The sequence below is a fragment of the Vicugna pacos genome, chromosome X, assembly GCF_048564905.1.
Source record: "Vicugna pacos chromosome X, VicPac4, whole genome shotgun sequence".
Lineage (NCBI taxonomy): Eukaryota > Metazoa > Chordata > Mammalia > Artiodactyla > Camelidae > Vicugna > Vicugna pacos.
In genome coordinates, this window is record NC_133023.1 from 58004498 (window position 1) to 58076586 (window position 72089).

A 72089-nucleotide genomic window follows, 5' to 3' on the forward strand; every position below is an offset into this window, starting at 1 on the left:
TTATTATGTTGAAATGAGGAATGCTTTTGACAGGCCTATAGTAGACTGGATATGGTTGAGGAAAGAATATCTGAGGTAGAGAATAAATCAATATAATTATCAAAAAGCAAAGAGAACAAAGACTGAAAAAAAAACCCAGAATATTCAAGGACTGTGGGACAACTACAAAAGTTGTAACATTAGTGTAATGAGAATACCAAAAGGAGAGGAAAGAGAGAAAGAAAGAGAAGAAATACTTGAAATAATAGTGACAGAGAATTTCCTCCAAACTGATGTCAGATAACAAACCACAGATCCAAGAAATTCAGACAACGCCAGGTAGGATAAATGTCAAAAACAAACAAACAAACAAACAAAAAACACTGCATCTAGGCATATCATTTTCAAATTACAGAAAATCAAAGATGAAGAAAGATTCCTGAAAGAAGCCAGAGAGGGAGGAAAAACGTTACCAATAACAGAAAAAAAATAAGACTAATTCATTTTCTCTTTCTCTCTGTCTCTGTCTCTGTCTCTGTCTCTCTCTCTCTCTCTCTGTCTCTCACTCTCCCTTCCTCCCTCCTTCTCCCTACCTCCCTCTGTCTCTCTTTCTAAACTCTCTCTTTCCGTCTACTCCTGGCTAAAGTTTCATCAATTTTATTCACCTATTAAAATAACCAGTTTTTTTATTGTTGATTTGTTTATTGTTTTCTCATTTTAAAATTTCACTGTTTTCTCTTCTCATTTTTATGCTTCCTTTTATTCTGCTTGCTTCAAGCTTACTTTTATTTTCTCCATGAAATTTCTTAAAATAGAAGCTTAGGCTATTGGTTTTATTTTTTTAAACTTGAAAATACTATAAATGGATTTTATTTGCATATATTTTTAAAAATTTTTATTGATTTATAATCATTTTACAATGTTGTGTCACGTTCTACTTGTTAGCAAAATTTCTCAGTCATACATGGACATATACACACTCATTATCACATGTTTTCCTCTGTGATTCCCTGTGCTATACAGTATAACCTTGTTAATCTATTCTACAATTTTGAACTCTCGGACAATCCCTTCCCACTCTCCGTCCCTCTGGCAACCACAAGTCTGTATTCTATGTCTATGACTCTATTTCTGTCCTGTATTTACACTTTGTTTTTTTGTTTGTTTGTTATTTGTTTTTGTTTTTGTTTTTGTTTTTTAGATTCCACATATGAGCGATCTCAAATGGTATTTTTATTTCTCCTTCTGGCTTACTTCACTTAGAATGACATTCTCCAGGAGCATCCATGTTGCTACAAATGGCGTTATGTTCTTGGTTTTTATGGCTGAGTAGTATTCCATTGTATAAATATACCACATCTTCTTTATCCAGTCACCTGTTGATGGACATTTAGGCTGTTTCCATGTTTTGGCTATTCTAAATACTGCTGCTATGAACATTGGGGTGCATGTGTCATCCTGAATTATGGTTCCTTCTGGATAGAAGCCCAGGAGTGTGATTCCTGGGTCATACAGTAAGTCTATTCCTAGACTTTTGAGGAATCTCCACACTGTTGTCCACAGTGGCTGCACCAAACTGCATTCCCACCAGCAGTGTAGGAGGGTACCCCTTTCTCCACAGCCTCTCCAGCATTTGTCATTTGTGGATTTTTGAATGACGGCCATTCTGACTTGTGTGAGGTGGTACATCACTGTAGTTTTGATTTACATTTCTCTGATAATTAGTGATATTGAGCATTTTTTCATGTGCCTTTTGATCATTTGTATGTCTTCCTTGGAGAATTGCTTGTTTAGGTCTTCTGCCCATTTTCGGACTGGGGTGTTTATTGTTTTCTTATTGAGCCGTATGAGCTGCATATATTCTGGAGATCATGCCTTTGTCGGTTTCACTTGCAAAAATTTTCTCCCATTCTGTAGGTTGTCTTTTTGTTTTACTTATGGTTTCCTTTGCTATGCAGAAGCTTGTAAGTTTCATTAGGTCCCATTTGTTTATTCTTGCTTTTCTTTCTTCTAGGAGAAAATTTTCGAGATGTATATCAGACAAAGTTTTGCCTATATTTTCCTCTAGGAGGTTTATTGTATCTTGTCTTAGGTTTAAGTCTTTGATCCATTTTGAATTTATTTTTGTGTATGGTGTAAGGGAGCATTCTAGCTTCATTGTTTTCCATGCTGCTGTCCAGTTTTCCCAACACCATTTGCTGAAGAGACTGTCTTTATTCCATTGCACATTCTTGCCTCCTTTGTTGAAGATGAGCTGACCAAAAGTTTGTGGGTTCATTTCTGGGCTCTCTATTGTGTTCCATTGGTCTATATGTCTGTTTTGGTACCAATACCATGCTGTCTTGATGACTGTAGCTCTATAGTATTGTCTGAAGTCTGGGAGAGTTATTCCTCCAGCCTCTTTCTTTCTCTTCAGTAATGCTTTGGCAATTCTAGGTCTTTGATGGTTCCATATAAATTTTATTATGATTTGTTCTAGTTCTGTGAAATATGTCCTGGGTAATTGGATAGGGATTGCATTAGATCTGTAGATTTCCTTGGGCAGTGTGACCATTTTAACAATATTGATTCTTCCAATCCAGGAGCATGGAATATCTTTCCATTTTTTAAAGTCTTCTTTAATTTCCTTCATCCATGGTTTATAGTTTTCTGTCTATAATTCTTTCACCTCCTTGGTTAGATTTATTCCCAGATATTTTATTGCTTTGGGTGCTATTTTAAAGGGGATTGTTCCTTTACTTTCTTTTTCTGTTGATTCCTCATTAGTGTAAAGAAGTGCAACTGATTTTTGAATGTTAATTTTGTAACCTGCTTCCTTGCTGAGTTCTTCAATCAGCTCTAGTAGTTTTTGTGTGGACCTTTTAGGGTTTTCTATATATAGTAACATGTTGTCGGCATATAGTGATAATAAAAGTGTCACCTCTCCTTTTCAAATTTGGATTCCTTTTAATTGTCTCTCTTGCCTGGTTGCTGTGGCTAGGACTTCCAGGAGTATGTTGAATAGGAAGGGTGATAGTGGGCATCCTTGTCTTGTCCCAGATTTTAGTGGGAAGCTTTTGAGTTTTTCACCATTGAGTACTATGCTGGCTGTAGGTTTGTCATATATAGCTTTTATTATGTTGAGATATGTTCCCTCTATACCCACTTTGCGCCTCTATCTTTTGAAGAGGGTGATGTTCTGTCGGAGTTCCACAGGTGCTCTGGTTGGCTGAGTGTGTCTGTGGATGTGAGTCTTGGTGTTTTTGTGGGAGAGGGTGAGCTGCGAGCATCCTTCTTCTCCACCATCTTATCTTCTCCAGGCTATTGGTTTTAGATCTTCTTTTCTAACACATGCATTTAATGCTATACATTTTCCTGTAAGCAGGGCTCTAGCTGCATATCACAAAGTTTGATATATTGTGTTTTAGTTTTCATTTAGTTAAAAATATTTATCTGGAGACTTCCTCTTTTGCACAAGTTTTTGTTTAATTTCCAAATATGTGGATGTTTTCCAGATGCCTTTCTGTTATTGATCTTTTTTTTATTTGTGTTATTGCCAGAGAACACTCTTTATATGATTTCTATTCTTTTAAATTGTTAAGTTTTGTTTTATGGTCCAGGATATGGTCTATTTTGATGAATGTTTTACATGTACTTGAGAAGAATGTGTACGCTGTTGCTGGCAGAGTGTTATATAAAGTCAGTTAGGCCACATTGGTTGATTTTGAAGGCTATTTTCATTTAGTATAGGATATTAGGTTGATAGTTTCCTTTCACCACTTAAACAATATATTCTTGCTTTAATTCTTTCTGAAGAGAAATCTGCTATAATTTTTATCCTTTTTTCACTGTAGGTAGTGTGTTCCCCTCCAACCACTCTGGCTGACAGCAAGATTTTCTTCTTGCTGTTAGTTTTCATCTTTGTGAATATTATATGCCTCAGTGTGTATATATTTTTTATTTTGTTTTGTTTTATGTTTATCCTGCTTGATATTCTATGAAATTCTTGAGTTTGTAATGCTTGTTAGTAATTTGGGAATACTCTCAGCCATTATTTTGTCAAATATTTCTTCTGTTTTGTTCTCTCTCTTGTATCTATAGGATTCCAATGACATGTGTATTACATTGTTTGTTATTATCCCACAGTGTCTGTGTGTTCTGCACTATTTTTCTCTTCCTTTTCCTCTTAGTATTTCAGTTTGGGTAATTTTTATTGACACATCTTCAAGATTAGTGATTCTTTCCTTAACTCTAGTGAGCCTGCTGGAGAATCCATCAAAGACAATCTAATTTCTGGTTCTCTGGGTTTTTTTTTTATTTCCAGCATCTCTATTTTATTCTTTCTTACTGTTTCTGTTTTCCTACTTAAAGTACTGACGTACTATTGCATGTTTTCTACTTTTTTCCACTAGAGCTTCTAACATAGAATTGAGAGTTTCCCAATCTCAGCATAATATACATTTTCAGCTGGATAATTCTGTCATAAGGTGCTGTTCTGAGCATTGTAGGATGTTTAGCAACATCCCTGACCTCCACCCATTAGATGCCAGTAGCACAAATATTATAGCAATGTTTGCCAAATGTTCCCCGTGGGCAAAGTTCCCCATCCCTTTGATAAACAGTGCTTAAATGTTAATCATACTTGTTTTTAAATTCCTTTTCTGATCATTTCAACAGCCATGTCATATCTGAGTCTATTATGGATGATTTCTCTGTCTCTTCAATCTGTTTTTTTTATGCTTTTTGCTATGCCACAATACTGTTTTGTTTAAAAAGGAACATATGCAGAATGGTAGATATTAAAACAATTTTTTTATACTTCAACATTAGCCTGTTTTGCCTTCTGCTGAGTCTTTAGTGTGGACTTTTGTGTTGATCTAGCCAGGAATTGGACTAGGTTTGAAATTTGCTTAGTTGCTATGGTTTCTATGGTTACCAGAGTTGGAATTTGTTGCTATGGTTATCAGAGTCAGATTTTGCTGTTGCTATGGGCACCAGAGATTTCAAAATCCTCTAGTGATACCTTGTTTTTGTCTCTCCTCTTAGCTTTGGATCTCACTTTTTTTAACTCCCCATAGTCTATCTTTTGCCATTCTTCTAGCTGTAATTCACTATAATATTTACTCAAGGTTAGAAGGAGGGGTTAAGGGGGCATTCTCTGATGTTCTTTTTAAGTCTCAGTTTTAGGCAAATATTTTGAACCTGGGTTTTGAGATATGTTATTCACAGGTATTACTATCACTTCTCCAAATGTAGAAGACTCTAGGGAGACAAATATAGCTGCAGTTTCGGTGGTTGTCTCCATTCCCTTCACTCAATTGCAATGGGTTTGCATTAGTACACTATCTTGAAAATGAAGTCTTTTGTTCTGTAATGCAGAAGAAGGGGAGAAGGATGTTTGTCTAGGTTGATTTTGGCAGTAGCTGTTGCTTTTTTCCTCCAGCTAGCATGATGGGAGAGTTTTCTTAGGATCCTCTTCAAACTTACCTGTGAAATTTCTGCGGGAAAGAAAGGTCTGAAAAGGGGTGAGAACCCACTTTGCCTGAGGCCCCCGGGACTTCATGCTTTCATGCTAATTCGCAACTGGCCTTTAGGAGTTGGCTAAATATTTCTAGTTTAATCTTACAGCTTATATGGCACTCAATGACGTCTATTCTGGGTACATAACTATCTAATCCTATTTTTTTCTTTGCAGACAACTCTCCAGATTCCAGATCAGTAGCCTGCCCCTTTTTAAGTTCAATTCTCTGATAAGTTCTAGAAAAGTTGTTCATTTACATTATGTTTAGCACTTTTCTTGTTGTACAGATCAAAGTGATGCTCTTTCCACATCTCTATATCTTCCGGATGAAACCAGAAACTACTGTTAATAAACTTTTAAAGAGATTTAAATAATAAAAATTACCTTATATGTTTACCTATGCAGTTATCATCTTGGAGAACATTTATTTCTTTGTGCAGATCCATTTTTCCGCTTACTTTCATTTTTCTTCTGTCTGAAAAACTTCACTTAACAATTTTTTTGTAGTGTGGATTTGCTGCTAAAGTAAGTCTGAAAAATTCTTATTTTATCTTCAGTTTTTGAAAGTTTTCCTTCTAGGTATAGATTTTTAGGATGACAATTTTTCTCTTTCAGTACCTGTATTAGTCAGGGTAATGTAGAGTTAAAAATAGAAGTGTGATGTGATATCTCTTTCTCTCTGTCATATATATATATATGAAATTGGGAGGTCACACAATTATAGGTTTTTTTGTCCAGGAGAAGTTAATATTTGTTCTATCAAGGCCTTCAATTGCTTGGATGAGGCCCACCCACTTTATGGAGGGCAAACTGCTTTACTTAAAGTTTGTCAATTTAAATTTTAATCTCATCCAAAAAATATTCTTACAGAAACAACCAGAATGATATTTGACCAAATACCTGGGCATCCTGCATCCAAATTGATGCATAAAATTAATCCTCACAGTACTTTAAAGATATTGATACACTATCTTCTTGTTTGTATTGTTTCCAATGAGACATCTATTGTCATCCTTGTATTATTTCTTCTGTATATAACACGACTGTTTTCTCTGGATTAAGATTTGCATTTTTCACTTGTTTTGAACAATATAATCATGATAAGCCCTGGTTTATATTTCTTCATGTTTTTGTGCTTAGGGTTTATTGAACTTTTTGAATCTATTTTTATCAGATCTGGAAAACCTTTGGCCATTATGCTTCAAATATTTTTCTTCCTTTCCCTTCTCTCCTCCTTCTAGGACTCCAGTTTCATCCATATTGGGCTCTTGAAGTTCTCCCTCAGCTTCCTGAAGATTTGTTCTTTTATAACAATTATTTTTCTATGTGTCTTACTTCAGACAGTTTCTAGTGCTATGTCATCAGGTTCACTTGTCTTTTACTCTGCAGTGCCTAATCTGTTAATTCCACCCAGTGTATTTTTCATCTTCATCACTGGAGTTTTAAATGTCTAGAAGTTTGAACTTTTTAAAAACACAATCTTCTTTAGCTCTAGTCAACTTTTTGAACATACAGACTACAGTTAAAATAATTTTAATCCCCTTGTCTGCTAATTCTTAAATCTGTGTCAGTTCTGGTCAGTTTCAATTGACTGATTTTTCTTCATAATGCGTTACATTTCCTGCTTCTTTACATGCCTAGTAATTTGTTATTGGATGCTGACATTGTGAATTTTACCATTTAGATGCTTAATTTTTTGTATTCCTATAAATATTCTTGAGCATTGCTCTGTGATATGCTTAAGTTACATGGAAACAATTTGAGCCTTTCTGGTTCTATTTTTATTATTTGTTAGGTGGGACCAGAGCACTATTTAGTCTAGGGATAATTATTCCCCACTACCGAGACAAGCCCCTTCTGAGTACTTTACCTACTATACCATGAGTTAGGAGGTTTTCCAATCCAGATGATTGGAAGAGGCACTATTTCTTAGTGAGTGCTCTTCCCTCAGATTTTTTCATAGTTCTTTTTCCTGCTTTCAGGTACTTTCCTCACATGCAAGCACTGAGCAATCTGCTGCATACTTGAGTGGAACTCTCTCTCATTATTATCCGCTCTATGTGCAGCTAGCTCTCTCATCTTTACTCTGTCCTGCAAACTCAAGTTACCTTGGTTTCCCCTGATTCTCAGCATCATTTATTTAGCTGATAGTCCCTAAGGCACACCTGGATTCCCATTATGATTCCTGTTACTATACTGAGGCTTGGAAACTCTCTCAGGGAAGTAAGCTGAGACAATTGTAGAGCTCATTTTGTTAGCTTCATGATTATCAAGTGTCACTGTATTTCACTACCTGCTTTTTAAAATTATAGTTTCATATATTTTGTCTGTTTTTAAAAAAAATATTTCAGAAAGGAAGGTAAATATGCTCCCTAGTAATCCATTTTGGCCAGAAGCACAAGTTCTCTTAAAGAACTCATTTAAGAGATGAATTCTTTGTGTATATTAGAAGTGGTGTATATTAAAAACCAGAGTAGACAGCTCGATTTGCCCACAGGATCAACACTAGCAGAGCCCAGGGGGTCAATACATCCACCACAATCTGTTCCCAGAAGCAATGCCAGAAGAACAGGAAGAGACTACAACTCATTTCTCAGTCACTAGCAGTAAAACAATCTACTTTTGGCAGTGGAAACCATACCTTTCTTCAATTATAGTCGCCAGCAGCAGTGGGCCAATGTTCTTTTATATGTTAACATATTTATATTGAGTTATAGTCATTTTACAATGTTGTGTCAAATTCCAGTGTAGAGCAAAATTTTTCAGTTATACATGAACATACATATATTCGTTGTCACATTTTTTTCACTGTGAGCTATCACAAGGTCTTGTATATATTTCCCTGTGCTATACAGTATAATCTTGTTTATCTATTCTACATATGCCTGTCAATATCTACAAATTTTGAAATCCCAGTCTATCCCTTCCCACCCCCCCAACCTCTTGGCAACCACAAGTTTGTATTCTATGTCTATGAGTCTGTTTCTGTTTTGTATTTATGTTCATTTTTTTTAGATTCCACGTATGAGAGATTTCATATGGTATTTTTCTTTCTCTTTGTGGCTTACTTCACTTAGAATGACATTCTCCAGGGACATCCATGTTTCTGCAAGTGGCGTTATGTTGTCAGTTTTTATGACTGAATAGTATTCCCTTGTATAAATATACAACTTCTTCTTTATCCAGTCATCTGTTGATGGACATTTAGGCTGTCTCCATGTCTTGGCTATTGTAAATAGTGCTGCTAGGAACATTGGGGTGCAGGTGTCATCCTGAAGTAGGGTTCCTTCTGGATATATGCCCACGAGCGGGATGACTGGGCATATGGTAAGTCTATTCCTAGTCTTTTGAGGAATCTCCACACTGTTTTCCTTAGTGGCTGCACCAAACTGCATTCTCACCAGCAGTGTAGGAGGGTTCCCTTTTCTCCACAGCCTCTCCAGCATTTGTCATTTGTGGATTTTTGAATGATGGCCATTCTGACTGGTGTGAGTTGATACCTCATTGTAGTTTTGATTTGTATTTCTCTGATAATTAGTGATATTGAGCATTTTTTCATGTGCCTATTGATCATTTGTATGTCTTCCTTGGAGAATTGCTTGTTCAGGTCTTCTTCCCATTTTTGGATTGGGTTGTTTGGTTTTTTCTTATTATGTTGTATGAGCTGCTTACATATTCTGGAGATCAAGCCTTTGTCGGTTTCATCATTTGCAAAACTTTTCTCCTATTCTGTAGGTTGTCATTTTGTTTTACTTCTGGTTCCCTTTGCTGTGCAGAAGCTTGTAAGTTTAATTAGATCCCATTTGTTTATTCTTGCTTTTATTTCTATTGCTTGAGTAGACTGCCCTAGGAAAGCATATTGGAGGTGTATGTGAGATAATATTTTGCCTATATTTTCTTCTAGGAGGTTTATTGTATCTTGTCTTATGTTTAAGCCTTTGTTCCATTTTTAGTTTATTTTTGTGTATGGTGTAATGGAGTGTTCTAGCTTCACTGATTTACATGTTGCTGTCCAATTTTCCCATCACCATTTGCTGAAGAGACTGTCTTTATTCCACTGTATGTTTTTGCCTCTTTTGTCAAAGATTAGTTGACCAAAAGTTTGTGGGTTCATTTCTGGGCTCTCTATTCTGTTCTATTAGTGGACCAATATTCTTGAATCAGCAACAACAGAGAAACTAGGCAGGCCAACTAACTCATGTTTCAAACACACCCACAGCAGGCAGACCCCTTCATTAGCACCTAGGATTCCAGTAAGCCTAGTGTATCCCAGCTCCCCATCCAGTGTATCAGAGGGCCACCTAGACCCAGAAGCTCCTGGTCCTTAATTAAGTAGTAGAATAAGACCAAAGCCAAGTGTCTTCTGGATTTTCACCCAATGGCAGAAGACACCCTGGTCCACTTATTCCCAGTCCTTTACCCAGTGTTAGAGGTGAATCAGGTCAATGGTCCAGATCATGTGACTCTTTGATTCTCTACTCAGAGGAAGAAGGTGGTACAAATAGGTGCTTCCCTTTCCTGGAGCCACTAGTAGAGATAGAGTAGTGAGCTTACTCACATTGGGTGGCTGGAAAATAGTCCTAGAAAACTGCTCTCTGTTCAATGGGATTGGTATCCTATATCCGTCACCTAATGGCCCAGGGAAAAAACTTTCATACTCACAGGTGGCACTAGCATGGATACAGCAGGAGATCAAGCAGAACCAAAAGAACAAAGTAGACTACAATAGCATTGCAAAGGTTCAGAAAATTAAATTATTGAAACTACAGCCCACAAAAGAAGGCCAGAACTATACACTAAACCACCCAAAGCTAGGTCAGATGCATGGAACAGATTCTTTCTCACAGCTCTCAGAAGAAACCAACCCTACCAGTAACAATGTGATATCTAGCCACCAAAATTGTGAATCAATAAATTTCTGTTGTTTAAGCCACCTAGTTTGTGGTACTTTATTATGGCAGTTCTAGAAAACTAATCAACTTGAATGAGAAAAGATAATCAATTCATACCAAAAGCAGTATGAATAAGATATTGGAATTATCTGACAATTTTTATACACTTATTGAGATATAGTTCTCAAACATACAATTCACCCATGTAAAGTGTGCAGTTCAGTGTTTTTTCAGTATATTCATAGGGTTGTACAACTGTAACCACAATCTAATTTTAGAACATGTCACATCCTCCTAGAAGAAACCTATATCTATGAGCAGTTAACCATCATTCCCATTTAACCTCCCAAGCCTAAGAAAGCAGGAGTCAATTTTCTGTCTTTATAAATTTGCCTATTATGAACAGTTCATATGAATGAAATCATACATCACCTTTTATAACTGGTTTCTTTCATTCATCAGGTTTATAAGCATTATTCATATTATAGTATGCATTAGTATTTTAATTCTTTTATTGATGACAATATTCCATTGTATAGATATACTAATATTTTTGATCCATTCATCAGTTAGCATATATTCACATTGTTTCCACTTTTTGGCTATTATAAATAATGCTGCTATGTGTACAAGTCTTTGTATAAATGCTTTCTTTCATTTCTTTTGTGTATATAGCTAAGAGTGGAATTGATGGATCATATGGTAACTCTATATTTAACTTTTTGATAAACTTCCAAAATGTTTCTTGTAGTGGTCACATACATTTGCATTTACACCAGTAATATATGAGGTTCCAACTGTTCTGAGCAAAGTTTTTAAAGCAGTCATTATAAAAATGTTCCAACAATAAATTACAAATAATCATGAAGCAACTGAAAAATTAGAAAATATCACATAAAAAGTAGAAGTTATAACAAAAGACCAAGTGTACATTCTAGAAATGAAGAGTAGAATAAACAAAAGAAAAAATTGCTGATTGACTTCACAGTAGAATGGCAATGATAGAAGATGGAATGAGTAAACTTGAGATAAGAATAATAAAATTATTCAATATGAAAAACAGAAAATTGACTGAAAAAAACCAAACAAGTCCTCAGGGCTCTGTGAGACAATAACGAAAGGTCTAACATTCATAACATTGAAGTCTCAGATGAAAATGGGAAAGTGGGTAAGTATTCAAAAATAATAGCTTAAAACATTCCAAATATGGCAACTTACAGAACAAAAAGGTTGAGTGAACTGCAAAAATAGACAAATAAAAAGAAACCTGTGAAAAGACACATGATAAACTTATGAAAAATAAATACCAAGAAAAAACATTGTAAAAGTAGGTAGAGAGAAATTATGCATTATCCACATGGAAAAAAACGATTTGAAAAAAAGTGAATTTCTATTGAGGCCAGAATCAAATGGTATATCTTTCTTTCAAGTGCTGAAGAAAAATTATTGCCAACCATGAATTCTTTATCTGGTAAGACTATTTTTCAGGAATGAAGGAAAAATGATGACATTCTCATATGAAGGGAAACAAAGAGAATTTGTCACTAGCAGACCTATCCTTAAATAATAGCTAAATTCTTTCTTAAGCACAGAGAAAATAGTAACAGAAGAAAACACAGACATTCAAAAAGGTAAGAACAACAATATAATGGGTAAAAATAGGGTAAGCATAATAGATTATTCTCATGAATTTCTTAAATCATATTTGAGGATTGGAAAAAATTAAAATAATGTTTTCTGGCTCAATGAAAGTAGAGGATATATATGAGGCCATTTTCTTAAATGTAGAGAATATAAGGACTTAAATAGAAGGAAATTTTCAATACATCACTCTAAGTGGTTAAACACTGATAATAATAGGCGGTGATAAGTTATGTATATGTATTTTTAACCCTTAGAAAAGCCACTTAAAATTATATAAAGTGATATATACACAAGAACACTGTGAATAAAATAAGATTGAATCATTTAAATATTCCAGTATCCCAAAGGAAGGCAAGAAAATAGAAAAGGGGAGTAAGAAAGAGAGGAAAGAAAATGAAACAAATAATGGTAGACCCAACCCAAAATAGTCATTAATTACATTAAATATAAGTAGTCTAAATAGCCAATTAAAAGACAGAGATTGGCAGAGTGGATAAAAGAACAAAACTTACCTATATGTTGTCTATAAGAAATTCATTTGCAATATAACTGCATAGGCAGATTAAAGTAGACAGATGTAAGAAGATGTACAATGCAAACTGATTTAAAAAAATAAGCAGAGTGCCAATATCAATCATAAGATAAAGTATATGTCAGAGCAAAGGAAAACACTAGGGACAGAGAGGGACACTGAATAATAATAAAAGGATCAATAACTAAGAAGACAAGGAATCCTAAATATCTATGCACCAAATAACAGCAGCAAAATATGTGATGTAAAAGCTAATAGAACTGAAGGGATTTTAATCCTTAATTAAGGATAAAAAATCCTTAATTACATTTTAACACATCAACACTGCTGTCTCTATAATTGATGGAACAACTGGACAAAATCAGCAAGAACACAGAAGAATGCAGCAATACCAGACAAAAAGATCTAATTGACATTTATAAAGCACTCCAGCCAACAACAGCAGAATATACATCCTTTTCAAGTGTCCATGGAAAATTCACGAGGACAGACCATAACTTGGGACATAAACTTCAATAACTTTAAAATAATTAAAAATCATACACTTTTATCAAATAATGGATTAAACAACAAACCAATAATACAAAAAAGAAAACTCTTCCAACGCTTGGACATTTTAAAAAATCCACATTGAAATAATCCATGAGTCAAACAGGAAGTCTCAGAGAAAAAAAATTTTGAAATACATGAAAGCACTACCTATCAAAATTTGTGAGATGAAGCTGAAGTAGTGCTTACAGAAAAATTTATAGCACTAAATGCTTACATCAGAAAAGAGGAAAGATCTCAAATCAATAATCTATATTCCTTCCTCAAGGACTTAGAAAAAGAAAAGTAAAATGAGTCTAAAACAAGTAGAAGTTAGCAAATAATAAAATAACAGCAGAAATCTATTAAATTGAAAACAACAATAGAGAAAATCAATGAAATTGAAGATAATTCTTTAAAATAAATCAATAAAATTGATAAACATCTATTGAGATTGACAAAGAGAAAAAAAGAACATACAAATCACCAATATCAGGAATGAAATTGAGGATATCACTACAAATCTCCAACCATTAAAAGTATAAGAAGGGAAAACTATGGACAACTTTATACTCATAAATTTGGTAACTTAGAAAAATTCATCAATTCTTCTAAAAACACAAAATACCACACATCTTAGCCAAGATAAAATAGATAACTGGAACAGTCTTATAATCATTAAATTAATTGAATTTGTAATTAAAGATCTCCCCAAAGGAAAACTCTTGGTCCAGATGGCTTCACTGGAGAATTTTACCAAACATTTGAAGAAAAATTAACACAAATTTTATACAGTCTCCTCCAGAAAATAAGAGAGAACAATTCCCAGCCCATTTTATGAGACCTTGACACCAAAACTAGACAAAGACAGTCAAAGAAAACTATACACAAACATTTCTCATTAACTTGGATGCAAAATATTCAGCAAAATATTAGCTAATCAATTTCAGCAATGTATAAAAATAATTATACATTGTGAGAAAATGGGATTTTTCCAGGTATGGAAAGGCTGGTTCAACATTTGAAAATCAATGTAATCCACCATATCAACACATAAAAGAAGAAAAATCATATGATGACATCAATTGATTCAGAACAAGTTTTTGACAAAATTCAACACACATCCATGATATAAAATCTCAGAAAACTACATACAGAGTGCAATTTCCTCAACTTCCTTAAAAGCATCTGCAAAACATCTACAGTTAACACTGTACTTAATGGTGACTGAGTACTTCTCCCTAGGACTGGGATGCTTATGCTCATAACTTTTATTTACCATAATACTGAAATTTCTAGTGACAACAAAGAGACACAAAAAAGAAATACATATTTAAGATGATGAAATAAAAGTCTTTATTTGCAAATAATGCTTTCTTACATAGAAAATTTCAAAGAATCCACAAAAATAATTTCCTAAAACTAATTATTGAGTTCAGCAATGTCACAGAATACAAGATAAACATATAAAAATCTATTGTATTTCTATATATAAACAATAAACATTTGGATATTGAAATTAAAAATACAAAAGCATTTACAATCACTAACAAAAAAAAACTTCACAAAATACTTAGGTATGAATCTAATCATCCCAAAGTACAAGACTTTCTTGTTGAAAACTGCACAATGCTAGAGAGGAAATCAAAAAAGATAAATAAACGTTGTGACATATCATATTGTTGGACTGAAAGACTCATTGTAGTATAAGGATATCAGTTTACTAAAATTGATCTACAAGTTTATGCAATTCCTATGAAAATCTCAGCAAGATTTTTGGTGACATAGATAAGCTTGTTTTAAAATTGTAACTGTTTGCAGATGGCACGATATTATATATAGAAAAATCCTAAAGATGCTACCAGAAAACTACTAGAACTCATCAAGGAATTTCATAAACTTGCAGGATACAAAATTAATATATAGAAATCAGTTGAATTTCTGTACACTAACAACAAAATATCATAAAAAGAAATTAAGGAAACAATCCATTTATCATTGCATCAAAAAGAATAAAATACTTAGGGATAAACCTTACCTAAGGAGGTAAAAGACCTGTACTCAGAAAACTAAGACATGATGAAGAACACTGAAGACAACACAAACAGATGGAAAGATATACAGTGTTCTTGGATTGGAAGAATCAATATTGTTAAAATGGCCATATTACAAGGCAATATACAGATTCAATAAAATCCCCATCAAAATACTAATGGCATTTTTCAGAGAACTAGAACAAATAATTTAAAAATTTGTATGGAAACACGTAAGGCCCCAAAGAGCCAAGAAAATCTTGAGAAAGAAGAAGAGAGCTGGAGGAATCATGCTCCCTGATTTCAGACTATACTATAAAGCTACAGTAATCAAAACAGTATATGGTACTGGCACAAAAACAGACACATCAATCTATGGAAAAGGATAGGAAGCCCAGAAATAAACCCATGCACTTATGGTCAATTAATCTATGACAAAGGAGCCAAGAACATACAATGAAGAAAAGAAAGTCTCTTCAATAAGTGGTGCTGGGAAAACTGGACAGCTATATTTTATATATATGTATGTAATGAAATTAGGACATTCTCTAACACCATATACAAAAAGAACCCCTCAAAATGGAACCCAAATGTACTACTGGACACTTTAAAGCTCCTAGAGGAAAACATAGGCAGAACACTCTTTGACATAAATCATATTAATATCTTTTGTATCTGTCTTCTAAAGTAAAGAAAATAAAAGCAAAAATAAACAAATAGGGCCTAATTAAACTCAAAAGCTTTGCACAGCAAAGGAAACCAACAAAATGAAAAGACAACCTACTGACTGGGAGAAAATATTTACAAATGATATGACTAATAAAGGATTAATATCCAACATATATAAACAGTTCACACAACTCAACATCAAAAAAAAAAAGTGACTTGCTTAAAAAATGTGCAGAAGACTCAAACAGATATTTCTCCAAAGAGAAAATACAGATGGTCAACAGGTACATGAAAAGATGCTCAACATCTCTAATCATCAGGAAAATGCAAATTAAAACCACAATGAGATATTACCGCACACTGGTCAGAATGGCTATCATCAAAAAGAACATAAACAACAAATGTTGTCGAGGATGTGGATAAAAAGTAACCCTCCTGCACTGTTGGGAATGTAAATTGGTGTAGCCACTGTGGAAAACAGTATGGAGGTTTCTCAAAAAACTAAAAATAGAACTACCATATGCCCCAGCAATTCTACTCTAGCATATATCTCTGAAAAAAACAAAAACACTAACTTGAAAATCTTCAAAGCAGTATTATTTACAATAGCCAAGATATGGAAGCAACCTAAGTGTCTATCAATGATGAATGGATAAAGAAGATGTAGTATATATACACAATGGAATACTACTTAGCCATAAAAATGAATGAAATGTTGCCATCAGCAGCAACATGGATGGACTTGGAGGGCATTATGTTAAGTGAAATAAGTCAGACAGAGAAGACAAATACTGTATAATATCACTTATATGTGGGATGTAAAAAGTACAACAAACTAGTGAGTATAAGAAAAAAGAAGACTCACAGATATAGAGAACAAACTAGGGGTTACCAGTGGGAAGGAGGGGAATGGTAATATAGGGGTGGGGGAGTGGGAGATACAAATTATTGGGTGTAAGATAGTCTCAAGGATGTATTGTACAACACGGGGAATATAGCCAATATTTTATAATAACTTAAATGGAAAGTTACCTATAAAATTGTATAAAAATTTTAAAACATTTTAAATAAAAAATAAAAGGGATTAATTTTATGAAAATTTTTAGAATGCTTCAAATCATGAAGATTTAATGTGCTAACTAAATTGCAATTTTCAACTAACTTTAAAACCAAGGATCTGTCAAATAATAAGTAATCTTTGAATGCCTGTACAATTCTTTAAAAATAAAAGTACACAATATTGTTTGCCAAATATAATTTTAATATACTCTTATTTCTTAAAATCAATAGACAAACAAAATTTGCAAATGCTTTTAGATTATCATACATATATTTATTCTTGCTCCCTCACATTTGTTAAAATAATATAAAATAGTGCTCATGGAAAAAATTCATAATAATAAAATTATTACAATATCTTTTATGCTTAAACTAATATTGAATTTTCTAAATCAGACTTTAGATAGAACAAACACTTCCTCTTTCACCTGGTAAAAGAAAGATAAACAAAAATAACTAGGTTTATGAAAAAAATCTCTACATTTTAATAAAGTTAAAACAGTCATGATAGTTTTTATTTACAAAACGTATTATAAAAGCTATGACAAAAGAGAATTTACCTTCCTCAGTTAGTTATATGTAATTAAAATATTCCAATTTAAATATCTTTCAATGATTGAATTTTCCAAGCTAAAAGAAGTATACTGATAATTAGGCACATATCCACCTTGTCTAAGAGCTATAAATGCAATAGCAAAATATAAAAAAACTTCAATTGACTTAGGTCTAGAGCCTCTACTAAACTTAGTGGTTTCTCATGCCATATAAATTCTTTCAGAAAAAATAAAATAACACTAACTTTAAGCTAGGCACCTAACTTCTTATGATTATTTTCTCCTTCCCACTTAATGTCCACTGTTGCAAAATTTCAAACTCAGCTGCCCACACTTCTTTACCTGACAAGAAAATATTCCATGATTTCCTACCTCTATTAGGAGACTATCCATGCCCTACACGATTGTTCTAAAGACTCTCTTGAATAATTCTGGTTTAATTTTATTTGTAGTGGTTCACAAATAAAAAGTAAAACTAAAAGTTGTCATAAGATATAAATTATCATAGACTTAACCCCATAAAACATAAGCTTCTCACAGAAATTGTTCATATGACTAAATTAACTGCCCTCATCCAGATTTACCAACTAACAAAAGATAATCAAATAAATATTAAATTGATTAAATATATGCTTTTAGATTAGTCTATGACTTTGGAATTCTTTGGAAATAAAGAAGTTACTTCTATAGGAACCTCTATTTAAAAATTGATGGCAAATTAAAGAACTTTTAAATGCTTTGCTGTTATGTAAGGAAATAGTTTTAGTCAAAATAAAATAAAAAGTCACTCAAAGTGCAAAGATCCAGAATCTCATAATAATGCTTTTAGGTGACCATCAGGATTTTTAAAAAGCATCATTAACCAAGATAAATTAATTGCTCCTGTAATCACATTGAAACACGAGTCCTTGAAGGAATAATAAAAAACAGCTAATGTTAATTGTTAGACATATGCCCTTGATTCCAAAAATAAAAAAGGAAATGGAAAAATTAAGATAATATAAATGTGCTTTCAAGATAGCTGACTGGTAGTACCATACCCTTTAAAATGGAGTTAGCAAAAGTTCTTGATAGTACTCACAACTGCAGAGCTACACTGGCCATGATATTAAACTAGCTAGCATTCATGAGTTAATTTTAGAAATATTATGAGGATGTCACCAATACACATTCAACCTGTCAACAGTAAAATCCTGATAAAACTATGAGAAACAGACAGTTTCCAAAACTTCTGTGGCTCTCTGAACACCTCCAAACAAGCTTTACACAAATACCTCTCGAAATGTATTTTGAATATATTCTTGTTATTGTCAAGTTGTCTTGTCAAGTTGGATTGAAGTGTTTTCCTACTGAAAAGCTCCAGCACTAACTGTAGCAAGAAAAAAAGCTTGCTTTCATTTTTCCAACCTGATGAATTCCTGCTTCTTCTCTAGTGACAGAAGCACTCATTTTACTGATGTTATTAACAAACTCTGTAAATTTCTACCTTTTACTGAAAAACTTCATTATCTTTATTATCCACAGTCCTCAGGAAAAGTAGAGAGAATTATTGAAATCCTAAAACTAAAATTAGCAAAGCTCTCAGAAACCCTTATACCTTCAAGGCCCAAAATATTGGTATTAGTCTTATGATAATAAGACCAAATCTCCCTAGGACCCATAGGTCATCTCCTACTGAGTTAATAGCAGATTCTCATGCATTTGAGGTCACTTACAATTGGAGATTCTACCATATTACAAGCCTGTGTGATTAAATATTGATACAATACTTCCAGCTTTATCACCAATGGGTACAAGGTACATTTACCAAATACCCACCTAAACAGCCTTTGCAAAATCTACAATCTGGAGATTTGGTCTTTTGAAATAGACAACAGAAAAACTAGTTTGAACCTAGTTGGAAAAGACCTTACCAGGTACTGCATAACAGTAAAACTCTAAGGTGTTGATACTTTGATTTATGTTTCTCAATTTTAAAAATAGATATCATTTCTTCCTGGCTGCTGGAATATTTATTCCATTGAAATATATTAAACTGAGAATTCTTAGGTATCCTCCAGGAGTCTGTGACTACAGAAGTGGATAATTTCTACCCAAGGCAATGCAACAAGAGTGATTTTTTTTATCACTCTCCTGAATTTTTGCTTTACTGTCAATCTTACTTTCCCTTATCTCCATCCTGTTATCTTTGACACCATTTGGAAGGAAAAACAAAACTCTCCTGTATGTTTTTCCAGACTATAGCTACTCTGAATGTAACCAATTGCTGGATATGACATCTTTCCCCTGACCTTGATTTCATATATGAAATCATATATATATATTCACACATACACATACACACACACATATAAATACATGCATACACACACACACACACACACAGAGAGAGAGAGAGAGAGAGAGAGAGAGAGAGAGATTATAGCAAACATTTCTGGTTGCACTGACATAATTCAGTACAAACAAATAAGCCCATGATTAGCTAGACCTCTAAAATAGATTAGGCTGTACTCATTGACTGAATTTTACAATATAGGTCTTTGACTTCAAGAATGATTTAAAGACTAACAATCAATTTGTTTCTGAAAACTTCTTGTGCAACAGTTGCCCTGGATCCTGTCCAGAGACTTAAATGCTACTGATCAGTGCTTGTTACATCATAGAATTCAACTCACTCTGAAACAAATAGAGCAGGAGAAACTAACTTGAGCCAGCTTACAAACTATATCCTTTAAATAACCTCTGATCAGCAAAATCTCAACAATGATGAAAACCTGGATATCATAGATTAATCTTCTGTGTCCTGACTTTGCCTGCCCTTGGCCAAAAGGGAGCACTGAAAAAGGGAAAGGCAACCCCTGACATAAAAGACTGGCCTGTTATACTATCAGATAGGCCATGGTGCTCTTCTGTTGAACATGAACACTTTCACAGATCATCAACATTAGATAAGACCATTCTGTGACCATGATTGATCAAGACAAAAACAAGACCACACCACAATCAGATCTAAACACAGATAAAAACATGAAAATGATCAAAGCCACAAAAATTACCAAACATCCTTCTATATTGGCTAATATGAGTGACTGCTACTCCTTTATCAATTATATCCTTAGCCTCACTCTAGGCTTCTAACCTTCCAGACAAGATTTATTAGGATATCCAAACATAGAATTGTCCCCACTTTCTGACAGTAACCAATCTAGAGTGCACCACAACTTAAGATCCTCCCCCAAATTACACAAATTAAGCCCAAATTCTACAGTAAGTTCTCCTTACACCTTCTTACTGAGACAATTCCCCTTGTTGTGTATTATCTCTTTAATGAGATATAAACCCAACTTGTTCAACTGCAAGTATGTTCTTAGTAGTCTATGGCTAGAGATAATTTATACTCAAAAGCATTACTGAGAGAGATTAGAAAAGACCAAAATAAATGGAGGGATATATTATTTTAATGGACTGGAAAACAATGTTTTTAAGATACTGATTCTCCCTAAATTGAGAAGTCACAATCAAAATTTCAAGGCTTTAGTGTGAACATTGAGAATGCTATTCTAGAATTCATATAGAGATGAGTGGGGCATGAACAGTGGAGGCAATCTTGAAAAAGAAAAAACCTGGAAGACCAACATTACCAGATATCAATATCTATTAGAAAATTAAAACAAGACAGTGTAATATTGTTGCAAAGAAAAACAACCTGACCAATGGAACATAACTGAGTATCCAGAAACCAGTCCACACATGTATGATCACATGATTTATGGCAAATGTGACACTGCAGTGGCATAATGAAATCATGACTTTTTTCAATAATGGTGCTTGGTCAACTGAAGAGTGTATTGGTATTTTACTGTTTACCATATGGTAAAAAAAGAAATGAATTATGATCACTTACCTCATAACATACTCAAAAATAAATTCCAAAGGGGAGGGTTTAAGATGGTGGTATATGAAGATCCTGAACTCACTTCCTCAAAAAGGCATAACAAATCTACTACTACATATGAAATAATTTCCTCTGAAAGGAACCTGAAAACTGGATGAACAGAGTCTGCACAACAATGGGTAAAAGGACAGTATGGAAATGGGTAGGAGAAACAGCTATACAGTCATGCCAAGGAAAAAACACCCCAGGCACAGCAATCCACAATTGGGAAGGATCACAAAGGTATGGTTATTTTCCCAGAGGAGTAAGGGATTTGAACTGCACATCAGGCATCCCAATCTTCAGATTTTGCACAGGAGAGATAAGCCCTCAAAACACCTGGCTTTGAAAAACAATGGGGAATACATCCAGAAAAAATACAGAATTACAGAAACAGAAAACCCACTCTTAAAAGGCTCACACACAGAGTCACTTGACCTGAAAACCAGTGCAAAAACACTAGATTGAAAAGCACACGGACCACAGGTGAAACAGACCCACCTACTAATCTTGAACCATCTACCAGAGAGGCAGGAAACAGTTGGGATGCTCCCTGGGGCACTGAGACACTGGTAGGAGTGTCTCATTTTTATGATCTCAGGCTACCTTTCTTATAACAGCCCTGATGGGCTCCATTTTGGAAATATTCATCTAACCTGTTAGCAGCAGTAGGCATATCCTGCCGAAAGCCCCACTTACCCCTAAACTTCTTTCAAGCCTAAGAGCTGGCCAGAACTTACAGCCATTCTGGGAGCCAACCCTGCCCACCAGAATGCCATGGCACCAACTTTGGCCCAGCCACAAAAGGAGGTTCATGTAGCCCACATAGGGAACACCCTTTGAATGCCCAGTTCCGGTGGTCAGGCACATTGGACTTCTGAGCCTCACAGGACATCACCAGCATAAAGGCACTCCTTCAAAACTGGGGAAGGCAGCTGATTTACCTAATACATAAAAACAATCAAAAATTAACAAAATGAGGAGACAAAGAAATATTTTCCAATCAAAAGAACAAGTCAAAATTTCAGGAAGAGGAATAAACAAAATGGATATGAACAATCCACCTGATAGAGTTCAAAGTAATGGTAATAAAAATGTCCACCAAACTCAGGAGAAGAATGGACAAACACAGTGAGAAATTCAACAAAGAGACAGAAAATGTAAGATAATACCAAACATAAGTTATATCTGAACTGAAAAATACAAAAGGGGTTCAACAGCAAATGGGATGAGGCAGAAAAACGAAACAGTCAGCTGGAAGAAAAAGCAATGGAACTCATCCAGATAGAGCAGCAAAATGAAAAAAAAAAGAATTTTAAAAAGTGAAGATACCATAAGGGACCTTTGGGACAACAGCAAGCAGAATAGCATTCGCATTAAGGGGGTCCTAGAAGGAGAAGAGAGAGAGAAAGGGACAGAAAACTTATTTGAATACATAATGGCTAAAACTTCCCTAACCTAGGGAAAGAAACAGACATCCAGATTCAGGAAGCATAGAGAGTCCCACACAAGATGAACCCAAAGAGATCCATACCAAGGTATATTATAATTAAAATGGCAAAAGTTAAAGAGAGAATCTTAAAGGCACCAAGAGAAAAAACTAATCACATACAAAGGAAACTCCCTAAGACTATCACCTGATTTTTCATCAGAAACTTTACAGGCCAGAAGGGAATGACAGGATATATCTGAAGTGCTGAAAAGAAAATACTTAGAAGTTAGAATACTCTATCTGGCAAGGTTATTATTCATAACTGAAGAATAGATAAAGAGTTTCCCAGGTGAGCAAAAACTGAAGTTTATTACCACTAAACTGGCCTTAAAAGAAATGATAAAGGGACTTATTTAAACTGAAAAGAAACGGTACTAATAAATGATAAGAAAACATACCAAAGTAAAAATCTCACTGGAAAAGGTAAATATATAATATAGTGAATCAATCACTTATAAAGCAAGCATGAAGATTAAAAGACAAGAGTAGTAAGATCAACTAAAATTACAATAATTAGTTAAGGGATGCATAAAGTAAAAAAGAAGTACAGTGTGTCATTAAAAGCATAAAACATGGGAGGGAAAAAAGCTTTGAAAGGTGTTCAAATTTAAATTGCTGCCAGCTTTAAAGAGACTGCTATGTACATAGGATGTTATATGTGAACCTCATGGAAACCACAAGGGAAAAACTTATAGTAAATGCACAAAAGAAAATGATAAAGGAATCTAAACATTGCTAAAGAAAATCACCAAAATGCAAGAGACAAGAGAAAGAGAAGAAAGAGACAGAAAGGAACCACAAAATAGCCAGAAAACAACAAACAAAATGGCAAGAAATATAAGCCTATCAATAATTACTTGTAATGTAGATGGAATAAATTCACTAATCAAAAGACATACACAGGGAAATATATACAAGATCTTGTGGTAGCTCATGCTGAAAAAGAATGCGACAACGAATATATGTATGTTCATTTATAACTGAAAAATTGTGCTCTACACTGGAAATTGACACAACATTGTAAACTGACTATAACTCAATAAAATAAAATTTAAAAGAAAGACATACAGTGGTTGAATGGTTAAATAAAAAATCCATCTATATGTTCCCTACAAGAGACTCACTTCAGAAATAAGAACACACAGACTGAAGACAAAAGGATAGAAAAATATTTCATGTAATTGAAAATGAAAAGAAAGCTGAAGTGGTCTTACAGAATAGACTTTAAAACAAAGAATGGAATAAAAAACAAAAAAGGGCATTACATAATGATAAAGGGGTCAATACAGCAAGAAGATATAACATTTATAAATGTATATGCATCCAACACAGGAGCACTTACATAGATAAAGCAAATATTAATGGCCTTAAAAGGAGAAATTGAAATCATTATAATAATAGTAAGGAACTTTAACACTCCACTTACATCAATGGATAGATCATACAGACAGAAAATCAGTAAGGGAACAGTGGACTTAGACAATACATTAGACAGGATAAACTTAATATTTAGAAAATGTTCCATCAAAAAGCACCAGAATGCACATTATTTTCAAAGTTAACATGGAACATTCTCCAGGTTAGATCATATTTTGGCCACAAAACAAATCTCAATAAATTCAAAAAGATCAAAATCACATCAAGCATCTTCTCCAACCACAATGGCATGAAGCTAGAAATCAATCACAAGAAAAAAAATGGGAAAACCACAAAATTGTGAATATTAAACAACATGCTACTGCACAACAAATGGACCATCAAAGAAATCAAAGTAGAAATTTAAAAATACCTAGAGACAAATAGGAACAGAAATACACCAAAATCTATGGGATGCAGCAAAAGCAGTTCTGAAAGGGAAGTTAATAGCAATTCAGTTCTACCTCAAAAAAGAGGAAAAATCCCAAATACACAATCTAACTTTACACCTAAAGGAGCTAGAAAAAGAACAAATGTGTGTGTGTGTATACACACACACACACACACACACATACATACATACACACATATATCTCCACTGATATATGTGACTGGGATATTATGCTGTACACCAGAAACTGATACATTGTAACTGACTACACTTCAATTTAAAAAAAGAACAAATAAAGCCCAAAGTCAGTAGAAAGAAGGAAATAATGAAGATCAGAGCAGAAATAAGTGAAATGGACACTTAAAAAGCAATAGAAAAGATCAATGATATAACTAGTTCTTTGAAAAGACAAACAAAATTGACATGCCATTAGCTAGACTAAGCAAGAAAAAAAGATAGAGGATTCAAATAAATAAAATCAGAAATGAAAAAGGAAAAATTACAACTGATAACACAGAAGTACAAAGGATCATAAGGGACTACTATGAACAAATTATATACCAACTAATTAGACAACCTAGAAAAAGTGGATAAATTTTAAAAAACTTCCATTCATTCAAAGAGAACATTAAGATAGTGCAAAGGCAACTTATATATTAGAGAAGATATCTGCAATACACATATTTGACAATAAACTTGTATCTATAAAATATAAAAACTCTACAAATCAACAATAAAAGACTGATAAACTAGTAGAAAAAATGGGTAAAACACTTGGACAGGTAATTACAAAAAAGGATATCCAAATGGCTGATAAATATGTGAAATGGAGCTCAATTTCCTTTGTCATCAGTGAAAAGTGTATCAAAGCCACAATGCTATGCCACTATACTACCCATCAAAATAGTTATAATGGAAAAGAAAATACTAAATGTAGGTGAAGATGTGGAGAAACCAGAACACTCATTCCCTGCTCATGGGAGTTTAAACTGGCATAGCTGCTTCAGGAAACTCTTAGTCAGAAGCTGGACATATGCATAACCTATGATCCAGCAATGGTATTCTTGGGTACCCAATGGAAATGCATGCAAAAGTTCATGAAAAGACATGTGCTAGAATATTCATAGTAGCACTATTTATCAAAAAAAAACTGGAAATTACTCAAATGCCCATCAACAGTAGAATGGAATTTTAAAGTTCTGATACGGTCATAAAACAAATTACCATGTAGCAATGAAAATGAATGATTGACAGCTACGAGCAATAATATTAACGAATCTCACAAATATATTGAATGAAAGAAGCTAGACACACACAAAAATTTTACTGCATGATTCCAATTACATAGAGTTCAAAAATATGCAGAATGAATCTATGGTGTTAATACTTAGGTGGTTACTCTTGGGTGTTCTAATGCATGGAAGAAGGTGAAAGGATGGGCCTCTGGTTGGTGATATTATTCTGTTTGTTAACTGGTTGTTGGTTATGCAAATATATCCAATTTGTGAAAATTCATTGATCTGAATACTTACAACTTATGAACTTTTCTATAGGAATGTTGTATTTCAAAAAAAAGTAGGGGAAAAAGAGTAGGCTTGGAATGACATATGCTAAAATGCTAACAGTAAATATCTCGGTTGGTGGAAACATGAATAATTTTTGAAAAAAAATTGTACGTGTTCTTGTATCTTCCAACTTAATGACAATGATCAGGTCTTATTTAGCTCTGAATAAAAATATTATTGTTTAAAAATAAATAGAGTGATAATTATAATTTTAAAAATTGGGGGTACAGTTACCACAATGCTATATACATACAGCATCATCCAGGAATGAAAATTTTTTCCTTTTATTTTCTTAAATTGAAGTATAGTTGACATACAATATTGTATTAGTTCCAGGTGTACAACACAGTGATTCAACATTTATATACATTAGAAATTGATCACCACAATAAGTCTAGTTACCATCTGTCACCACACAAAGTTATTACAATATTATTACAATATTCCCTATGCTGTACATTACATCTCTGTGACTTCTTTATTTTGTAATTGGAAGTTTATACATCTTAATATTCTTCACCATTTTCACACAACCTCCTATCCCCTTTCCCCTCTGGTGACCACCAGTTTATCAGGAATGAGATTTTACATATACGAGTTTTCTATGTAATTATATTATTCCTTTGAGTACTAACCCTTTTTTTTTACTGTTTTGTATTTTTGGGGATAATAATTCTGTAATATATATTTATCTGTTTTCATAAGCAGAAGTTAAATTTTCTTGATAAATCTAGGTCTTTAATAGTTGTACTATGCACTGAAAATCTTGAGGACAATTAGCACATCTAGGACTTCTTTCCTTTGCACTGAGTGCCCTAACACAACTACAGTATTTAAATTCTAATTTCAATTTTGAATAGTTTCCATCTTCTTTCCTTTGAATGTCTACCAACTATCAGTGCTTGCTGCTGTCTTCTAGCTAACTTCTAGCATGTCCCATTTTTCTTAATTTTCTGCTTTAATGTCCATTGGCCTGGGAAAACAAATGACAACTCTGTTTGAAAAGCAGAAAGAAAGAAAAAGAAAGAAAGAAAGAAAAAGAAAGAAAGAAAGAAAGAAAGAAAGAAAGAAAGAAAGAAAGAAAGAAAGAAAGAAAGAAAGAAAGAAAGAAAGAAAGGAAGGAAGAAAGAAAGAAAGGAAGAAAGAAAGAAAGAAAGAAAGAAAGAAAGAAAGAAAGAAAGAAAGAAAGAAAGAAAGAAAGAAAGAAAGAAGCTAATATGAGCAAAGAAAAAAACCCAAAATGATATAACACGGCAAACTCACTAGAATGCCTACAATTAAACAGAACGATAATATCAAGTGTAGACAAGAATATAAGCATTAGGAACTCTCATACACTACTGGTTGAAGTGTAAATTTGTGTAACAATTTTTAAAAACTCAAAAAAAAACTCTCTGGAAATGTCTATGTAAACTGAAAACACACTAACTTATGATCCAGGAACTCCATCATAGATTTATTTCCAACACAAATGGACTCATGAACCAAAAGACAGGTACAATAAGGTCCACAGCAGCATTTTATGGTAGAACTGGAAAAAAGGTAATGCCCACCAGAAGTTGTCAGGATAAGTTGAAGAATATTGATACAATTGTAGACTACATAATAATTAAAATTAATGAATACTGCTATACACAACAAGGATACTTAACAATAAATAGTGAGTTTTTATTGGAAAAAAAGAGCTACAAATGAGTAAATATTGCCTAATTCCACTGATATTATACAAAGCTCAGAAACCAGCAAAACTTATCTGTGATGCTAGGAGTCAGAATACGGGTATCCTCTTGGGACAAATATGAGGGGAAAGATGGGAGAGGTGCCACAGGAGATTCTGAGATGCTGGTAATATTGTTTCTTGATCCGCATTATGGTCATAGGTGTGTTAAATATGTCATAATTTATCAAGCTTTACATTTGTGATTTATGCACTTTACTCTGTATATGTTATATCTCAGTAAAAGCACTTAATTATAAAGTTAAAATGTTTTATTAAAGTTATGTTGAAGATAAACAATTTCAGGGGGAAATTACATCTGTTTTCTTTTATGACTAAAGAATTTAAAATCCTTTCTGAATCTATTCCTGGTCAGCACCTGTCTAGACAAGGTATATGGAGTCTTTCCAGGGAAGGGGCAAGACCAGGGTGACGGATCACATCAGATTTGATCTCAGTCACATCTTTGTAGCAGCTCAAAAGATTGTGCTGCTTTCCACAAGATTCTCCTGATACGATCAGCATGGAAACTGAACATTTCTACCTTGTAGAACATGCACATTCATTTGTATACACATTTATCTACTTAGCCCAGCTTGACCAAATCCATGGTCCTGAACTGCCTGCTTCACTATTCTAAGCATCTGGGATATGGTAAATGTCAAAGGTAAGTAAGTGTCTAGCCCCCACATGTGAAGGCAGTGCCCTCTGAAGGAATTCCAGGGCACAGGATAACTGAATGCAGCAGTATTCATCACCATCAAGAATTTAAGAAAGGATTTCAATTGTGGCTGCAAAAAAATGTAAATTTTTCTCCTTGCCAATATTTCACTGTATATCCTGATGGTTGAGGGCTAGGATTTAGTCCAATTAGTTTGGTAGCACTCCCAGAAAGTGAAGCAGCGGATTCCTCTTCCTGGTCAAAGTGTTTGGATTATGCCTCCCCAAACACAAGACCAAACCCCTAAATAGCCATGTTCTATTCTGGTGTTTCTCTTCTCACCTTATGGAGGCCCAGCTAATGAAGAAACAGAAAATTCAATCATCCCTGTCATACCGCCTTCATCCTCATCTTCAACCCATCCTAGTGCACACTGGCCCTAGCCACCCAAGGTGACCAGCTGTTAAGCAAACTTATTTTGTACTTTCATACCTTTCATACAAAAATCAGCTATCAAGCCATGAAAGACATGGAAGAAATTTAAAAGACATATTACTAAATGAAAGAAGCCAGTCTGAAAAGGCTACAAACTGTATGATCCCAACCAAATGACATTCTGGAAAAGGCACAGCTACAGAAACAATAAAAAGATCATGATTTCCAGGGGTTTGGGGAGAGGGAGGGAAGCAGGAATTAATAGAGGGAGCATAAGGGATTTTTAGGGCAATGAAATTACTCTGTATGATACTATAGTGGTGGCTACATGTCATTATGCATTTGTCAAAACCCATAGAATGTACAACATCAAGAGTGAACCCTAATGTAAACTGTGGACTTTGGTTGATAATAATGTGTCCGTGTTGGTTCATCAATCGTACCAGATATGCCACACTGATGAGGGATGCTGAGGGTAGGGGAGTATATACATGTGGGTGGGGAGGGCTATATGTGAACTCTCTGTATTTTCTGCTCAATTCTGCTGTGAACCTGAAACAGCTCTAAAAAAATAAGTCTCTTAATTTTAAAAAAAAGAATAGATGCCTCATAGCTAAGACTAAGTGATTTAATATGAGAAAAGTGAAAATACCGGAAATAGTGCCTGGTACATAGTAAGTGCTCCATAAAAGCTAGCTCTCATTATTACCATTGTTTGAACCTATCCCAGAATGTAAGCTCTACACAGAAAGGGATAATCATTATGTTTTTCCTCTGTTGTGCCCCCTAGTACCCAACACTGTGCCTGCCATGTGACACATACTCAAGAAACGTATGTTGAGTGGGTGGATTAATTACTCGGTAAAATAATTCTCATCGTTAACATCCTCCTCCTTCTCCTCTCAGAATCCTCTTCTGCCTATTAGCTTTATACCTCACAAAATAACTTCAAGTGGAGCGTCACTAAACATCCCCCATCCCTTATCCCCTTTGCTCTACCTATGTTTGTTACCTTCTTTCTTGAATTCTCTTGTCTAGCAAGTTTGACTGCAGCAGCAACCACTCCAAACAGCTTCTCAGGCTAGGCAGCAGTAGGGGGCGGGAGTGGGAGGGGGTGTGGCCACCACGTCGCAGAATCCGACTGCGCCTGCGTAGGCTGCGGCAAAGCCTTGAGCTCTGAGGTTTGCGGGTTTTGCTGGCTGGTGTTTGTGTAGAAGGATCGCTCCTCTCAACAGCTCTCACTTCTGATCTGCCCAGCTTCCTGGCCACTGGCTTCGGCTTTGTGCTGAGGCGCCGACACACCTACCACCCTCTCTCCGACGGATCGCTGACCTCTCCGTTCCTGTTCCTGACTTCTGGAACCATGTCTCTGGTAAGCCAGAATGCGTGCCACTGCAGCGCAGAGACCACTGCAGATTACAGCGACTTCCAGGGTGAGATGCAGGCTACTAATGCCTCCGGGTCCCCCACCTCCATGCTAGTTCCTGATGCCCTCCAGGGCCCTCAGGCACCAGTCGACCCTCAGGGTGCCAGCGCTCCCCAGGCTGCGCAGGACCCGAACGACCTCGAGGTGCTGATCGACGAGCAGTCCCGACGTTTGGGGGCGCTCAGGGTCTACGACCCTCTAGAAGACAAGTCGATTGCTTTGGTGAATTTCATGCGCATGAAAAGCCAAATTGAGGGGTCTATCCAGCAGACAGAGATGCTGGAGTTCCTCAGAGAATACTCAGATCAGTTTCCTGAGATCCTCAGACGAGCCTCAGCCCATCTGGATCAGGTCTTTGGGTTGAACCTGAGGGTTCTTGATCCTCAGGCTGACACCTACAACCTAATCAGCAAACGGGGTCACCAGACCACTGATCGGATAGCAGAATCCCTGGACATGCCAAAGGCAGGTCTCCTGGCCCTGGTCCTAGGCCACATCCTCCTGAATGGTAACCGGGCAAGAGAGGCCTCCATTTGGGACCTGCTTCTAAAGGTCGATGTGTTGGATGAGCCTCAGAGGATCAATATCCCCTTTGGAAACACAAGGAATCTCCTAACTACTGACTTTGTGCGTATGCGGTTCTTGGAGTACTGGCCAGTGTATGGCACTAATCCCCTCGAATTTGAGTTCTTGTGGGGCTCTAGAGCCCACAAGGAAATCACAAAGATGGAAGCCCTGAAGTTTGTGGCACAGGCCCATGATGAGGAGCCCTGGAGCTGGCCAGAAGAATATAATAAGGCTCTGGAAGCTGACAAAGCCAAAGAAAGAAGCCAGGCTGCTGGCTTGGAGTTCTGGTCAGAGGACACTATGAATGATAAGGCAAATGATTTGGTCCAGTTGGCCATTAATGTCACTGAGGAGCTGTTGCCTATACATCAGGATGAGCTATTGGCTCACACTGGCAAAGAGTTTGAGGATGTGTTCCCAAATATCCTCAGTCGAGCTACTCTAATCCTTGATCTGTTCTATGGGTTTTCTCTGATTGAGGTTGATACCAGTGAGCATATCTACCTCCTTGTTCAGCAACCAGAATCAGAAGAAGAGCAAATGATGCTAGAGAGCCTGGGGAGACCCACTCAAGAATATGTGATGCCAATCCTGGGTTTGATCTTCCTGATGGGCAACCGTGTCAAAGAGGCCAATGTCTGGAATTTGCTTCGGAGATATGGTGTAGATGTAGGAAGAAAGCATGCCATCACCTGCAAGCTTATGAGACAGCGCTACTTGGAATGTAGGCCACTGTCATATTCTAATCCGGTTGAATATGAGCTTCTGTGGGGTCCTCGAGCTCACCTTGAAACCACCAAAATGAAAGCCTTGGAGTACATGGCCAGGCTCTACAGAAAGCGACCACAGGACTGGCCAGAGCAATACAGGGAGGCTGTTGAAGATGAGGAAGCCAGAGCCAGATCTGAGGCAACTGCCATGTTCTTCTTTGGCCCCATGTGAAGTCTGTGGAAAATGTGTCACTTCAGTTGGGTGGCAACCATTAAAGGGGCCTGGGGAAATGGGCACTTGAGCCCTAAATCAGAAGTTGGGCAGGGTTGGGGTGGAAAGTACACATTGTGCTTGCTATTTGTGTTCCATTTCTAATAGTATTTCCTTCCTTTTAATATACCCTTGAATTGGGACCATAATAAGTGTTTATAAATGATATTGCTCATTTGCCATTCCTGTCTTTTTCAATGTAAAAGTTCAGATAGCTGCATAAAATGTATTGGTAATATTTAAATCTTTGTATGATGTGGAAGAGAATATACAGTTGTTCCTTAGCCATTTGAAATAATCAGTAAAATGGTCTGGTATAGGAGTCAAGTAACAACATACAACAAAAACAAATACAAAATCACTGATTTGTGGATGCTCTCTCATTGTGTCTACTGTTTTATTTAAAAAAAAATACTGCCATTTATCTGTATTTGATTTGCAGTTCTAGACCGTACTGAAAAATAAAAGCATAATGAACTAGGCTCCACGTTTAAGCACTATTTTACTCATTTATTTTAAAACGTTTATTAGGCATCTGCCATGCTCTGAGCACAGCTTTATGCTGGGAGTATAAGGGTGAAGAAGATGAAGCCAGCTACAGGGCATAAGAGGGAGGAGTTATAGAAGTAAACCAGCAATTATATTATCGCTGTGGCAAGTAGTATAATATGAGCAAGCTCAGAGTGCTATGTGAGTTTACAGGAGTAACTCCCAACTAAATTTTAGGTTCTACGAGGGGACCGTGAAGGGAGCGGGTGTCAAGCAATGGATGAAATAAGGAGTGGTCAAAGGTGGTGGTAGGGGAGGATAAGGTGGTATGGAGGGCTGGGGATGGGGATGAGTTAACCTTTAGTGACTTCTTTTGTGAGACCTGAGGTTGGGGAGAGGGAGGGAGGGAAGAATTGTTCATGACGTCAGAGGCAGTACGTAAAACGGCTTCGCGGGATTTAAATGTAGCTCTGAAAGACAGTGTTGGCGTTCAAGAGGGACGTGGGAGACATAAGCCTGTGGCAGAGATAACAAAGATCCACATCCTCAGAGAGTGGGTCGTGGGAATCAACAATGGTTCCCTTGAAGGCGGCTAGTCTTGGATCTTGGGTCAGACCGAACCATCCACCTGGAGGAACTCTGAATGGCAACCTCTGCCTGCGCTGTTTATTTCTGCACCCAAGCTGTTAAGGTGAGTGTTAGTATTTTGGTTCTCTCCATCCAGCCAGATCCTGGATCTCGCAGCTTCTAACCTTGCTCGCGGCTTTCCCCAAGCCCTTTAGAAAACTGACATGTAACAATTCCCGTAAGGGAGCCCTACTCAGTAATGTATGTTATACGGAACGTCTTCCTGCAACGCGGTGGGGGGGAGAAAAGGGCTGTCTATCAGTGGGGTAGGTTTTATGCTTCCTCACCTCCTGACACCCGCAAGCTTTCTGCCCTTTCATCCATTTAATCACTAGGGGCTACCCCCAACTGCTACCTCTTATCAGATGGGAGACTTTCCTCACATTTTCGTCAGCCTCAGTAAGAGAATGACACAAAGGTCTTGCCGGGGGAGGGGACAGGAGGAGGGGAGATACACCCTTTTGGCCCCCAATTCCCGCCGCTGTGCGGAAGGCAAATCAGAGCTGCAGGTTTGGTGAAGCCACTGCGCAGGCGCACTCCGCGGTTGCCCGGGAGATAAAGCTCACTATGTCCCAGGGATCTTCTCTACCGTAGCATTCCCAGGAAAACTGAATGCTAAGAGCGGTATTTCCGGTGACAAGAAAATGAGTAACAGGAGAGCCTGAGCTAAAGGGGTTCTGGAAAATGGGATGGGGGTGATTGTGAGGCAGGAGAGTATGGCAACTCAAAATCTGGGACCTTGAAATAGCATGCTGCCTCCGAGCTAAACTGACAATCTCATTCTTCAGCCTCCTTGGATCCTTAATCTGTATATCTTTGTGGGGTGGGGGAGGAGGGGCAAGCTGATTAAGGTGTCAAGTTTCTCTTGCTCTGATTTTTTTTTTTTTTTTGGATTGGTGCAATTCCTGGATCCTCAAGCACATCAGTTCTAGGGGTACCAATAGAGAGAAACCTGCCAAGGGGAAGGTGGACCATCTAGACCAACAATAATGTAAAGCTGCCAAAATTTTTAGAACTAAATTTGTGTTAGACACTTTACTAGGTTCTTCACCTTTAGCTCCAATCTTTCCACCAGTTCTCCAAGAAGCATTTTAATAGTCCTATTTGACACTATAGGAAATTGAGGCTTAAGTACTATGTCCAAGGTTACACAGCCAGTCAGTGAGATCTGGGATTAGAGTCTAAGGCTGCCTTTGGCTACAGTTCACACTGTTTACAGTGCACAGCATCACAGGCCCCCTCCAGCCTGTGCTATGTTCTTATTTGAATGTGTTGACTCACAAAATACCTGGAAGAGCTGTATGTCAGGTTGGGAGAATCAAGAACATAGTCCTACAAAGGAGGCTGAAAGTGAGGCTGAAATTTCCCCAGGCTTTTCCTTGTTCCATCACTCAGGCTCCATGAGAGCTGTCTCGGGGAAGAATGTGTTATTTTTGTCCAGTCTCCCTACTCTATCCTATGAGTTGTCCCAGTTTTCCCTCTTCTGCAAGCTTCCAGCCTTATCTGCTGGCTTTCACCCAGGGAGAGTCAAACATCACCATTTCTGAGCCTCCGAAAGTGTCGGCAATGTTTTTTTGTAATCCTAAAAGAACAAGGACCTGACAGAGCTCCTGCCTTGCCCAGAGGAGCTCAGGATGCAGAAACAGAGTGGGAAATAGCCTCTGTGTCACAAATGCCATATGTAGTTTCCCAGAAGTAACAAAAGTGAGGCTTGCACAGAGCACATACCTGTGGTAAGGGAAAGGGTGTGATATCTCTGGCTATAGCCATTCCTTTAAAGGTCATGGGAGGCCTGAGCACTCTCCTTTCTTCACATGCCAAGTTACAATTAGCACCCTTAGGAGAAACACTTAGGGGTGGAAATGAGGGTCTGGTAATCAAGACTTACAAAGGATGCTGCATGAATTACTCCAATATACAATCACCATTAAGCCTTTAGAACACCGGATCAAATACCCTTCTTATCTGTGTGAGTTAATTTGGAAAATGGTACAGTCTAAGTTCATTTGCAAACTCTTTGGACCATTGATACCCACCATGTACTGAATTCTGGCCAAGGTGGAGCTTGCAGAGCGTGTGTTGGTTAGATATGGGCTCATCATCCTGTATATACAATGCTAACCAGAGTCCCCTTTGATCTATGATTAGGATCTTTGCTTTGAAAAAAAACATTGAGAACACATTCATGTTCAGTTACTGAGGCCCAGGAGTGACCTCTTTTGGAGAGGATGGGTGGTTAGGGAAGCCTTTTCCTGCCTTTCTCTTCATCAGCTTCTGTACACTCAAGATATCACAAATAAGCATTACAATCCAAGGAAAAGCTGAGCTAGACTGTCAAATGTGGACTTCAAAGCAATTCTCCCAGCTGATACCAACCCTCTGATATCAACAATCTAGGCCAGCCTGTAAGAACCCTTCAGGTTCAGACAGGGACTACGGAGTCTCCTCCCTTCCTAGAGGGTATCTCCATACAGTGAGATTTATCACTCAACAGAGTTTCTCTCATTCCTCCAAGAGTACTCAGCAGTGTCTCAGGGAATTGTCTGCAAGCAGGGTTTGAGACTAGTTGCATAGAAAATTGGAAAGGAATTATCAGAGTAGGCTCTGTTCCCTGAGACATTTTTGTGCTGGTCCCCATAAGAATACACTATGAGTAAACAGGAGACAGTATATCAGAATGGTTATAAACTCTGTATCTGAACAATGCTGGCTCTGTCACTTCCTAGCTGTGTGACCTTGGGCAAGTTACTCAACATTTCTTTCTAGACCACTCAAAGCTGTTTTCAAGAAACTGATTAAAAAGAAAAAAGCCCAGGGTCACACATTTATCATGTGATGATGTCAGAACTATAACCCAGGCCAGTTGTATCTTAGTCTAGTTGTATTTCCATCCTACATCACTGATTTTAAGACTGCTACTTGTCAGCACCTTGGTAGCTGAATTAAAAGGAATACTGGGTTCTTAGACTTACTAGTATTTGTTTTCTTTAGTAAATATTTTAGGTAAATATTAGCCCCAGGTAGTTATGAATTAGTGAGGTTTAGCTACATTAGTAATATATTCTTTGCCGACACCTATCCACAAGACACTTTTTTAGGGGCTCATGGGTGGTCTCTTTAAGTAGGCCTAAGTGACCTACAAAGAATCAACCGTTTTATATACCACTCAGGAAGTCCCAAACAGTGAGGATGACTTCTGCTATAAGGAGGCAGGGTTAGGAAGGGACTTGGGAGCTGAAACCTAAGGTCTAAGCAGGTCTCAAACTGCTTTTCTCCTGAGAGCACTTGGTTTGGCATGGGCTGGCCAGGGTAGAACATCTGTCCTCTGAGTGTCCACTTCTGTCGAAATACAGAAGAGAAGGAAGATGTAGAAAAGGAGGACACAAGAATGGCCATTGCTTCTGAAACTGTCCTCTGTTCAGAAGCTTCAATCTGCTTGGGCCATACCTCAGAGAAGCTTTCTTGCTGTTGAGGGCTGCAGGCTATAGGGTGCCCTGGAAAGGCTCCAGCCTAGATTTCTCTCCTTCTACAAGATAAAGAGGGCTAGGAGAAGATGTTCCACTATTCCAGACAGTGAGGGAGACCAGGTGTAGAGAGCTGATTGAACACAAGATTGCTCTCATTCCCCTGGATTGGGAGCAGGGTAGGGAAGAGTATAAGGCCTAGGAGGGAGGAAGTAAGGAGAGGGAGCTTTGGCACAACTGTTAACCATTTATATAATGTCTCCTCACACAAATATGGCCATGGACATCCTCATAGTTCCTAACAGGGGCATGCTGAGTGAAGAGAAGTTGATTACCAGATCTTACTAGGAACAAACTTGCCCCTGAGGTCAATAGCAGCATCAAAGCCTCTTGTCTAGATGGCCTTCATTGCCAACCCCATCAAGGAGCCAGACATTCCTTAGACCAATCCTCAGGTAGTTCTACCTAAGACTGTCCTGGACCCTGAGACTCATATACAGTGGAGTTGCCCCTGGATGTCAGGCTTGTCCAAAGTTCACCTACCCAGTTCAGTTTAACAAGCAATTCCTGAATACTTGCTATATGCTGACCTTGTTATATTAGATACTGAGACACAGGAACAAATCAGATGTGGCCCCCACTTTATGTGTGTTCCAACTCTTTGTTCACCTTTGAGTCTGGTCAACTATATGTCCAATCCACTGAGATTTTTATTTCAATGTGTACCTTTTCTCATTTCTAGAATTTGTTTCTTTTTCAAATATATCTTGTTTCTAAAAATAAAGACCCTGTTATTTTATTACGGGTTCCAGTCCTCTTTTCATCTCTTTAAACATTTTAAGAAGCCTTATTTTAATGTTCTTTTTGTATGTGTCTATTATTGCTTATTTCTTTAGTTATAAATTCTGCCTTTTATTGGGTCTGCTCAGTATCTAATGGTGCTGAGTTTTTGTATGTGCTTTATAACTTGTGTCTGTGTGCTAATCTTTAGCAGGCATTACCTTCTGAGAGACTCACTCAGGCTGTTGGGGAGGAAAGGATGGAGTTACATGCAGTCTGGTGCAGCTGTTCTACTCCAGTCCTTCCAGCACAGACAGAATGTCTTTCTGAGCTTGGAGGCTCTCTGGAGCTCACCTGGAGAGAATATTTCCTGCCTCATGAAAGCCTTCTCCTGTACATATGTCTTCGAGATATTTGTGTAAATCTCTGCTGCCTTTCATGATTCAGTGCTTTTACAGTTTATTCCTTTTATAAATAGTGTCATTTCAATGGCATTTTAAAAAGCAGGGGGAAAGAGGGATATAATCCCACATCTTGACCAGAACACAACTTTTATTTTAGTAGATAAAAGTTGAAGTCAATCTAAATTCTCAAAACAAATATTTTGGTTTTACCTGTTAATATAATTAGGGCCCCTCCTTTCAATGGAACAATATGAAATATTTGGAAATGATGGAGTAGAGACTATTAAATAATAACAAATTATGTTCAATATATTGTGAAATAGAAAACTCAAGCAATGAAACAATAAATGTAGAGTCTATATTATCTTATAAAAATGTATATGTAAATAGTGGAAATATATTTCCTTTTCAAATTGATGAATAGTGGTCTGGTAGAAAAATAAAACTCCCTCAAAGATGTCCATGTTCTGATCTCTGAAACCTGTGAATATGTTCATTTACTTGGCAAAAGAGAGTTTTCAGGTTGATTGAATTAAGGATATTGAGATAGGGAGATTATCCTGGATTATCCAGATGGACCCAATGTTATCACAAGAGTCTTTATAAGAAGATGGCAGGAGGATCAATCAGAGTTAGTAGTAGGGGATGTGACACATGAACCAAGAGATGTGAGGAAAGGATCATGAATCAAGAAATACAGGCAGCCTCTGGAAGCTGAAAAGGCAAGGATGTGGATTCTCTTCAGAGCCTCAAGAAAGAACTAGCTCTACTGACATTTTGACTTTGATTTTGGACAAATTCTGAACTCCAAAAGTGCAAAATAATAAGTTTTTGTTGTTTTAAGCCACTAAGTTTGTGGTAATTTGTTATAGCAGCAATAGGAAACTAATACAAATGCTTACCACATGTAGAGAAATTTAAGTGTCTAATTTTGCTTGAAAAGAAATTAATATTCAGATAAATAAGATAGATAAAACACAATGTTTAAAGCAGCTGAATCTGTCCATAACAATGAGACTTTGGCGTCAGCTTATGACTGTAAAAAAAATTAAAGTATTGCAATATCCATGTAGGGAATACAAAAGGGAAACAGATGTAAGTACTTACATGTTTCACAGGTGATAGTGGGTTATGTAGGGCTATGCTAAATACTACATAAACATTTTAATGAAATATTTGTGTCCTAGTACACTGCATTTTCATTTGTAAGAATGAAATTTGAGAAAACATTCTTGGATGAGACCTTGTATTTGGTTTGAAGGAAATGAGGAAGAACACCAACTAAAACCAACTAAAAACACCACCTAAATCTTCAATAATATTTGATTGGTGAAGAAAATAAAGGTCTGTGTATGGAATGGAATAGAATACAGACATCAGAAATTATGATGTACAATAATAGTTAATAACAAGAAAGTTAGTTTAGGAAATAATATTAACAGTATGACTCAATTTCCGTGGAATAAAAATGGACTGTTTCTCCAGCCACATTATAATCTTATTCATCTTTGGTTCGTGGTTTTACAAGTGCTTTCCACTTTTGTATATATTTTAATATGCATTTCTTAATTTTCCACAGTGGAATTACATTTGTTCTAATAAACTGAAGAAAACACTAAAGGCATACTGTGCTGACCTCTTTCTTTTGAAAAGTGAAAAAAGGATTTTAATGTTTTGAATGAGGGTTGTGTGGAGGAAACAACCTCTTGTGCTGTGGGTGGGAGCATACATATGAACAGCCCCTTTGTGGAGGGTCTTTGGGCAGCAAAAAACACTTAGGAAGGTTTCTCAGGAAATAATCCAACAGATAAACATATATCTGGCTACATGGAGTCCATAGAAATATTGATTGAATAGGCTAAAATTTGAAATGATTTTAAAACCAAAAATTAGTTACAGATAATAGGATTTGTTAATTAAATTGAATAGAATTCTGACACTGAACAGGAAGGAGCAGAAAAATATTTAAAGGCACATATTTTTTCAGATTCCACATATAAGTGGAATCTAAAAATTGAGACAAATAAAAAAATAAAATAAATAAAAAATGAGACAAATGAACTTATTTACAAAACAGAAACAGACTCACATACATAGAAAACAAACTTATGGTTACCAAAGGGGAAGAGATAAATTAGGAGTTTGGGATTAGCAGATATAAACTACTATGTATAAAATAAATAACAAGGTCCTACAGTATAGCACAGGGAACTTATAGTCAGTACCTTGTAATAACCTATAATGAAAAAGAATATGAAAAAGAATATGTATATATATATGCATGACTGAATAACCTTGTTGTACATCAGAAACTAACACAACATTGTAAATCAACTATACTTCAAAAAAAGACACATAAATGTTGAAGATTTATCATTTTGTGATAAAAGCAAATATTTGGTATATTTTTATAAAAATAAGGCTATATACACAAAGTTCATACAATGGAAAGGAATGCTTTCAAATTAAGTTTTGGTCACATCTCTGTGTTGTGTGGAATTCTGGTCATTTTTATATCTTCTTATCCTGATTTATTATGTATCTACAACAAAGTATTGGCTCTTGTGTAATAATATTTTTAAAGCTTGAACAAAACAATAAGAACCAAGTAGTTTTAGTTAATTAAATGATCAAAGAGCCAATGTAATTAAAGATACTCAATGGAGGCATTCATGTGGGCACTGTATCACATTACCCATGGGACCCTATACTGGAGCAACTTCAATGAAAACCAAAAGGCAACATTTCATTCAAAGCTTTGAAATATACAGGCACTTTCAAAGTGCCACTTAACCTTGTGAAATCTTCGCCTTGTAAGTAATTCCAGATATCAGCACAAATTTAAACACAAAGATGTTCTATTCACTATCCCCTATTTAAATTGGGAACAATTTGAATCACCTTGAATATTCAACAATAATGGAGAAGGCTGAGAAAGTAGGAATTGGTCACGGGAATTTAAGGTATTACAAACATTGCACATTATGTCATAGAAGAATATTTAAAGACATGGAAAATTGAACAGTATGGTTTTTAAACATTTTGTTTAGAAGTGATTACTGTTACACAGGAAGTTGCAGAGGTAGTACAGAGATTCTGTGTACTCTTCACCCAATATTTCCCAGAATTACTACTTAAGTATATATAGTACAATATCAAAACCAGGAAACTGACATGGATATAAATGTATGCACATAGTTCTATGTATTTTATTATGTGTAACCATCACCACACACAAGATATAGAACTATTCCATCCTAACAAGTTTCCTTCTTACTACTCCTTTATAGTCAACACTACCCGCTACACATTGTTGCTATCCTTTATTCCATGTAACCACTGATCTGTTTTCCATCTCTATAATTTTGTCATCTGAAGTAGGTTATATAAATGGAATCATATAGCATGTAAATTTTTGAAATTGGCTTCTCAACTCAGAATAATGCTCTTGAGATCCATCCAGGTTGTTGTGAGTATCAACAGTTTGTCCATTTTTACAGCTGTGGAGTATTCCATGGTATGAATGTACCACAGCTGGTTTAACCACTCACGTATTGGAGGACATTTGGGTTGTTTCCAGTTTTTCACCATTATAAATAAAGGCGATGTGAAAAAAATTGAGGAAAATACCCTTGATTATTTTCTGAAAGTTTTTTTTTTAAATCATGAATGGCTGTTGCATTTTGTGAAATACTCTTTCTACATTTGGTCATATGATTTTTCTATTTAGCCTGTTAATACAGTGGATTACATTCACTGATTTTCAAATATTGAACAGAACTTACATCCACGGAATGAACTCCACTTAGTCATGGTGTATAATTTTTGTGTGTGTACATGTATCACTTAATTCTATTTGCCAATATTTTGTTAAGAATTTTTATATCTATATTCATGAGTGATATTGCTGTGTTATATTTTCTTTTTATACTTTATATGTTGAGATTTGGTGTTATGGCAATATTGAGTTTGATAGGAAACTGAGAACTGGTTCCTCCTCCTACATTTTCTGGAAGTGATTGTGTAAAACTGATATAAATTGTTATTCAAATATTTTGGAAAATTCTCCAGTGATGCCACCTAGACCTGGAGTTTTCGTCTTTGGAAATTCTTAACAAATAAAATTACCTAATACTGATAGGGCTATTCAAAGTACTTATCTCAAATTGGGTTAGTTGTGGTCTTTTCTGCTTTTTGTTTTTTCCTAAGTTGTAAAATTTATGTATTTAAAGTTCTTTGTAGCGTTCCCTTGTTATCCTTTTGATATCTGCAGGGTGTGTAGTGATATCCATTGTTTCATTCCTGATATTTTGGGTCTTCCACTTTTTTCTTGCTATATTTTTACCAAATTTATTAATTTCTTTAAAGAATTAGCTTTTTGTTTTACTGTTTTTCTCTATTGATGTTCTGTTTTTAACCATGGATTCTTTTGAAGCTTATCTTTAAATTCTGGGCATTTAGATTGCCTCTTTTCTTTCTGTTGTTGATACCTAGTTTGCTTCCCTGTGTTCAGAAAACACACTGTGTATGATTTCAATATTGAAAATTTGTTGAGGTTTGTTATATGGCTCAGGACATGGTCTATCTCATATATTCTGCCGGTGTTGAAAAGAGTGTGTATTCTGCTCTTGATGGGAAGAGTGTTCTCTAAATGTCAAGAAGATCCTGTTGATTGATAATGTTGTTGAGTTTTTCTATATCTTTGGTGAATTTCTGTCTAGTTCTATGAATTGCTTAGAGGTGTCTTGAGGTTATCAACTATAATTGGAGATATATATATTTCTCCTTTCAGTTCTATCAATTTTTGCTTCATACATTTTGCAGCTACTGTTTGGTATATACACATTAGGACAGATATGTCTTCTTGGTTGGTTTATTATTCTATTATGTAATTTCCTCTCTATCCTTGAAAAATTTCCTTGCTCCTGCTTTTTCTTAATTAATAAGTGTGTTTTATATTTTTCCCCACCATATTACTTTCAACATACCTGTATCATTTTATTTGAAATGAGACTTTCTGTAGATAGCATATAGTTGAGTGATGTTTTTAAATCCACTCTGCCAATCTTTGTCTTGTGGATGATATAGATAGACCATTACATTTAATGTGGGTTTTGATTTTTTTAAAAGGCGTAAACATGGATTTTTTTTTGTTTTCTGGCTTTTCTCTCTAATTTTTCTTTGCTTTTCTTTATCCTATCTTCCTGAGTTACTTGAACATTTTTTTCAAATTCCTTTTTGATATATTTATAATATTTTGTATTTACCTCATTATATAGTTTTCTCAGTGATTTCTCTAGGTACTATAGTACATATACACACAGAGCTTATCACAATCTACTGGTGTCATATTTTTACCAGTTTAAATGAAATATAGAAAACTCACTTGCCTTTACATTCTTTTACTCTCCCTATTTATAATATGATTTTTGTAAATATTTCCACTACGTATATTGAGTACTACATCAGATAGTGTTATAATTTCTGCTTTAACCTCAAACATAATTTAGAAAACTCAAGAGAAGGACAGGGAAATATATACAAGATCTTGTGGTAACCACATTTTTAATCCATAATTTTTTCCTTTATAATGTCCCAAGATTCCTTCTTGATCATTTCCTTTCTTATTAGAGAATTTTCTGCAGCTATTGTTTTAGGGTAGATCTGTTAGAAACTAATTCCCTTATTTTTCTTTTTCAGAGACTGTCTTGATTTTCCCTTCATCACCAAGGGGTTTTTTCCCACTAGACACAGAATTCTAGTTCTATAGTTCTTTCCTTTCAGCACTGAAAAATTTTGAGCCACTACATTCTGAACTTCATGATTTCTGATGAGAAAACCATTGTCATATAAATTGTTTTTTCCTACATATAATGCTTCATTTATCTCTGGATGTTTTCATGATTTTTTTCTTTGTCTTTAGTTTTCAAAATTTGATTATGACTTGTTATGGCATGTTTCTTGGGGTTTACCATGTTTGTTGTTCACTCAGTTTCTTGACTCTGCATGTTTATGTCTTAGACTAAATGTGGTAATTAGCAGTCATTATTTCTTAAACTATTTTTTGCCCACTGTATTTATCTTCTCCATCCAGGATTCTGATGACATGAGTGTTAGATATTTTGTTATACTCCCACAAGTATCTCATGCCTTTTTTTTTTTGTCTATGTTCTCTTAGTTGTCCAGATTGGGTGAATTCTGTTGTTCTGTCCTCAACTTCACTGACTCTATATTCCGTTCACTCCATTCTTCTATGGAGTTCATTCATTGAGTTTTTTATTTTGGTTATTGTGTTTTTGTTCTAAAATTTCCATTTGATTCTTCTTTATATCTTTTATTTCTTTGATAGTTTCTATTTCTTTTCTGAATATTTCTGTTTTCATTTGTTTCAAGACTGTCATTGCTCATTGAAGCATTTTTATCACAACTCCTTTAAAATTCATGTCAGATCATTCTAACATCTGTGTCATTTCAATATTGGCATTTGTTGATTGTCTTTTCTTATTCAAGTTGAGATCTTTCTGTTCTTTTCTATGTCATGTGAACATTTGGGTATTATAAGCCTGGATTGTACTTAAATCTTATGTTTTTAACAGTTCTCCTCTGTTACTGTTCCAGTGGAAGAAGGGCAGGATGCTTTCTACTTACGTATGAGATGAGAAGTCCAGGTTCCCCACTTGGTTTCCACTGAAATCTAGGGGAAGAGAGGATTCTTATCCCAATGGGCAGTGGTAGGAAATCAAGCTTCCTACTAGTCTTTGGTGATACTACCCTCGCAAGAAGTTATAGGGATGACTCATTATGCTATTTCCAACATACCTCTACTAGCCCTGTGGAAAGAGTTGGCTTTATTACTGCTGAGTGACAGTGAAAGTCTTGAATCCCCCTAGGTCTCCTGACACCACCTCAATGAGAATAGGTAGGAGTGCCTCATAATTAATGGGATTATGTGGGAGTGTAGGAGTGATGGGGCAGGCTTCCCACATGATTACCACTGATGCCACAGATATTGCGTCTTCTTACTGATCATTTAGATGAAAGTCCCTGATCCCCAGTGAGTCTGCTCTAAAATACTTCCCATTATGGGTGGTTAGAGTGCCTCATTTGTGCCTGGCAAGTGTGGAAGTCTAGGCTCTCCACTCAGTCTGTTCTATTGAGGGTGGTGATGGGACTGCAGTGTTTTTTTCTGTGTTGAGGTGGAGTAGAGTGATTCTTGTCTAAAAGTTGTCTGTCTTGCTAGGCTGCTGTTTTCCTCATACTTTGACTAGAGAAATTGGGCTTTATCTGGAATTTTTATGTTTGTCCTCACAGAAATTTCCGGGTTTCTGCTATCACCAGTACCAAATAGGGAGGTATAAGCCAAAAGGCAAACACATGGAACTCAAGACCATGTTGTTCCACAGGTACTGGAATCCCTTGCCAGTCTGCCCTATTTTCTGACTTTATAGGATTTTTTAATGATTGTTTAATTGTAATGTGCAGTTTTTTAAAGATGAACTTAGATGTAGAAATTGGGAAAGTAAGTATATACTCCATCTTCTCAGAAGCAGAAGTCTTTAGACAATAAGAAGTATAAATGAGTAAATGAAGGAGAAGATAATAGTGGTAAATCTAGAAACATGTGGAGAATGGTTCTACTTCTATTGAATGATTATATATGATATATCATAAGTTGCTTACACAAATGTATATGTGTGTGTATATATATATATATATATATACACACACACATAGATAAATACACACACAGGAGTTATATCCAAATTTTAACAGTTTTACCTTAAGGTTGTATGACTGCAGCTGCTTTTATTTTTCTTCAATTTAACTATATTCTCTTCTTTTTTGCTTACCTTTACTCACTGGTATTAATACACAAACTCTAGTATGTGTGAAATTAAAATATACTCAAGAAAAATGTTTAAAGTATTAGCCCACTGCATTGAATAAATACAAGTGTTATAATACTCAGTGTAGGAAATAGTTTGAAGAAATGGGTATTTTCTTTCCAGGCTGCATAAATAAAACTGTCTCATGATATGGAAGACTACTTATCAGTAATATTTAAATTATTTTTGACATTACCATTCTATGAACATCAAGTTCCACTTGTAGAAATATTTGTCTTGCAGTATGATTTCCTAGCACACTATCTCACAAGAATTATTAGAATCATAACGAATACTGAATCATCTTGAGCAAGTACTAATGCGAGGATAATGAAACATTCAAGTGGAATTATTGTAGCCACTTGGATATGTGGGCCTGGGACCTCAGAGTCCTCCAGGCGATACCCATCAAATGCTGCTCCCATGCTCTGGCCTGTATAGACATTATGGGTTTATGCTCTCATGCTTGCTTCTTTCCAGTTTGGTGACTGAGAAGAGTTTCAAATTGGTCAGGTTTTCGAATCCTTTGATGTTTACCTGCTCATAATTTTCTTGATGTTTGTCTCAAACATCTCCTTTATGTTCCTAGCGATTGAGGAACTAATCTCTCTACTATGGAAAGGGCCTTTGGAGTTTCTTCAGTCTCCCTACAATATACACTGAACACAACCCAAAACACCTAAACTATTACTCAGAGTGGTATGCACATTAATTTTGACACATATATTGGCACAGAATGTTCCAAGAACTGATATTCTAATATTTTGTTAACAACTCAACACTCTACTTAGTTCATCCTTAATTCAGTGACATCATTTGGTATAAGTTAAAAAGACACCACTAAGGGATGTAACTATTACAAATAGTAAGTACATCGGTCTAAAAGACTAGGTGCTTTTGAACGTCAGTTTATCCAATGTCATATAAATGCCATCATTTACAGACAATTGCTGTCAATAGTTGGGTATGACATATTATAGTATACTTTTCTCTTTGCAAATACACAGGTTTCTTTTTCTTTTCCTCCTCCTCTTCCTTCTTATTTTACATTTCAACAATGAGATTACATAAACCAACTTTGGAATGTCCATATAATGTAATAGTACTCAGCACTAAAAGGGAAAAAATACCAATGCACACAATATGTATGAATCTTAAAACCTTTCCCTGAGTGGAAAAAGACAAACACAAAAGAGGAAATACTGTAGGATGTAAGTTAAAAAAGTTGTAGAAATAGAACAACTAAACTATACAAACCGAAAGCCTACTGGTGTTTGCCTGTGAGGGATTGGGAATAGACATGAAAAATATCCGAGGTGAGGATAATGTTCTACATATTGATAGAGGTTTGGGTTACACAGGCATACACAAGCAATTGTCAAAATTCAATGAATATACTGGAATTAGGATTTGTGCATTTTGCTCTAAGTTTTACCTCAACAGGATAAAAAGTAAAAATAAAGAAATAATAAACTCTAGTTAATCATTTGGATTTTCACTATACAACCTGTTCAACATTTCTGGATGTTTGAAAGGTTTCATATTAGGAAAAATGGACTCATACTAACATAAATGTATACCCTACTTTAGTCCCCTTCAGTATACCTTGACCATTACTCCACATCATTTTATATGCTACTACTATCTTTCAAATGGAGGTATAAACTTACATTTTACAGGTGTCCTATCATTTCTACCATGTGGTCTGTTTCAATAATTTTGTTTTTCATCACTATGATAACAACTATGGGAGTAAAAATATTGTTTTTGTGAAAAATTATTGCCTTAAAACCATTTCCTTGAGATATATCCTTAGGGTCAGCTGGTATATGTTCTGTTCCCAGTTTGGTAGCACATATTTTCTAGGGCAAACACGGAGGGGTACCTATCAATCTGCATTTCTAACAGCAGGATGTGAGAGAATCAGTTTTAAAGCCAGTAGGCAATGCAAGGGAATGCAACTATTTCCCATTTGCTTAAGTACCTCTTTGTCAGAACTCTCGAATTATCAAAACTCTAAATATTATTTTAAATATAATTTCTTATAAAGAGCTTGGTGGAAAAAAATATCAGGAAATGCAAGGGAGCATGAGCAGATGGTAAGTAGTAACAATAACTCCCATTGCTATTGATAACACACGTATAATTCCTAGACAGGAATCATTCTCTATGCTTGGGGTGGAGGACGGAATGAATATTGGAGGAACACACACATTGGATGCCTCAGTCACCAAACTGGAAAAAAAAACAAAACATTTAGTTCTTGTTGAGGCAGTTAAAATGACAGCAACTAGGAGGTTACATAAAGAAACACTCACCGATATAGATACACCAACTGTTATATAAATTAATAAGGTTAATATGAGAAGGTATTACAAAGAGATGGATCTGAGGGCAGAGAGAATTTTAAGACAAAGCCACACATGGGTTTGCTCACCAGTTCATGTCCGGGCTCTTGTCCAATATCCACCATGGAGAAAGTGATCCATCCATTATGCACTGAATGCACAAACAAATGAACAAATCTCAAAGGTGCATGCAGTGTTGGACAACACAGACTCTACCCTGGTGTCTGACTTGGGAAGAAGTTTATTCATCAAGGACTGGGGACAGGATTAGTTTCAACAATGAGATTACATAAACCACCTTTGGAATATCCTAATACTAATAAACATAAGTTTAAGTTCAGGAATCACTTTAAGAGCTCTCAGTGGGTCAGTGAGACTGGAGGAGAGGTCTAGGACTCTGGGAGTGGTACAGACTTTATTGATAATTGGTTGTGGCTGGAAGAGGCCCTGGTCATGGGGAGAGGTGCTTCCCCTGCCCCTGTTTTTTTTTGCAACTCATAGCCTTTTTCTGATGAGGCCTTGGGGTTACAAAGGACCAGAGGTCTGAGATATTTTACAGATTCTGAATGATTGTTAATTTGGAATCTGAAAACCCAAAGGTCATTACAGTTTAGAGAGCTGAAGCAAATGGGTTACTCTCACTTGGATCTCAATTCAAATTTTTAATTTCTAATTCCTTGAAACTGCACTTTACACTGTCACCCATAATATGTTCTTTATAAATTGGGACATGCAGGTAATTTTTGTGTGTTTCTTTGTTTGATTTTAATGCAGCAGTAGAGAAGAAATTGAGAGACAAAAAAGAAAGCGCTATGCAAATGTATTTGAAAACCTAGATTAAAGAAGGAATTATGTAGGAAAACTTAAATCACCAAATCGAATGTGTGAGAGTTAAAAATTCCTAGTATATAAATAGCTAGGGAAGAACTTGAGGGACTTATCATTTAGCTACCCATTCTCCCTTTCCTCTCTCTGCAGTGATTTATCATTTTCACAGTAGACTCTGTTTCTCTGTCTTTCACCGCTGCTAGTTACTTAGCTACTCCAGAGAGAAGAGAAGGGTGTGAGTAGTGATGGAGTAGACAGCTCAGAATTCAACCCACTACTTTTCTCCTCTACACTGCTGACGGTGAGGCATGCATTGGCCTTACGGAACAGAGGCAGCTGTTGGGGCCTCCTACAACCCGAAGGCTATTGGCCCAGATCCTGATGCTCTTTCTTGCTTGGGTAAATTTCTTCAGCTGCCTAGGTGAAAGCCTAAGTGGTTTGTTCTTTGACAGTCACAATACAAACTTGATAACAATCCCTTGGCCAAACAGATAGGATCTAATATTTTGGCCAATATATTCTAGCAGAGCTGAAAGTCCAAAGCCCTCCAAACCTGCTAGAGCGTTTCCTGTCAAGTGATACTTTAGTGGCTCAGAGAATGTTTGACCCACATGAGACATCTGGAGATCATATAGTGCAATGCTATCTGCCACAAACCCAGTCCTCTCATTTTGCAAGTGGAGGTTCCCAGATTTCAGGGAGCAAAGAGAAATGCCTGAGGGCAAAGGGTAAGGTGGGGCAATTTTAAGACTCAAACCGACGACCCATGACCTCCCACCCCCATTCTAGTTGTCTTTCCACACTATAGCCTATGATTCTAACAGTCTATGGTTGCTGGGCAGTTCCAACCATAGAGTGAGAAGAGAATTGGAAATGGGGCAAAAGGAAACTAAGAACATACAGGGCTTGTCTTCTGGGCAGGCTGTACAACGTTTGCTGTAAAACTACCTTCGTGTAGCTGTCATCTCTGGTTTGACCCTGGCTTCCTTTGCTTTTACAGGGGGTAGAAAACCCATGACTTGCCTTGAGGATGAGTTTCATTTGTTCTATAGGATAATTTTAAAGATTTGAATTTGAATGACTCTACAGTTGGCTACAGTTGTCACCACTCTGAAGTGTCTCATTGCAGTTCAACTCAAAGCACAAAGAGGGCAAGGCTGGGCTGGCATGGATGTGTGTGATTGTGCTTCTAAGCCTGCACATATAGATCCTCCGCTGTGTGCATACAGCCTGCCATCTAATACCACAATAGTCTCCGTCATCCACATGCAAAGTCGTTGGAACGAAATGGGCTTCCACAAGCTTGCATGAGGTTTAGGGAGAAAACGTTTCTCCCACAAACATGTAATCACGTGTGCAAGTCTATGAGAAGTCAACATGCCAGCACATGTATGTAAATGTGTAACTCGTCTGCTGGCTGGGTTGTTGAAAGAGAACTGACATTACTAAGATTGCTCATATACATAGATATTCAGGGTGGGACTCTCTCATGCCCCCTCATCCCAGTATCTGGAGGCCAGGCCCTTGGGCAGAGGGTCCCCACCAATACGCTCCTTCTTCACCGTGCCACACCCCTGTGGACATTTTAATGCAAAAGGCCCTGTCCTGCTTCTGGGCTGCAGAGAAGCACAGCCCTCAGCACTAGGTCTGTGGTAACACCTTTTCCTCCCCTGGTTGTGGTGTTCAAGGAACAGCAAGAATGCTCCTTTGTCTGGAAGCTTGCAAAGGAAAGGATTTTAACAGGAGATGAGTTAGGAGTTAATGGGATGTTACAGCGTTCAGGAGGCCATAGAATGTGCGTGACAGGAAACCACTGGAGGGTTCTGAGCAGAGAAGTGACACATAGTAAAGGCTTAGTCTGGTGTGGCGATAGTAGAGGTAATATAGTAACAGTGGTCCAAGTAGGAGGGTATTGCAATAACAGAGGTAGCAGATGGTGGTAGATTGTATCAGGGTGGTACATGTGGAGAAGTGTGAGGATTTGGAGTCTATGCTGAAGGCAGAAGGACAGTATCCATGAATGTGGGTGAGAATGAGAGGAATCCAACGGTGCTTCCAAGGATTTCTGACGTGAACAAGTACAAGGATGGAGTTTCTATGCCCTAAGATGGGGGAAATGATAGGAGGAGCAGGTTTATGGGAGGGGGAATCAAGGGCTTTGCTCTGTGTATGATAAACTTTAATTTGAGGTGAATATTCGACATCCAAGAGGCAATGTTGAGCAAGCAACTGAATATATGAGCCTGCAGTTCAGGGATAAGACTGCGCTTGAAATACCAATGTGTGATTCTTCTATTCACGCATGGGATCAAAGTGATGGAACTACGTATGATTTTGCAGGAAGTGAGCATAGGTAGGGAAGGGAAGAAACCTGAGAGTCAAAACCTAGAGCACTTCAATGCAGAGAGGTCAAGGAGACACAGAGTGACCAGCCAGGACATTGAAAAGTAGCAGACCCTGAGGCAGAATGGCAGCCAAGGGACAGAAATGTCCTGGAAACCAACTGAAGAAAGTATTGCAGGGAAGAGGAAGTGATCAACAGTGCCAAGTGCTACTGATCAGTCAAGAAATACCAGCAGAGAAATGACCAATGGATTTAGCAACGTGCAGGTCGTTGGAGGCCTTGAGAAGAGCTGTTTCACTGGATTAGTGGGAACAAATGCTTGCTTGAGGTGGTTTTAGAGAAAATGGGAATAGAGGAAGTGGAAATATCAAAAAGAGTTAATGATTTTTAGGAGGTCTGCTGTAAAGGGCAAATAGAGAGAGATGCTGGTGGTGTAGATAGAGGGGATTGTGCAGTTAAGGTGGGGTTTTTGTTTGTTTCTCTCTTTCTTGTTTCTTTTTAAGATGAGGGAATTCCCAGAGTGTTTGTGTACTGATGCAAATCATCCAGCAAGGAAGCGCTAATTGGCGATGTGGGAGAGAGCCTTGAGAGCGCTGCTGGGTCCCTGCATTTACTCATCATAAAGGGGTAGAATCTGCTGCCCAACTGAAAGGCTGGGGTTTGATACGAGTGTGGACAGTTCATCCATAGCGACAAGAAGGAAGGCAGAGTATCTAGTCTCAGATGCAGGCAGGTGGAAAGCTTTGTAAGGTCTTTCCTTTCACATTTTCAGTGTCATAAACCCAGACTGTGGCCATTCGACTAGTAGATGGAGGCTTGAAGAAAGAAGATAAAGATGTGAACTTCAGTGCCTGAGATGGAGTGAGTGGACTGGGGAAGTGTATGCGTTTGCATCAATGTCCCCGGCCATATTTCTGACACTGTTCTAGGCACAGGAGGTGCAGTCATGGGAATGCACACATGGAACAGGTACATATTCACTCACGTGTGTTTGTTTGGTAACAAGGTGCGGTAGGGGTGTATCTGGTCCTTGGTACTCTTGTCAGGGCCTAGGGCAGAGCACGCATATTCTGGTGCAAACACGGGACTTGGCTTCCACAGGGAACAAAGGTGGTTCTGGATACCCCTCCTCACCTGGAGGCACAGGAATGAAGGATGTGGTGAGAGTGTGTTGGGCCACTGAGAAGCCTAGTGGCCGACTTCTCTCCAGCTAACGGTTAACGTACTTTCCTCCCAAAAGTCAAGCCCTCTCCAACAGACACCACACTAAGCTTTGGTGTCAAATGGCTGTCTCACCCTCTTATTCTGGCTGGCTTCCGGTTGCTATGGTGATGCAGACCAAAGCTTTGCTCTCTCAGTGAAAAATAGTGGGAGCCTGTGAATGTAGAGGGGGATGTTGAGAGGGAGGAGGAACGTCTTGCCAGTGAGAATAACCTAAACTCTGGGAGCCTTTGGTGACTAACAGCCTGAATCCACCCTCACTGTCCCCCCTCCCCCCACCAAGTGGTACCACCATGATCACCAAAAGGCAGAGGAGCCAGACTGTGAACAGGGAGCCTTAAACCAGATGACATATGCTTTTTGTTAGTGTCATTTCCCAGAAAAATCCACTGGAGTACAGTCTTCACTTGCCCACATTCCAAGGTGTTCTCATTGTGCTCTATCTTGTAGTGCTCTGTCTAGTGGGACTGCTGGGCAGCAAGCACTCGAGTACCTACTATGTGCCAGGGAACTTATTAGGAAGTGAGGATGCCCAATGGGGAGGGCATGCTACAGGCGTGCATTTGGGGACCTGGCAAGGGTTAGCCTAAGGGCATAAGCTCTTATGTCCAAACCCAGACTTTCATCCTTAGGAGGGCCAGTCCCCTCTCACACCCGCCTCTCTCCTTCTCCGTCCCTAAAGAATTCAGGGGGTAAAGATGGAGTTAGGGGTGGAGGGTTGGCTGAAGCCCTGAAGAGCTCAGCTGCCCCTTCTCTGCAGCTAAGACCCCTTTGTTTTCATTCTAGCAGTCTTGCTCTGCCTTCAAGTTTCAAGACTCCTAATCAGCTTTGAGTGTCAGTGTCCAGATCCTCAATGGCCTAATCGGCCTGGTGGCTTGGTTGCTATGGTAATCCTGCCAAGAGCGTTTCTTCACTAGATAAAATTCAGAGGGAGCTGGAAAGGGGAGTGGCCGGCCTCAGTGGGGAGGGAAGAAGAACTGTAATATGAATATCCTAATTACACTAATTGATAGCCCTTTGTGATTAAAGGCTCATTAATTAAAGGAGGCCAGGGCAGCAGGGGCTTTGACTGGGAAAAGGGAGTCTCAAACAGGAAGGAAGAGGCTTTTTTCGTTAGACAAACTTGCACAGAGTATTTGCAGGATACAGAAAGCACCACAAGACTGCAACTCAGGGTGAACTCAGTAATTTCCTCTGCCTGTGACTGAATTTTGTTTAAAAATCCAGTACCAGATCCCTGTGTTTGGGGCATGTTGGCAGGGAGGTATCAAGAATTACTTTTCTGAGCAGGGGAGGAGCCTGGTTGCCCAACCTTCTGGCCTGGTGATTGAAGCCACGTGCCATGTCTTACACCCCAGGCCTGTGGTCCCCAGGGACTTGAGGTGGGGAATGGTTTGCAGCCCTCAGCTACTCAGCTGCCCACGTCTCTCCTGCTTAGATGTGCCTTGTTTTCCTTCCTGTCAGCCTCTCTCCTCTATCCAGTATTCTGGACTCTGTAATCTGCTTAGGTGTCTAATGACTCAGTCATGGCTTAATTGGCCCAAGCTTCTGGTTGCTGTGGTGATGCAGCCAAGAGCTCTGCTCACTACGTTAAAATAAGAGGGACCCCGATGTGGGAGGGGACAGCATGGGGAGAGGGCTAAGACTGAAAATGAGAATACTCTAATTACACTAATTGATAGCCTTTTGTCATTAAAAGCCCATAAATACAGGCCCCCAGGACCCAAGGCAGAAGGAGCTGAAGTCTTATCAGGGAAAATAATGCATCTAACAAAAGGGAAAATTCTCTTTGTACTAGAGACATTTCCAAGAAGTATTCCAGAGGTTAAGAAAATATTTCGTGTGCTCAGCATCTCAGGGTATGGGTTTTGGAAGTACACAGGTAGGTTAGGGGCACAAGTCTTTATTTGCAGAAACCACGGAGCCCTCGATTGTCAGTCACAGCTGTTCAGATGGGAAACTGAGGCTGAGAAGTGGGATGGGACTGGAACTGAATCACATGCTAGGCTAGTGGTAGAGCTGTGACTGGAGTTCAGAGTTCTTGGTGACCACGCCAGAGCTCTCTATACAACCTCAGTCAGCTTCCACTTGGAGACCAACATGGTCAAACCCTTCATTTTACTGACAAAGAGATGAACCAGAGAAGGGAGGCAACCTGTCCAGGGCCACATGGTCCCTCTGGGATGAGAATGCCAACTCTCCTGGCTTTTAACACAGACCAGGTAAACAGTGAGTACTTTGAGAACTAGGGCATGGACAGTGGCAACAGGGAAGAGAGCATTTTAACAAGGAATTCTGCAGGGTTTGTGAGCTAGGATGGGAATGTTTCTCACCTACGTGGTGAGAGGGCATTGGTGCTGATAACAGGGGGAGGGGGAAAAAGGAACAAAGGAAGAAAGGAGAGAGACAAACACCTCCTTGTCTATTACTGAGATTTTCATTGGAAATAGTCCTTTCCTTGAGCGATGTCTGGAAATGAGACACAGAGATAACCAAGAGGAGCACGACACTAATTTGCAGATGTCTAAGGGGCAAAAATCAGTGTAGAGATGGGAAAACCAGGACACTCAGGGTGAGGAAATGACATCCCCAAATTCAGATACGGGGTTACTGGCAAAGCTGTGCGTGGATCTCAGGACTTATGACGACCATGCCAGGGCTCTGTCTAGCAGGAGTGCCAGACAGCAGTAAGAGTGCTTACTATGTACGTGGGACTTCTCTAGAAATAAACCATGGGAAGAGTATGCTCACATACTTAACATAGTGCTGGAGGTCAACTATACTTCAAAAACAAGCAAACACCATCATAGAAAAAAGAGTTCAGATCTGTGGCTACCAGAGGCATGGAGTTGTAGGAGGGGGAATTAGATGAAGGTAGTCAAAAAATACAAACTTCCAGTTATAAGATAAATAAATACTAGGGATGTACTATATGATAAAGATAATTGACACTCCTCTACCATCAAGGAATTATCACAAGGAAAAATTTTTTCTTCTATTTCTTTGGTGTCATATCTTTGAGATGATAGATGTTCATTAAACTTATCATGGTAATCATTTCACGATGCATGTAGGTCAAATCATTATGTTATACATCTTATACAGTGTTGTATGTCAATTATATCTCAATAAAACTGGAAAAATATAAAGGAAATGAAAACACTATCTTGGATAAAAGATGCTTTAAAACAAATAAAGATTATGTTTGATGGGTTCATCTGTAGACTACACACAACCAAGGAAAGAATCAGAGAGCCTGGTTAATAAAACTTTCCAAACTATAACAGAAAAAGAAAAAAAATAATTAAAGAAGAAAAAAGACAAGTCAGTTGCATTTCTTTACACTAATGATGAATCAACAGGAAAAGAAACAAAAGAAAAAATCTCTTTTAAAAATAGCACCCAAAGTAATAAATAGGAATAAATAAATAGGAATAAATCTAACCAAGGAGGTGAAAGACTTATACATGGGGAACTACAAAGCATTGATTAAGGAAATTAAAGAAGACTTAAAAAATGGAAAGATATCCCATGCTCTTGGATTGGATGAATCAGTATTGTTTAAATGTTCATACTGCCCAAAGCAATCTACAGATTTAATGCAATTCCTATCAAATTACCCAGGACATATTTCACAGAACTAGAACAAATCATAATAAAATTTATATGGACTCACAAAAGACCCAGAATTGCCAAAGCATTACTGAAGAAAAACAATGAGGCTGGGGGAATAACCCTCCCAGACTTCAGACAATACTACAGAGCTACAGTAATCGAAACAGCATGGTATTGGTACAGAAACAGACATATGGACCAGTGGAACAGAATAGAGAGCCCAGACATGAACCCACAAACTTTTGGTCAACTAATCTTCGACAAAGGGGGCAAAAACATACAGTGGAATAAAGACAGTCTCTTCAGCAAATGGTGTTGGGAAAACTGGACAGCAGCATGTAAATCAATGAAGTTAGAATACTCCCTCACATCATACACAAAAATAAACTCAAAATGGATTAAAGACTTGAACATAAGACAAGACACAATAAACCTCCTAGAAGAAAACTCAGGCCAAACATTATCTGACATACATCTCAAAAATGTTTTCCTAGGGCAGTCTACACAAGCAACAGAAATAAAAGCAAGAATAAACAAATGGACCTAATTAAACTTACAAGCTTTTTCACAGCAAAGGAAACCATAAGCAAAACAAAATGACAACCTACAGAATGGGAGAACATTTTCGCAAATGATGAAACTGACAAAGGCTTGATCTCAAGGATATATAAACAGCTCATATGACTTAGTAAGAAAAAAACAAGCAACCCAATCCAAAAATGGGCAGAAGACCTAAGCAAGCAATTCTCCAAGGAAGATATATAAATGACCAATAGGCACATGAAAAATGCTCAGTATCGCTAATTATCAGAGAAATGCAAATCAAAACTACAATGAGGTATCACCTCACACCCGTCAGAATGGCCATCATTCAAAAGTCCACAAACGATAAATGCTGGAGACGGTGTGTAGAAAAGGGACCCCTCCTGCACTGCTTGTGGGAATGCAGATTGGTGCAGCCACTGTGGAAAACAGTATGGCAATTCCTCAAAAGACTAGGAATAGATTTACCATATGACCCAGTAATCCCACTCCTGGGCATATATCCAGAAGGAACCCTACTTCAGGATGACACCTGCACCCCAATGTTCATAGCAGCACTGTTTACAATAGCCAAGACATGGAAACAGCCTAAATGTCTATCAATAGATGACTGGATAAAGAAGTAGTGCTTTATTTATACAATGGAATACTACTCAGCCATAAAAATGATAAAATAATGCCATTTGCAGCAACATGGATGGCCCTGGAGAATGTCATTGTAAGTGAAGTAAGCCAGAAAGAGAAAGAAAAATACCATATGATATGATTCATATGTGGAATATAAAAAAAAAGACAAATGAACTTATATATAAAACAGAAACAGACTCACAGACATAGAATACAGACTTGTGGTTGTCAGGGGGGAGGGCGGCGGGAAGGGATAAACTGGGAGTTCAAGATTTGCAGATATTGACTGCTATATATAAAATAGATAAACAGCAATTTTATACTGTATAGCATAGGGAAATACATTCAGCATCTTGTAGTAGCTCATGGTGAAAAAGAATATGAAAATGAAAATATATATATATATATAAATATATATATATATATTCATGTATGACTGAAGAATTGTGCTGTACCCCAGAAATTGACAGAACATGGTAAATTGACTATACCCCATTTTTAAAAAGAGAAAAAAAGAAGAAACAGGAACAAGTGCATATTGTATAGCACAGGGCATTTTAGCCACTATCTCATAATAACTTTTAACAGAGTGTAATGTGTAAAGATACTGAATCCCTATGCTGTACACATTAGGTGAATGTAATATTGTAAATCAACTATACTTCAATAAAAAAGAGAAAGAAAAACAGAACAGGACATCTGAGTATTGTGAGATAATGTCAAAAGTCATAACAAATGCATAACTTGAACAACAGAAGAAGAATGAGAGAATGAACCAAAAGAAATATTTTAATAATAGAGTATTTTCCAAAATCAGTAACACAAAATTAGGGCTACCAGAAACTCAGACTATACCAAGTAGGAGTAAATAAAAACAAAACAAAGCACCTAGGCATATCATATTTGAATTGCAGAAAACAAAATGCAAAGAGAAAATCTTAAAAAGTAGCTAGAGGGTAAACATCTTTCATATAGGTAAAAGAGATAAAAAAAAAACTGGAAAATTTGTCAGTAAAAATACAAGCAAGAAGAGAGTAGAACAAAAAATTTAAAGTTTTGAAAGGAAAATAGAAAAAATGCCAACCTAGAATTCGATATACAGGAAAATTATCCTTCAAAAATGAATAAAAATAAAAGCTTTTCCATACAACAAAAATGAGGGAATCAAAACCAGCAGACACGCCTTGGAATAAATATGTTTTTAAATTATTTAAAAGAAAAATAATGCCGGTCAGAAAGTTGAACCTATATAAAGACAGGAAGAGTGCCTGAAAGGTAATAACAATGTCATAAATACATTTTATTTTTCTTATTCATATTTGATAGAAAAGATAATTATGTGTTTGGAGCAATAATAACACAGCAATGTATTGATGATTATAACATAGGGATAAGTGAAATGCATGATAGCAATGTTACAAGTTACTTGAGGAGGGGGGGAATTCTGTTATATTCCTGCACTACACATGAAGTGTATATTGTTATTTGAGGTGGACTTACATTACCTTAAGATGTATATCAAATTCTAGGACAAGGACTAAATTTTTTAAAAGAGTTAATGATATGCCAATAGAAGAGATAAAATGGAATCAAATAAAATTCTCAATTAAAACTAGAGAGGGCAGAAAAAGAATAAATGTACAGAGTTAAAATATAGTTTATATTAATCCAACTATATTAATAACAATTAAATATGAGTAATTAAGTACATTAATTAAAAGGTAGAAATTAATTTTAGAAGGTGTCAGAGTAGACAAACAAGTCCAAAATATATGTGGTCTACAAAGTCCAATTTAATTAAAAGACTTAAAAAGCTTAAAATAATGGAGAGATATACTGTGTTAACTAATCAAAAAAACTGGAATATCTATATTAATTTCAGACTAAACAGATTTTGGACAAGGAAAATTATCATGGATATTTCTACAAGAGGACATACCAGTTCTTAATGTGTATTCACCTAACAATAGAGTGTTAAATTACCTGAGTCTGAAACTGATAGAACTTCAAGGTTCTATTGCAGTTGAAGATGTCCATACCCTCCTATCAGTAAGTAGGCCATAGATAAGTCAAGCAGATAGAAAATCAATAAGGATACAGTTGATCTGAACAGCATGCTCAATCCACTTGATCTAATTGACATTTATAAAATACTCCATTCCAAAAAAACAGAATGCCCTTCTTCTCAAGGTCATATGAAACATTCCCCAAATAGACCACATTCTGCGTCAAAAAACATACCTTAACAAATATAAAGAATAGAAATTATGCAAAGTATGTTCTCAGACCATAATGGAATTAAACTGTAAATCAATAACAAAAAGATAGCTTGAAAAATCCTTGCCAGTATTTGGAAAGGACACTATACTTTTAAGAAACACATGGGTCAATGAAGAAGTAAGTTTCAAGATAAATTAAAAGTATCACTAATAATTCAAATTAAAACTTATCAAGATTTTGAGGATGCAGCAAAAACCAGTGTTTAAAGGGACACTTTTTTTTTGGAGGGGTAGGTAATTAGGTTTATTTTTAGAGGAGGTACTGGGGATTGAACCCAGGACCTCATGCATGCTAAGCATGTGCTCTACCACTTGAGCTATACCCTCCCCACTAGAGGGATATTTATAACATTAAGTGCGTGCATTAGAAAAGAAGAAATATCTAAGATCAATTAGCATTAAATACAGGTATTAGAAAAGAAGAAATATCAAAAAATCAATCATCTAAACTTCCCCCTTAGGAAAAAAGAGAAACAAACAAGCGAAACATACTAATAAAAATTAGAATAGAAATCAATGAAAATGAAAATAGAAAATGGTAGAGAAATTCAACAAAACCAGAAGCTAGTTCTTTGGAGAGATCAATATGTCTAGCCAGACCAACCATGAAAAAAAAGAAGATGCCAATATTATGTGTAAGAGGGGTCATCCACTACTGATCTTATAGACATTAAAAGGATCATATAAGAACACTATGCACAAAGTTATGCCCATGCATTTAGTAACTTCAACGAAGGACAAACTCCTTAAAGACACACACTAAAAAAACTCACACAAGGAGACATAGATCATCTGAATAGGCCTATATCTATTAAAGAAATTAATCAATAATTAATAATCATCACCAAAAAAATCACTGGGCTCAGATGACTTTCTGGTAAATTCTATCAATCATTTAAGGAAGAAATTATATTAATTCTCCACAATAACTTCCAGAAAGTAGAAGCAGACAGAAACCAGAGGAAAAAAAGATACATATAGGGGAACAATGATAAGTTTTCCACTGATTTCACAACAGAATCCATGGAGCATGGAACATAATGGAATGGTATCTTTAAACTGCTGATAGCAAAATCCTATCAACTTTTAGAATTCCATGTGCAACCAAAAAATTCCTTTAAAAATAATTAAAGATATCTTCAGATATAAAACTGAGAGGGTTTTTTTTTTGTCTCCAGGAAGCCTAACTACAATAAATGCTCAAAGAAAATTTCCAAGATGAAAGGAAATATTACCAGGTGGAAGTCTATACCTGCAGGAAGGAAAAAGCACCACAAATAGTAAATATATAAGATATTTTTAAATATCTTTGAGATATAAATCTATCTAAAACTATTTAAAATACTATAGATATTTTAAAGCAAAGATAAAATCACTACATTGTGGGGATTATAGCGTGTGTGGAATGAAAGTATCCGACAACTGTGCAAAGGATGTGAGGCACTGAGTTCCTGTGCTGGATATCAGTCATGGATATTCATGAATATTCCAGTCCATGAATATCAGTCAGCCCTCCCCTTCCAAACCAGGCTTGGATTAAAACTCTTCCAGGATAATAGAAGCAGAGTTTATGAAAAAGGTTGAAGGACTTAAAGTTCCTGAAGTGTCCATAGAACTGTCCTGTCCTTGTCTTTCCTCAAGATCAAATTCAGGCAGTGGTGTGTTGGTAAACTGGCACTGCAGGAAGGTTCTCATATGTAGTGTTTGCTACTGTCCATGCTGTAAATGATCTCACCATGACCAATTTCAAGCTGCTAATAGTTTAACAACCTGCTCATAAAATTCCTGATTATTTATCTGTTGGCTGTCAAGCACAGAACTAGGCAGTTGCAATTCCACTGAGTCCAGATCAAAACACATTATTTCTCCATTTCATTGTAAAATGTAGTTGTTTATGGAGTCAAAAAGCCTGGGTTAGACTCCTATATCAATTATTTCAATGTGGGTGGCTTTGGTATGATGCCTACCCTCTTTTTGCCTTAAAATCCTTGTCGATAAATTGGAGATAATGTTACTACATTCCCCATAGTTTTATTGTGAGACTTGAATGTCATAATGCTCGTGATGTTTAGAAATATGGCTCTTCCAAGAACCCCTGTACAACAGTATTGGTGGAAAAGGGGAAGGAATCCAAGGGAAATGAACTAGAAGTGACATCTGAGGAGTCTTTATTTTCTGTGCTTATTTCCAAAGAAAGAATGCAAAAAAATGTTCCTTAAGACTCACCTAGTGGAGAGTCTGATTCATCGCAGCAAGAGGCCCAGGGAAGGTGTTCTAATCTGAGCATAGAGAGAGGGGTTCACACAGGGGAAGGGGCTAAGGAATTATCTTAAATTATCTTAAATATCTCCTACCTTGTCCTTGGGGGAAACTTCACAAATCCATTTTCATCTATTCAATTGCCATAAACTTATGATTGAAAACAGATCTGCTATGGATCAACAGAGCACTAGGATGATTCATCTCAGATTCACTGATTGTGGTGGAGCTCATGACTCCAGTTCAAAAGAGCTAAGCTATTCATTGGGTTCTTGAAATATCCTGAAATATCTTGAAATATCAGTCCTGCTAACCCTCTAGATGGGCTCACAACTGGAAGGGTTCCTATAAGGAGAAACTATGTATTAGAGGAGAGTCTGCACAGCGGTAAAGATCCAGGCGCAAAAGAAAAAAGACAGACTGAGCAAGAAGTTTGGCCAGGAATTTTAGAAGACTCACTATGTTGGAAGGTGGCTATATTTGTGTGGGTCTATTTTTGGACTCTCTATTTTGTGTCCCTGATGTATATGCCTATACCTGCATCAAAACCACATCATTTTAATTACTGTAGTCTTATACTTAATATTAAAATCAGGTAGTGTGATTTTTCCAAAGTATTATATTTGTTTTCAAAATTGGTTTAGCTATTCTTCTTCCTTTGCCCTTTCACAGAATATTTTTTAAACAGTCTATCCTTACCAAAAAAACCCCACTTTGATTAGTATTGCATTGAAACTATAGATTGGTTTATGGAGAATTCACATATTTATGACAAGAATTCTAATCTATGAATGTAGCATGTCGCTCCATTTATTTAGGTATCTTTTGATTTCCTTCATCAACTTTTTATAGTTTCCAGCATAAATAACTTGTACACATATCATTAGATTTATAACTAAGTATTTCATATTTATTAGAGCAGTTATAAGTGGTTTCAAGTTTTTAATTCCAGTTTCTATTTGTACATTGAAAATAGACAGAAATGTGATTGATTTTTGTTTGTTGAATTTTTATCTGGCAAGCTTGCTAAGCTCACTTATTGGTCCTAGAATTTTTGTAGATTCCTTGGGATTTTCTACATGGATAATTGTGTTGCCTGAAAGCAGGAACTGGGTTATTTCTCTCTCTAGGTATGTCTTTTATTTCTTTTTCTTTCCTTCTTGCATTGGCTAAGAGCTAGTATGATGTTGAGTGTGAATGGTGAGCATAGTGCCATGTTCTTAACTTTAGGGGTAAAGCACTATGTCTTTCACCATTATGATAATATCTGTAGTCTTTTTGTAAATAACTTGTATTAATTTGAGAAACATCCTTTCTTTGACCAGTTCCTGAGAATTTTTATTATAAAAGGGATTGTACTCTGTCTGATGGTTATTCTGAATTAACTGATATGATCATGCACTTTTAATTCATTACACATTCTATAGGGTGAATTGAAATGAATTTAATATACTGAACCAAATAAACAGCTCATATGACTTAATAAGAAGAAAACAAACAACCCAATCCAAAATTGGCCAGAAGACTTAAACAAGCAATTCTACAATGAAGAAATACAAATGATCAATAAGCACATGAAAACTTGCTCAATATCACTAATTATCAGAGAAATGCAAATCAAAACAACAATGAGGTATCACCTCACACCAGTCAGAATGGCCATCATTCAAAAATCCACAAATGACAAATGCTGGAGAGGCTGTGGAGAAAAGGGAACCCTACTACACTGCTGGTGGGAGTGCAGTTTGGTCCAGCCACTGTGGAAAACAGTGTGGAGATTCCTTAAAAGGCTAGGAATAGACTTACCATATGATCCAGGAATCCTGCTCCTGGGCATATATCCAGAAAGAACCCTACTTCAAAATGACACCTGCACCCCAATGTTCATAGCAGCACTATTTACAATAGCCAAGACATGGAAACAACCTAAGTGTCCACTGACAGATAACTGGATAAAGAAGTTGTGTATACAATGGAATACTATTCAGCCATAAAAATGACAACATAACGCCATTTGCAGCAACATGGATGTTCCTCAAGAATGTCATTTGAAGTGAAGTAAGCCAGAAAGAGAAAGAGAAATACCATATGAGATCGCTTATACGTGGAATCTAAAAAAAAAAAAAAAGAACATAAAATACAAAACAGAAACAGACTCATAGACATAGAATACAAACTGTGGTTGCCAGGCGGGAGGGGTGTGGGAAGGGACATACTGGGAGTTCGAAATTTGTAGATACTGATAGGTATATGCAGAATAGATAAACAAGACTACACTGTACAGCACAGGGAAATGTATAGAAGATCTTGTGGTAGCTCACAGTGAAAAAGAATGTGACAATGAATATATGTATGTTCATGTATAACTGAAAAATTGTGTTCTACACTGGAAATTGACACAACATTGTAAAATGACTATAACCCAATTAAAAATAAAATAAAATAAAATAAAATAAAATAAAATAAAATAAAATAAAATAAAATAAAATAAAATAAAATACTGAACCAGTCCTGCATTTCTGGGATAAACCTCACTCAGTAATGGCATAATATTCTTACAAAATTTTGCTGTTTTCAAGTTGTGAACACTTGCCTGTTTTCGTATCTATGTTCCTGAAGGAGAGTGTTCTATATAATGTTCACTTGTTTTACTGTCTGGTTTGGAGTTCTGTCCTCATGAGTTGGGACGTGTTCTCTCTTTTACTATGTTTTGGAGGCAATTGTGTAGAATTAGCATTAATTCTTTCAATAATATTTGGTGGAATTCGCTAGTTAAATCATGTTGGCCTGAGATGTTTTCTTCAGATGATTGATAACAAAAATTCAATTTATTTAAGAGTTGTAGGGGTTTTCAAATTATCTATTTCACATTTTATGAATTGTAGTAGTTTGCTGTTTTTCAAGGTATCAGTCTCTTCCATCTAAGTTATTGAGCTTATTTCCACAGAGTTATTTGATGTATTCCTTGATTGTCTTTTTAATGTCTGTCGTGTGTATAGCTGCATCATTTCTTCCTTTCCAGATATTAGTAAGTTTTGTCTTCTCTCTTTTCTTCTTCATCCTTCCTAAAAGTTTATCAATTTTACTGGTTTTTTTCAAAGACATAGGTTTTGGTTTTATTGATTTTCCTATTGTTTTCCTGTTTTCAATATCATTAATTTTCTCTCTGACCTTTATTACTTTCTTTCTTCTTTATTTTTATTTTGCTCTTTCTATTTTCTAAAGATTAAAGTTTGGATTACAGAATTTAGATATGTCTTCTTTTAAAATGTATATATTTAATGCTGTATATTTCCTTCCAGCACTGCTTTAGCTGTATCCCACACTTCTGGTATTTGTATTTTCACTTTTATTCATTTCTAATCTCCCTCAAAGACTACTTATTTGACTTATGGATTATTTAGAAGTATGTGATTTGGGGTTCTTTCTGCTATTCTGCTGTTATTGATTTCTATTTTAATTCCTTTACAGTCAGAGAACATACTTTGTGTGTGAGTGCAATCTTTTTTATCTTCTAAGTTTGATTTATGACACCAGATATGGTTTACTTCAGTGAATGTTCCATATGCACTTGAAAAAATGTGTACTTTGTTGTTGTTGGGTGGAGTGTTCTATAAACATCAAGTAGATCCAGTTGGTTGGTTGAGCTGTTCCATTCTATATCCCCCCTCATTTGGGGTCTTGTCCTATTACTGAGAGAGGATTATTGAAGTCTCCTGCCGTAACTATGTAATTGTCTTTATCTTTTCAGTTCTCTCTCTTTTTGCTTTCTGTAATTTTAACCTTTGTTGTTAGGTGCATACACATTTAGAATTGTAATATCTTCTTGGTGAATTTATCTTTTTATCAATATGACACTGTGTTGGATATCTCCAAAGCCACCCTCAGATTTGACAATCCAGTAGAAGAACTTGGAAAAGTTGTTATACTCATGGTTATAGTTTATTACAGAAAAAAGATATGGATTAAAATCAACAAAGGGAAAAGGCACAAGGGGCAAAGTCCAGGAGAAATCAGATGCCAAGCCTCCAGGTGTCTTCTCTCAGTGGAATCATATGTACACACTTATTACCATTCCAGCAATAATGTGTAACAACATGTATGGAGTGTTGCCAACCAGAGAAGCTCACATGAGCCTTGGTATCTAGGCTTTCTTGCTTTCTTTCTTTCTTTCTTTCTTTCTTTCTTTCTTTCTTTCTTTCTTTCTTTCTTTCTTCTTTTTTTGAGATTAACATTGGTTTATAACATTATGTAAGTTTCATGTGTACAATTATATCTCTACTTCTGCACACACTAGAGTGTGCTCACCACAAATAATTTAGTTTCCACCTATCACCATACAGTTGACCCCCTCTAAACAGGGCTTTTAATGGAGGTCAGTCACATAGGCACATGGTCATTTACAGAAAAAAATGTGCTGGTCCCTTGTTCAGACCGTTTACATTTAATACAATTATTGATATATTTGCAATGGATCTAACATTTTATTTTTTTTGTTCTCTTTCTGTTTCCTCATTTCCCCCTTCTTTTTCATTGTTTCTTTTTCTTTATTCTGTTTTCATTTGTTTCCCTTTGCTACCATCTTTTCAGATATTCAAACTTTTTCATATTCCATTTAAACTTATCTATTGTGATTATTATATCTTTGTATATTTTTAGTGAGGTGGGATGACAAAAACATATTTAACATTTCACAGCATATTTCAAATCAATATTTCACCACTTAAATTGAAATGTGCAAATCTTATCACTATATAGGGGCCTTTATTTTCCCCTCCTTATGCTATAGTTCATATGTATTTCATTCACATATACTGCAAACATTACATATATCTTGTATGTGTGTTTAGGGGGGTCTGTGTGAGTGTTGGTGTAACTTTTATTGAGGAGTCTCAACTGAACAGAGTATTAATGAGAAAAATTTTCACTTGTAGTATGCAAAATCTCCTCTTTCCTGTCCCGTTAAAACATTTGCGCAAATTTCACAAGTTTCCTGTCTCTTTGGGGTTTAAAAAAATAATCCAGAACTGGTTATAGAAAAATGAAATGAATGAAAAAGTCACGTGAACCACCCCACAGATAACAATTATGGAACCTGGAAAAGAAAATAAAAAAACAAATATTTGAAGGTACTTGAAAGCATCCAAAAGCAGGCAGAAGTCAAAGAGAGTTTACTCTTGATAAACAATGAAGAAGGGGTAAGAGTTGAGAATGTATGGTTTTCTTATTGTAGAGTGCTCCCCAACCTCCATAGCTACTGTGGAGGGAAATGACAGAAAACCTTACCACCTAGGCTGAAGATGACAGAGGAGAAAATTTAGGTCTGGAAGAGCATCTGGAAACTTAAGGAGGAGGGGGAACCTGGAACTTAGAGAACCTCAGAAGGCATAAGAGGTAAAATATGAATATAAGCTCTACCTACATCCGTGGGTGACCAATAAATGTGGGGTTCAGGCTACTGTAGACAGAGAAACAGATGCATCCTCCATTTCTGGACCTAGGCTCCAGGATCCGAAGGCATTGGCTATAAGCAAAATATGCTGTCACATCCATGGGGCTGTTTTTTTCCTTGGTGCCTGTGGATGGGCCTCTTGATCCCTGGGTTCATTCCTTCCCCTCTGCACATCTACTTAGGACTGCAAGTGGTAGTAGCCTTCACTAGACAGACACACTACGTTAAATAATAACTGTTTCCCCAAATTATTGCCTTTGGGACATACATCTCCTAGGTATCCAAGGATGAGAGGCCACAGCTGTGTTGTGAGAACAATGAGAAGATCCTTGCTGATCCCCAACATAACCCCAGTCTCTCTCAGAGCCACAGTTTTCCCGGCAGCTGCTTTCCCAGTGGCTATTTCTTAACTGCTCTCTTGATATGGATATTCTGTTTTGGTGTCTCCAGGTCTCAGTTGTTCAGCAACACCAAGAGAACCAGAAAAATTAGTCACCACCACTTTGGATGCCGCCTTAGCCCAAGGAGTCCAGCCTATCTAAGTGAAACCTGTACTCATGTTTCTCCAAGAAGAGTATTTTCATTGGGTGAAATTACCATTATCAAAGACAAAGAAATTGTGGTGTGGCAGATTATGTGTAAATTTCCCACAGGGGCTTCCACCCTTCCTGATGTCCAACCCAAATGTGGTTGACTTTGACACAGTATCCCATCCCTGCTCCAGTCCCTTTTGATGAAGTGAAGGCACAGCTAAGAACTGAGAAAGAAGGAACTGTGAGGAGTGAGTCCTCCTCAACACAGAACATTCAATGATGTTGTGTGAGCTAGCCCTGCCCTCAAATTTACACAGACATTTGAAAACATAGAAGAGAAATGAGGCTTCACAGGGATTTCCACATTCTCTTCCCTTCTAAGTATCCTCTTCACGCTTTACTCCTAACTCTTCCCAAACACTTACAGCTATCCCCCTAACCCTCTAATAAAGAAACATGCATTGAGAACTTAACCCTTGTGAATTAGGAGCCAAGAGACCAAAATTCTACTCCTGGTATATTTCCAATCAGTTGCCTGATGTTGGGAGAGTCACCTCACACTTCTAGAACTAATTGTTATTACAAGTTAAACAAAGGAAGTTTGAAATACATGAACTCAAGGCTCCCTTACAATTCTAGACTACCTTAATTCTCTTCCAGTCAATGAATATTTACTAGGAACTAAGGGACATAGGCCTTTTGCTAGGAGCAGTAAGAAGTACAGAAATGATGATGATACTGCACTCCTTCTACAGGACCTCAAAGTTCATGGAATTCATTTCTCTGTACCTATTTTGGATTATTGCTCTATTAATGAAGCCTAATTGGTTCTGTTATATTGACATTATATACAAGATTCTAACCAAATACTACAAATAAATGTTTTGGTATTTGCATTAGTTATCTACTGTTTCATAACAAAGTGCCCCAAAATGTAGTGGCTCAAAGCAATACATATTTATTATCTCAGTTTCTGTGGGCCAAGAACTTAGAGGCAGCCCAGTTGCTGGGTGATTCTAACTCAGGGTATTCATGATATTGCATTCAGGATACTGGCCAGGGCTGCAGTCATCTGAAGGCTTGACCAGAGCTGGACAATGCACCTCTAAGATGATTCACCCATATGGCTATTAGCATGAAGTCTCAGTTCCTTGCCATGTGGCCTCACCATAGGCTCCATGAGTGTCCTCTCAACACGGTGTATGGTTTTGCCCAAAGCAAGTCATCCAAGTGAAAAACTGACAAACACAGAAACTTCAATGCCTTTTATGACCTACTCTTGAAAATGACATACTGGAACTTCTGCTTATTTCTATTCATTGGAGGCAAGTCACTAAGTCTAATTCAGTCAGAGTGGAGGATTGGACGGTACCTTTTGAAGAGATTGTCAAAGAATCAGTGGACACATGTGAAACCATTTTTTTTTTATTTCTGTGAGCTGTGGTATTCTCAAAGGACCATAATAAGGAAACATTTCTTCTTCTTGTGTTAATTTCTTGGTCTTTCAGACTCTGTCTTACCCTTGCTTCTCTCTTTAATGGCAGCAGGGATATGAGAGTGTGTTTATTTGACTTCTTTATACTGGAGGAAGGGGGTCAAACTGGCTTTCTCCTTGTCCCTGGATGACGAATGGACTGTTTTTCCCAATTTGGGTTGATGTGATCTCATTCCCTTTAATCCTGTGGCTCCATTGCCATGTATATTGGTGATAATTCCATAAACACCAGTTTCAGGGCTCTGTCTGAAACTGGTGGATCTTCCTATCAACCCAGCCCATGGCTTCACTGCAATGAGCAAATTCTGACTCTATCACTGGCTCTAGCCCTTCAGACTGTGATATCTTGACTATAACCCAGGCTAGCCTTGAGTCCACCCATGGTTCTCTCCTCTTCCTTCTCCTCCCCTTGCCTCATGTGAATATTTACAAATGATTCCCACTCTTTAGAAGTAAATCCCTCTACACGCCAAAGTACACATCCAGATATGCAGTTTCTATCAAAAATTTGACCTGTCGCCCTGAAAGCTCTCCTTCTCTACCTCCATCCCTATCATCTTGGGTGTATACTACATGAAAGAACTATCACAATCAAGATACAGAAAAGTTTCACCTCATCTAAAAGATTTGTTGTGATCTTTGCAGTCTGTCCCTCCTTATGCTCCCAGTCCCAGACAAACACTGATCTGCTTTTTGACACTATAGGTTTGCTGGCAATCTCTAGAATTTTAATGTGAGCATAGTGTCACGCTTGTGTTCTGCTTCATTCAATCAGTATAATGATTTTGAATATCAACTATGTTATAGAATGCATCAGTACTTCATTCCATTTTATTGCTGAGCATTATTCTATTGTATGGATGTCCACCTTTTGCTTTCCCCATTATATATTGATAGCCCTTTGGACTGTTTCCTATTTAGGGTCATATGAATCAAGCTGCTATGAATATTCATGTGTGTGTCTTTGCATGGATGTATGTTTTCACTTTTCTTGGGTAAATACCTAGGGTTGGAATGGATAGGTAGTATGGTGATAAGTCTATGTTCCAGTATTAAGAAACCTTTCAAGCACCTATCAAAAGTGGTTTTACAGTTTTATGTTCCAACAAGCAGTGTAAGATGATTTTATTAGCTCCATATCCTTGCCAAGAATTGGTATAGTTATGTATGTTAATAGAGTCACTAGAGGAACAATATTTTACATTTTAAACAGTTCAATTCACTGAGTTTTCCTTCAATATTTAGCATTTGTTATCCTGTCTGAGACATCTCAGCCTAGATATGTGTCACAGAGATATTCTTTTATGTTCTCTCTTAGACGAATTATATTTCTGGATTTTACTTTTAGTTCTAGAGTCATCTCAAATTATTTTTGCATATGGAGTGACATTGGTTTGGTGGTGGTTGTTGTTTTTTTATTTTCTTGAGTTGGTTCTAACACTGTTTTAGAAAGAAACTTAACTTTCCTTATTGAATTCCCTGGCATCTTGGCCTAGAATGAACTGACAATAATGTGTGGTTCTATTTCTGCACTCTCTTTTCTGTCCCATTGAGTATTGGTCTGTCTTTATGTCAATATCACATTGTCTTGATCACTGTATTTTGATTACCCAAGGAAAGAAGGGCAACAAAGAGAGAACCAATGCATCATTGTCTTGGTCCATACCTCTTCTAAGAGAAACACAGGAAATGGAATTTGAATATATATAATCAAGTGTAATAAAATTAGGGCTGTGTTTGAAATCCATCCCTTCATGTTTCTTTGTATCTCATCAAACCATTTGCAACCCCCACAGTTCCTCACTGTGTCAGATGACTATTTTTACACTCTAAAGCCAAGAGATTTGATTGTGGAAACAGAGGGTGATGAGTTCTGGAATTTGTTTCTGTTTGGTTGTGTCACAGTCAAACTTTATCTGTGGACATCAAAATTTGAATTTCATATAATAGACAAGTTTCATGGAATATTATTCTTTTGATTCATTTCAAGCATTTAAAGTGAAAAAGTAAATCTTAGCACTCAGTGTATATGAAAACAGGTGGTGGGACAGTTTTGGCCCATGAGTTGTAGTTTGGTAACCCCTGATCAAAGTTGTCTATGCATAGTCCAATAGCACATTGTCTAGATTTCTGTAGATTTATGGAAATCATCTAGTAATAGTCTTGTATCTTTGTTTTTATTTTTCAAGATTTTTTGGCAATTCTACATACTTTACAAATTTATTTTTAAAATTATATAAATTTTGTAATCAGTCTGTCAGTTCCCTTAAAAACTGCTGAGATTTTCATTCTGACTTTCATGAATCAATATACCTATTTGACAGAATGACATCTCAATAATATTGAGTCTTTTTAAGCCATAAGCATTGTATGTCATCCATTTCAATAAGTTTTCTAGCATAAGGGTCAGCAAACTTTTCATGTAAAGGGCCAGAATTGGTGAGCAATACAGTCTCTGCCAAAACTACTCAACTCTAGTATCATGTTGGGAAAGTAAGCATAGACAATATACAAAAAAACGAACATGGTTATGTTCCAATAAAAGTTTATTAACAAAAATGGGGCATGGGCCAGGTCACCTCACAGGCCCATCAATCCCTGATTGACCTGATTTGCCAACTAATCCTTGACCTAGCATTTCTGTTTTTATATATTCCCATTATTTAAAATATTGTGATGTTACTTTAAAAGATACTTTATTTCATGTCATAATATTATTATTATATAGAAACATATTTTATTTTTTATAAAATTACTAAAGTAATTTATTAAAAATATACCTGCCTATATATAGCCCAAGGAGCACCGTTCCCATCAGAATAATCAGGTCAGGGTGTTATACATATATTCCACAATATTTTAGGAATCTTTCTGGGACTGCATAGAAACACATTTTATTTTAAGTTATTGACCTTATATC

The 72089-nt window shown here is 36.6% G+C and overlaps 1 protein-coding gene and 1 long non-coding RNA gene across 2 annotated transcripts; one reads left to right on the forward strand and one right to left on the reverse strand.

Annotated features, from left to right (window-relative positions):
- Nucleotides 1–22131: 22131 nt before the first annotated feature.
- On the reverse strand, nucleotides 22132–48123 carry LOC116277429 (uncharacterized). Its single transcript, XR_004186890.2, has 3 exons — nucleotides 48063–48123; nucleotides 44388–44433; nucleotides 22132–22268 (listed from the first exon to the last, which is right to left on the reverse strand). It is a non-coding gene; the product is annotated as an uncharacterized lncRNA (long non-coding RNA).
- MAGEE2 (MAGE family member E2) lies at nucleotides 30166–32457 on the forward strand. The gene has a single exon (XM_006217167.4). The coding sequence runs from the start codon at nucleotides 30365–30367 to the stop codon at nucleotides 31934–31936; it is 1572 nt and encodes a 523-aa protein (XP_006217229.1). The 5' UTR covers nucleotides 30166–30364; the 3' UTR covers nucleotides 31937–32457.
- Nucleotides 48124–72089: the final 23966 nt, after the last annotated feature.

Coding starts and splice junctions, on each gene's coding strand:
- MAGEE2 (XM_006217167.4), top strand. CDS start 30,365: ATGTCTCTGGTAAGCCAGAATGCGTGCCACTGCAGCGCAGAGACCACT.